The sequence below is a fragment of the Cydia fagiglandana genome, chromosome Z (genome assembly GCF_963556715.1).
Source record: "Cydia fagiglandana chromosome Z, ilCydFagi1.1, whole genome shotgun sequence".
NCBI lineage: Eukaryota > Metazoa > Arthropoda > Insecta > Lepidoptera > Tortricidae > Cydia > Cydia fagiglandana.
This window is the reverse complement of record NC_085959.1, coordinates 32,958,352-33,030,440: the sequence shown is the minus strand read 5'-3', so window position 1 is coordinate 33,030,440 and position 72,089 is coordinate 32,958,352. Positions and strand designations below refer to the sequence as shown.

At 36.6% G+C, this 72,089-nt stretch overlaps 5 protein-coding genes across 15 annotated transcripts in view; 4 read left to right on the top strand and 1 right to left on the bottom strand.

Annotated features, from left to right (window-relative positions):
• Positions 1-2,755, top strand: part of LOC134679130 (guanine nucleotide-releasing factor 2) — a 66,203-nt gene extending 63,448 nt beyond the window's left edge. For all 11 annotated transcript variants that reach the window (XM_063537981.1, XM_063537979.1, XM_063537973.1 and 8 more), the window contains one exon: positions 1-2,755. This exon is cut by the window's left edge and continues 2,534 nt beyond it. The gene's annotated coding sequence lies outside the window, so the exon portion shown is untranslated.
• Positions 2,756-5,544: 2,789 nt separating this feature from the next.
• On the top strand, positions 5,545-8,343 carry LOC134678225 (seminal metalloprotease 1-like). Its single transcript, XM_063536696.1, has 6 exons — positions 5,545-5,845; positions 6,465-6,620; positions 7,128-7,237; positions 7,360-7,567; positions 7,719-7,855; positions 8,227-8,343. The coding sequence occupies exons 1-6, from the start codon at positions 5,767-5,769 to the stop codon at positions 8,338-8,340; spliced, it is 804 nt and encodes a 267-aa protein (XP_063392766.1). The 5' UTR covers positions 5,545-5,766; the 3' UTR covers positions 8,341-8,343.
• Positions 8,344-9,954: 1,611 nt separating this feature from the next.
• LOC134678234 (uncharacterized) lies at positions 9,955-18,058 on the top strand. The gene is made up of 6 exons (XM_063536704.1): positions 9,955-10,130; positions 10,225-10,440; positions 10,968-11,077; positions 11,767-11,974; positions 13,279-13,415; positions 16,475-18,058. The coding sequence occupies exons 1-6, from the start codon at positions 9,998-10,000 to the stop codon at positions 18,038-18,040; spliced, it is 2,370 nt and encodes a 789-aa protein (XP_063392774.1). The 5' UTR covers positions 9,955-9,997; the 3' UTR covers positions 18,041-18,058.
• A 12,954-nt stretch (positions 18,059-31,012) lies between these two features.
• Positions 31,013-35,825, bottom strand: LOC134678282 (uncharacterized). Its single transcript, XM_063536772.1, has 5 exons — positions 34,564-35,825; positions 34,355-34,482; positions 33,694-33,886; positions 32,163-32,316; positions 31,013-31,906 (listed from the first exon to the last, which is right to left on the bottom strand). The coding sequence occupies exons 1-5, from the start codon at positions 35,050-35,052 to the stop codon at positions 31,836-31,838; spliced, it is 1,035 nt and encodes a 344-aa protein (XP_063392842.1). The 5' UTR covers positions 35,053-35,825; the 3' UTR covers positions 31,013-31,835.
• Positions 35,826-49,136: 13,311 nt separating this feature from the next.
• LOC134679432 (E3 ubiquitin-protein ligase LRSAM1-like) lies at positions 49,137-54,131 on the top strand. Its single transcript, XM_063538337.1, has 2 exons — positions 49,137-51,466; positions 52,355-54,131. The coding sequence occupies exon 1, from the start codon at positions 49,324-49,326 to the stop codon at positions 51,457-51,459; it is 2,136 nt and encodes a 711-aa protein (XP_063394407.1). The 5' UTR covers positions 49,137-49,323; the 3' UTR covers positions 51,460-51,466; positions 52,355-54,131.
• Positions 54,132-72,089: the final 17,958 nt, after the last annotated feature.

Genomic DNA, 72,089 nt, shown 5'->3' with positions numbered 1-72,089 from the left:
AATTATATTTTTCTTATAAGTTGCTACCTAAAGGCAGCAACCATATTTGAATATAACATACTTTTGAGATGTTTACTTGTCTATTCTATGGTCACGGATTGTGTCATTTTACTCTAAGAATTTTAGTGTCAGACGAGGCTTATATCGTAACCCAGCGCACGGATTTTATTCGCTGTTCTCGACAGCCGAGGGTCTAGATAATTTTTAGCAAGAAATCATAATCGGTGTTTGTTTTGCCTTAAGACGATCGAGTTCGAATTAAAAGAAATAGCAATAAATTTTGATGGTGTTGTAGAATCGTTGCACAATTGTGATACTACTCGTGTAGCGCTGCTTGCTACTCTGTCGTATTGACGCCCTCGTTATGTAGGCAATTATATTAGAGAATGTTAGCTGTAAGCGTTAAAAAACAAACCCCAATATTTATCTGTCGCTAAGTTAATGTAATATATCAGGTAGTGCATTATTTGGAGGAACATAATGTTCCGTGCAATAACTAGACCAATATTTAGGACATTCTACAATGCTTTACTTACTGATTTTACGCTGATGTATTCTTGAGGCGAAGTAGTAGTAGTTTGTGTTATAGGTGCAGCATAGGAAACCTGTGGGCGACTTCTTTGTTTAAAACGTAGCTAGAGCGAGGTTTGAAATTGTATTATTTATAACCAAACGTCGGACTATAGGGGGCAGTTTGAGGGCAAGGTAAGGTTTACAAAAAAATCTTAACTTACGAGTATTATAATGTACCTAGTATTTGTAACATAGTTAATTAAATTAGTTACCCGTTATCATTTATTCATCTTTAATGTGTAAATACTCTTTGAAGTGATGACTGATAGCCCACTGAAGTGGCCACTAAAAAAAAAAGTAGTCCAAGTACGTTTATAAATAACGCAGTTAGTTGCTATGATATTTGGAATTTCACATTATAAATACTAGGTACCAAATACTAAGTACAAATACTCGAAAGTGAATTGATTGATTTGCGAACCTTACCTATCATTCTGACATGCCACGAAAATGCCCGCTGGAGTCCGACGTATGTTTATAACATTTATAACTTATATTTTTAAATGTTTTTTTTTTCGACAAAAGGGAATTGTTATTAAGATTGAACATTATGCTTTTGCGTATGCATTATATATGTATTATACAAAAAGAATATCTTACTCGAAATATATACAATATATATAGAAGGTTTTATTTAAATAGTGCGTACAATACTTAAAATGTACATGCCAGACACAAGCTTAAAGGAGGAAATGGGACTGTTAATATGCCACATGTCTTTTTGATAGACTTCTTTGGAACTTTAGCTTAGCTGGCAACAAATAGGTACATATAAACCAATAATTACTCAATTACACACAATAAAACTTCCAATAATGTTAGGAATACTACCTAGTATTCGAAACATTTATGGGAAGTATTTTTATCATTTTGGGAAGTAAAGACCTGACAAAAAAAAACAATCATTAATGTATATACCTATACTTTTGTTTGGTTATTGAAATTTGAGATATTCGGAGTCCATGTGGCATTCAAGCTTTCCATCCCGAACCCGTTACCAATATTTCTATACCCACATGAAAACATCGGAAGTATAGAAGTCGCACAGTGAAAATACTCTTTCAGCCCGTATTGAACTGCTGAGGACCACTTTACATTCAATGCATTGAAAAATATGACGTTTGCTAGCTATGTTCCTAAGATCATGATTTTTGTTTGATATTATTTATTTAGTGTAAGAATGTTTATGTAATTGTAAAATTTAGTGACGGGAAATATATTTAAAGACTGCATTAATTAATTGTTCATTATATTTGACAATGTTAGGATATCCCATTACTTCATTGGAAATATATTAGGTATTTTGTAAGATTGGTCTGGCAGTGACCAAGTACCGAACGGCTCCAATAGATTGCAATATTAGCAATGAAAGTGTTAGCAACCTGTCGGGTTCGTTTTAAAGCCCGAGACGGCGAGCTCACAGGCGTGGGCCAATATTCCGCTTCTCAAGTTGTCTATTCACGTCGCCGTATTTGGGCTAATACAGCTCTGAATCTCTTTTGTTTTCTATTTTAAGGAATGAGATGTTACACGAATATTTCGGAAAAAACGGTGCGGTGAATAGGTAGCATTAGAGGTTAACGCAAAGAGAGGTCGTCGATGACGTAGGTAGAGGTTGGTCGTTACCTTAACTTACAGACCGGTAGGTACCTATAGTTCGACTTGCATCCACTGGTTTGTACGGTGATTTGTTTACAAGTCGATGTTTCAACATAGCGGTTACGATCGTAGATAGATTACATCGGAATGAACGGCATACATATAATTGTGTTGTATTAGCGAGTTCAGTATTATGTTTAAAAGAAATGCCATAATGTACGAAATGGATTATATTATTAGTGTCTATTCATAAAACGATTTTTTTACACCTTATCATATTCATGTTAAACCTTACTTTAAGTAAAGTTTTTTTTATATTATATTATACATTTTATAAATATACTTTTTATTGTAAATTACGTTTTTACTGAGTTAACCATAAAGACGTACTAAGTGTATGTGATTTGCATGTATGTACAGTCTAAATCTGCGTGTCAAGTTTTTATTATTTGTAAAATAAAATAACACCATATTTACAAGACAAACATGTTTTTCTTTAATATTAAGTTTTAGAGCGTAAAATTGTATACTTTTATTAATAGTAGAGGTGAAGTAGGTACTTTAAATAAATTATCAGAGGATCTGCCGTAGTTTCAACTTATTTAGCCAATATTAGACATTAGTATAACTATTGTGTTTGCCAGTTGCGTATTATGCATTTGTATTGCTTATGCTTAGTTTAGATTATTTGCACCGTAATTATAATGTTACGAACATTAGACAGATTAACTTAAAAACGTTTTACTACCTATAATTTGCTAATTGTATAATATTTAGTCAGTCCAATTATCGTTAATACAAAAATATGTTATCATATGCGAAGCTATTTATTACCTCTCAGTTCAGTTGGTTACCATCGCCGCTTACGAATTAAGTGGATAGTGGACGACTGCTTCCCCATACAAATGTAGTCCCCATTTTCCTCTCGGGGTATTAACATTACAGAAAATATTTTTAGGCAATCTACGTCTATGCCCCTTCATGTGTTTTTTTTTAAAAGATAGAGTTGCATTTGTTTTGTTACGTTCAATTTTCAAGCAAAACAAAATTAACCCTGTTTCTCTTACACTTTAGAATCAAAGTTCACTGATTTTTTTTGGATGTTTTCCTTGTATTGCTGGGCCTCAGGAAAATAGGAACTAGCTTAATATTGTACCTATTTAACAAACACATATTTTATTTCAGAAGATTTTTTTTTATTGAATAAATGCGTCTGTTAAGGCTCTGCAAAAATTCAACCGTCAGTTTTTCACATAGTTTGGGGACAGTGACAGCTAAAATCAGAAATCATATATTTTATTCATGGTAAACTTTAAATTCAAACAAAAGTATAAATAGGACAAATGACCGTAGTTCTGTAGAAAGCGACCAACTTTTTATTTTTGTCAAAGTGACTTACACCCTAACTCAATAGCTTTGGTCGCTTTCTGCATTGATAAAAAAAATGAGTTGGTCGTTTTCTGCATAACTACGGTCAAATGTAATTTAAGCTGATATTTTTTGGTATGGAGATGGCAGCTATAGCTACACCCAAACTACCTAGTTATGTGAAAATTAGAAACACTTCCTACAAAACCGAAGTTTGACAGCGACTCAGGGTCGAATCATGATATCCCTTTCTAACTTATGGCACTATCCCTTTCGGCTATTTAGGGTTGTCAAAATTCAAGTTATTATCCTATCTGTGTCAACCCTAGCAACGCCACAGAATAAATAATAGTAATAGGTACAGAAGACTCACTCTCTAACAAAACGCGTCTGTCACGATCAGCACAGATATGGCCGCTAGGTGGCGACAGCGCCACGCGCAGCTTATGGCAAACCCCAAAATTGGGGTCGAACGGATGCACTTTTAGCTGTAGCAAAGCGACGAAATCGCGGAGTGAGCCACGCCTGGCAACGCTGACCCGAACGGAGCCGAGTTTGCCCGAAGTCGGGAGAGTCTCCACACTGACATCGTAGACTATGAATGTTTACCATTGCCAAAACTTATCTCTACACATATCAGCTTGATGCATGGTGTTGGAACTCTCTTAGCCGGAGCAGCTTTGTAAACTTGTTGAGATAATGTAGGTGTGCTGCTGACTATGCGTGAGAAACGTGTGACCAATAAACGGTTTTAAATTTTTTCCAAAAGGGAAGAAATGGATTGCACGAGTAATGCTTTCGGTAAGTAGATATACATTCTTAATAACTGCTTTAACGTAAGTAATATAGTCTGTGAAGCCATTTCCGTAAATAGAACAAAAGGGGCAATTTTTTAAAAATGTAGGTGCGAAGAGTAATTTAAAAAAATGAATTTTGCAACTTTTCTCTTCTTCCTGGCGTTATCCCGGCATTTTACCACGGCTCATGGGAGCCTGGGGTCCGCTTGACAACTAATCCCATGATTTGACGTAGGCACTAGTTTTTACGAATATCCGTTGTTAGGGAAATGGAACACATGAAGCTTGTCTATACCTATTACATGTATGTACGTACCTTAATAGGTGACTATATTTATAACTAGGTATGCTGTGGAAAGGCTTTAGATTTAATAAGAATTATTTATGAAGTATCTAGACCTCTAAGAAAAAAAAATGTTTGCCTAACTAAATGGCGCTATACAGCACCATAACTTTGTGGTAATTTATTGTTAAACGTACCTACGGAATACTACGGAGTAGGGAATGCAAATCGGTTATTTTTTTGTATGGTAATAACCGCGGTTTCGGTTAATAACCGATTATTTCCATACAAAACATAACCGAAAATAACCGATTTGCATTCCCTACTACGGAGTCGTACAGCGCCATCTACATTAACTGTGTAATCCCAAAACGAATCCGGCTGTTTTTCCAAGAATGTGTGACTTCCGTTATTATTTTATTAATAACTCTAAACATTTATGAAGAATTCGGCGCGAAATGTAACCGATTGCTTATGTGATATCAAATGTTTCAAAATACACAACACCTAGTTACAAGTTATGAGCTAGTAAAATGGTAGAAAAGTAGACAATCTCACTAAATATATTTAGTAAATATACCTAGGTAATATCATTTACGCGGGTTAAAAAGGTGGATTCACTTGAAACTTGCTTAAAAATATTACGTTTGTATACCTACCCTAAATAACAAAATACCTAGTTTGGGTATCGAATAAAATGTGCCTACGTCTCTTACGAACCTATTTGTAAGTGATTAGCACTTAAACACTCAAGGATATCGCTTGTCCTCTTATCGGATTTATCTCATTTGGAGGACGAGTGTCTGGATGTCATTGGCATTTCAAACAAACGCGAAAGGACGGCTTATCGGCAATTTGTGAAACAAAGGCCTTTCAGCGGGGGTTAATCGGTTTTCCGAATCCCCGCGGCGCACGTTGTTGGGTGTATGTAGTACTAGATAACTCAAGTGTCGAAATAAAACCACTTGATTTCGAAACTAGACATACTTAACGATTGTTTATATCTAATTAGGCGATCGACAGTCTTATCCCATTACAAGTAGCACCTACGTCTTTAAAAACCCTTGGAGAAGAGATGCGCAGCGCAGTTTGGTTGATAGCGTTACGTTAGTCACTTGTTTTTAGTCAAATTTGTACCCACTGAAAATGAAACTGTTCATCTTTGCAGGATTACTAATAGTCGTAGCAAATGCTGCACCTATACAGGAGAATATCGATAAGGGCGGTGAGTGTCATTGCTATTTAAATATTAACTGTAAAAAAAATAATCAAAATTCTCGTGAGACTCGAACATAATATTACCATAACAACACATCGTCCGGCGGACTGTTAATCAGTGGGCCGCTTTAGGTTCTAACAGCCACATTTTTAAAAAATCGTAGCGCTTTGTTACGGTAGCCAATATATCTGAGGACTTTCTCTAGTAAGTAGTAACTTTATTATCGACTCGATACCTGATTTTTTGACCAGTAAATACTTAATAAACTCACCGATTAAATTTTTTTTAAACTCACAATTATAAAGTTCAAAAACATATCCGCAATCCCGGGCAGAATGGAACACCTCAATTCTTGCTTCAAATATATGGGCCATCCAACAGAAAACATGAAATGTACACCTTTTACGTGCCTTAGCTATTATTATATGTAGGATATTAACTTACTCTACTCTTATATCACGATTACACATTAGTATATATATTTTAGAAGAAACTAAAATTATATCAAAACCTCCAATTATTTACTGCGTCTCCTACTGAGCTCATTTGTATGTAAGTATTCAGTAGGCCGACACAAACACGGTAGGTACGGGATTATTACAACGAACACTATTTGAATTGACAGAGGAATTCGGCGAGCACTTCGAAGGTGACATGGTGCTGCTGCCTTGGCAGCAGCGGGCAGTGTCAACGGCTATCGACGCCCGCAACGGATTGAGGGGCGCCGCCAAACGGTGGCCGGATCGCACCGTCGTCTACCATATAGAGGAAGATGATTTTGGTGTGTAAACTCTATCTATATTCTGTCCTCTTCTTAGGGTCGGTTGCACCAAACTGTTACGAACGTTAAAGAGTTCGCTAAATTTTTATGTATGGAAAGTTTCATAGTAAAGGCGCGGGGCGCGCCGGCTGACGATGATCAGTCTGTCAAATGTGGTTGGTGCAACTGGCCCTTAGTCGTGCACTCTTGATAGATTGGTCGTGGTCATGTCACGGTCGATTTCTGCGCCACCGCAGCCATTGCGATCTGTCGCCATAATGTATTCTGTAGATAGGATTATTTTCAATTCGTTTGCAAAACTCAATTGATTAATGCAGTATCTATTCTGAGTGGGTACCTATTATGATGATATTGAGCTGATCTAATGACCGATGGTGGCCATTATATCTGATACCTATTAAATAATATCTATTATAATGCATTATCATCAGATCTATTGACGAGACTTTTCTTCTTAGAAATGTGAGGTGGTAACTTACGGTGTTTATTATTTTCATTAATACTCAGGTGAAGACCAAGTCAAACTGATCGAAGAAGGCATGGCTGACATAGCAAGCAAGTCTTGCATTAAGTTCCGACCCAGAAAAAAAGACGATGAGCACGCAGTTGTTATTCAGGTAGGTATAATTAGTATTACCTACAAACATTGCTACAAGCATTGTGCTTACCAAAATTTAATAGGTATTTAATTTTATAAGTTTTATTAGACACTTTACCCAGTTTAAATTGTTTTTCATAGGGATCAGCGAATGGATGTTTCTCTAATGTAGGCTTTAGCAGCCAGGACGACGAAGGCGATGTCAACCAAGTTCTTAATCTTTCCAAAGGATGCTTCAGGCACGGAACCGTGGTACATGAGATGCTTCACACGCTAGGTTTTTATCACATGCAGAGTACCTACGACAGGGACGAATTTGTCAAAATCGTTTGGGAAAACATCAGGGCAGGTAATAAATGTAATTCCGTCCGAGTAAGAATTGGTTGGTATTGCGTCCTAACTGTAGTTAATTACGGCTGTCCTATCCTTAATTCAACTCTGGCTACGGCCTTGTGGCCGGATATATACATGATATTAATGTGTATTCTTTATTACTCCAGGTACAGAGCATAATTTTGCAAAATACACGAATGATACGGTAACCGATTTTGGTGTGCCATACGACTTTGATAGTGTAATGCACTATCCGGAGACAGCTTTCTCCAAAAATGGAAACAAAACGATTATACCGCTACAGGTAGGTACTGAATTTAAATAAAATGTTCGTACTTTGTTGGTTACTTACTTAAGTCGAGGGTCAATCAGCTTCCAATGGGTCGTTTGTGGCATACACGGTGACAGTGCTTAATTTTTATAATTATTTTGTGAGAATAGCTGTACTTTTGTACCCAGTCTGTAAATGTATTTTTTAAGTGCAATGGACAAACTACTATGGTAGAAAATTACAACATACTTACTTTCATAGTACCTAGTACCAGAGTATACTCTCTGCTAGTACATACATTCCACATTTACTTTAAATTATTAAAATTACTTTAACTTGACCCGAATACAGTGTTAATATTACCTACCGGTCATCCTGTAACTATAATAATTGACTTATTTTAGGAGAACGTCAAAATTGGACAACGGGATGGATTGTCTGAAAGTGATATCCTCAAGTTGAATAAAATGTACTGCGACGAATCAGATACGCTAAAAATTACTCATCGTTCCAAATGAAAACCTTTTAAGAAACAAATACGAGTGTACCTATACACTTCGAGTGAAGTAGAAATGCGTCTTTTTTATTTAAGCATAATTAATATCAAAATAATTTACCCTTGTAATCATTTAATTGGGGATCATTTTATGTAAATAATGTAATAATATAAACTTTTTGAGGACTTACTGCAATGATTGTCTATTGGAATATTTTTCCCTCACATTCATCCTTTTCATCATAACTATAGTTCGTTTTTTTAGCATTACAAAGAACTTGAAAGAAGGTAAGCGATCTTACATGTTTTTTAATTGAAAAACGCTTTTTAAAAATCAGTAACTATTACTTATGAAAGAAGAAGAATAGAAATGATTGTATTACATTCATAATTGTTACATATTTGCCGTAACTTATTTTAAAAATGTGTTTTTCAATTAAAAGACACATCAAGATTGTTTACCTTATTTCTAATGCTAAAAAAAGGAACTATAATAGGTACGTCTCGTAAGTATACTATTTCAAGTTTTTATTTAAATATTTATCTTCCTGTGTTAGTTGATGGTTAGTTAATATGTAGATCGTCATCATCAATATTTAAGAGCTATGCTCTTGTCGGTGGAGTAGGCAATCGACACTCTTCTCTTTGCTGGGCCAGCCTTAGGTACCTATTAACAATTTTAAGTAATAAGTGTGGGTCAAATCTTGGAAGATAAAATATAATACCGCTTCCTGACGTTTGCTCGACTCAAAGTTGGTACGACACGAATTATCGAATGGATAACAACGGTGACCATAGAAATTGGTGATAAAAATCTCAATTTTATTATCATTTCGGGTTGCTAAGAATCGCCTCGATGAAGTGACTGCTGAAAGAAAAGTACACTCGGTGATAAAACCATAGATAGTTATTGAAGCATTTGAAAGTAAACTCGTAGCTCAGACTCTTACAATTTTTAAATACTGGATAAGTAAATGAAACTTTAGAATGTACTACTTACCTACTCGTAAGTATACTTATTCCAGCTTTCTGTCCGATGCATTTAACGCGTCTGACAAACAGACCTACAGCCACTGCGGTGATTCCAGAAATGCTCGGTTTTGCCAACTTTGGTGTTCCAAACAATATATTTTTGAGCAATTGTGGTAATTCAATGTCACTGTCGCTCTAGAACCGTGTCGAAAAACTTATTGCTTTTCTTTCGTAATAAAATAACATTCATCCCATTACAGAAATAGTGAATTGTAGTTATCGTTGCATGAAAAAATATCGTGGTCCGATGAAGTGGTAAAGTATCTGGGGCGTTTAAGTTTGGCAACTGGGTGTTGCAGTGCGGCACAGGAGGTACACGGCACGGCGCGCCCGTGCCGCGGCGGTTGCGCGGGCGCGCTGTCGCAAACCTCCTCGCAGTTACGCGCGAGCGCCACTTGTGAAATGGTCGTATCTTAAACTATTATAAACCCTTTCCTACCCCGATGGGTTTCGTTGTAAACAAAAAATCGCGCGATACGTACGGGACTCAAATTTATTGAATATACACTAATTTAAATAACACACTTAAGTATTAGTGCTGGCATCGTTCAGGTATAGTGTGCGTCTGAAGTCCTGAGCGTAAATTTTAGGCAGCGGGCATAAATGTTTTACCTTTATTTAAACAAAAAAAATATCGGACTTCAAATATGAAGTGCATAAATATTCAAGTGTTGGTGTTTGTGATTAGCATAGCGATGTCTTTAGCAATGTCTATTGATGAACTGGAAGATTTTACTAATTATCTAAAGGAAACATCTCTGTTGGATCAACCACTGAAAAGTAAGCTTTTATTCAGCAATTTTTAGATATAACTAAGGTGCTACCTAACTGTTCTTTTTATTTACTATTCAATGCGACGCGAATTTCTTTGTAGAGTATCCATCAGACGATAGTGACGACGACGCGCCAATTTCTGACCACGCCTGGGAAGAGAGTGGTCGATTCGAGGGTGACTTGATCCTCAACGACCGACAGAGGCAACTTATAGTGAAGGATATCGCGGAGGGGCTCTCCAGGAACGGTCTCAAAGATAGCACTAAACGATGGCCAGACAATGAAGTTATTGTTTATATTCAAAGAGAGCATTTTAGTAAGTATATTTTGTATTTGAGAGACTAGAAAACAACAAAAGCAACTTATGGAAAACTTCTTTGGTAGGTATGTGTAGTCTTTAGTAGGTATTCTTTGTTTTAAATCTATTTGTTTTAGAATAGGTAGTAAATGTCAATCGTCATTAATAATTATAATATGTACTTTTGAGTCTTTGGAGGGTCGCAGTGATGCCGACGAGCAAACGCTTTCATTTATTTATTAAGGTATCCGGTGTTGCCTTATTTAGCTTAAAAATATTTAGTTTAACTATGTATCACGTAGAAATCTAATCATGTGAAAATGTATTTCATTTTTATACAATGTACCTATATTCGCCATCAGATATATCGGAGCGGCCAAGGTGCTCACAAATATCTGAACATGCCTCTATTGTCAAGGCGCCAAAGTGCGTATTGTGGCGTATTGCGTATTCAGATATTTTTGAGCACCTCGGCCGCTTCGATATATCTGATGACGACTGTAGGTACTATGAACAATTTCTGATACGATTTGATCGGATTTCAGCCGGCGATCAAGTTCAAGCAATATTGCGGGGCATGGAAGAGCTTAGCCAAGCATCTTGCGTTAAATTCAGGCCGTATAAGAAAGGGGATCGAGATGCCGTTGTGGTACAAGTAGGTATCACTTAATGTTTGATTCTGCAAACTTGCACTACCAAAACTGGAAAATAAATACTTAAAGGGAAAGCCGGCCAATAATACCCTAGTTACAAAGAATCACATGAATCATGAAACACCCACAATAAATGAATACTTAGCTTCTTTAAGGCTTCGTCGTGCTGAGGTTTCATCATCATTTTAATAACTACCCAAGGATACGCCAGCTTACAACCATTAATACTTAATACATTACGTAGTATCGTAGATAGGCATCTATTCTAGTTTTAGTGGTAAAGTAAATTCCAATTTACTTCAGCTAATAGTTATTTTAATAGGAAGTTATCTAATTATGGATTGTGAGGCAATATTACTCTTACCATGTAACACGAGAACGTAACATTAACGATTCGATAATTGGATGCGATCATCAGTTCAAATAATCTTAAAAATGTAAGATTAGTTCTAAGATAATGGAATGTTAATTCTTTATTTAAAAATAAACAGTTTTTTTATTTATTTTTTTAGTGGCGTAGCTAGGCGTGGGCAAAGTGGGCACTCGCCCACGGTCTCGCACTTAAGCCAACCCTTTATAATATTTTGAGAATACATATTAAATGAAGAGGGCCTCGCCAATGCGAGTTCGCCTACGGCTAGATTAAGTCACGCTACGCCACTGGCGATCATCTTTTGCAAACGCATTCCAGGGTAGCCGGCGCGGTTGTTTCTCGCAAGTGGGCTACCAAGGGGGCTACCAGGTGCTGAACCTGTCGGGCCGGCACCCGGTCGGCCGCGGCTGCTTCCGGCACGGCACGGTCGTGCACGAGTTCCTGCACACGCTGGGCTTCTACCACATGCAGAGCAGCCCCGACAGGGACGACTATATCGACGTCGTCTGGGAGAACATCGTGCAACGTGAGTATCCAGAAGCTAAGACATTGTATTTGGCTGGGCAATCGTGAAATACAAAATAATAAAACCGAACTTTGCAATTTGCTTACGCAAAACTGTTGTTTTATATTTAATTTTCACAATTTTTAATAATGACAAAATGTCATAAACATTAAAAGCTTAAAGTTGGTTTGTAAAAAAAAACTAGAAAGTTAAAAATAATTTTCTTCATAAGTACCTAATTGTTTTCTAATTTTCTGGTTTTGCGCTCCCAAGCTCTTCCGGTTGATGTTTGATGTCTGACTAGTCGCGGACATCACCACATGTTATTTCAATTAACTACATACATACTTCCGGTTCGCTATACCCTCTAAAATAAAATGAGAGAGAAGGAAGGATGCTTAAAGCAGTGAAAAGTGTTGTTGGTTTGGTCTGATTCATAGAATAATAATTTGTAGTGTATACTGCGATTCACAGATATGTAGTAGAAAACATCGTGGGAAAAGTAACATGCTGCTGAGCTACGTGGTGTCATGGTGTCACCGACCCACCTAACGCAACACACTACCCTGAATACAAATTAACTAACTACACGTATCATGCTTACTTGCTAGTTTCTAGAATGAGGAAGTTTAAAAATGTATTGAAACCGCCATATTTTAAGAGCATTTTTTTTAGATAGATAGGTAATGTATGTTGGGGTAAGAACGGACTATTTTTCAATATGTTGGTAAGCCTTCACGGTTTATTTTTTTAAGGATTGTAAGGTCTCGTAAGGATTAAGTATTCCAAAAGTTAATGCTTGTTATCACTAAGTATTACTACTACTTTGCATACATAATTTTTATTGCCGTTTTTATGTACCTATGTAGTAATTACACTCCATATCAGTGTTGACACTTTTTTGACAGGGCGGAAAGTGCGGACGTTCTATGCTGTGTTCCAAAATTTATCATGTTCACTTTAGACGCATGATTTATGGGAATTTGAATCCGCCATGTGCTGTAAAAGATGTGTGAAAGCTGTAATTAGAACATATTATTCTCGAAAATCGAAGGAATTCTATAGAAAACATCAATTTACTTCTTTAAAAGCGTACGTCCGCACTTTTCCATAATTACGTAAAGCAATGTAGTAGGTAAATCTAGTTAGTATGTAAATATTACAAAATATGTGAAGATGTGGGAGCGTGTTTCGAAGTTTGATGATTGGGAAATTATATATACATACTTTAGTTTCGTCCTCCTGTTTGGTATAAAACTTGAATTACTCTAAAGACTAACTCGTATCCGCCGCTACGCTACTCGCAACTCTTTTTTATTTTACAGCGGCCAGACATAATTTCCGAAAGTACAATTTATTCTCGGTGTCGGACTTCGGCGTCGGATACGACTACGACAGCGTGCTGCACTACAGCCGCAAAGCGTTCTCCTCGAACGGCGGCGACACGTTGGTGCCTAAGAAGGTACTATAGTTATTTTCAACACACCAGCTGGTAAATGCTCTTCATCGTTCAAAAACTGATAAGAAAGTTCCATTTTATCCAAAGGTAAAGCAGAGTAATCAAATGCAAACTTTGAGTTGTTTTCTTATGTTTGCTGGTTGCTGGTAGGATTGACTTTTAAATGATGATTTTGAACATTTTGTTTCATGTTTTACAGTTAGTATTTTCTTTGTGTTGGTGCGGTGACAAATTTTGTGTTTCACTAGTTGGCGAAATTTGTTTAACCCACGTACCTTTTGAAACACTCGCAACGATCAAGATTCCATTATTCAAACCACGAGCGTAGAGAGTTTCCAAAAGAGTTTAAAGAAGTAAGAAGGTCCCATTTTTCGGTTTTTCACTTATCATGTAAACTTTGCGTCTTAGCGACATGACTACTTTGACAAACCGAAAGCTGAGTAAAGGGTCTAGCCGTGTTTGTATGGGGCATCGGCCCCAGAAGCCAAATTGATTGCCGTTTTGCCAATTTATTAGGCCAGATGTAAGATGCTATTTCACCAAAAAAATAACCCTAAAATGCTGCAGGTTTTTGAGAAAATTAAAAAAAAGAAATTTGGTTTTCATTTTTTTTTATCTAAACTACCGAACCGATTTTTTTGTAACTTATACACATTATGTAAGTAATCTAGATGAATTATTAAAAAAAAAATGGAGTTGCAAATATCCTTATAACTAGTAATATTTTCACTTTTAATTTTTCAAAAATTTTTTTTTTATATTTCCGAAATAGGGACACCCACCAATTTTGGGTATTTTATGTATAAATTAATGTTCTATAACATATATTTTTTTCAAAAATATTCATTTGGCTCAACAGGGTAAAAATACCGTATGTATGTATTTAATGTATGAACAGACACAACCGGGAGAACTCCCGGTCCCATATCGACCACCGCGCCGCTCTGTACGAATTTGAATTTCGAACGTAACAAATTGCTAAAATGGACTATAATATAGTCTATAATCCCGGCTGTCGTCGCGTCACGAAATTAAAAAACCGGCCAAGTGCGATTAGGACTCGCGTTTCTAGGGTTCCGTACATAAGTCCGACTCACGCTTGACTGCACATTTGTAATAGGTTTTCCTGTCATCTATAGGTAAAGAACTATTTTGAGTATTTTTTTCAAAATTTTAGACCCAGTAGTTTCGGAATTAAAGGGGGGGAATGGTAATTTTTTGGCTATTTTCTTAAATAACTTCGAACCTATATGTATTTTAAAATTATATAAAAATATGTCCATCTTTGGGTCACGAATTTACATATGTGTACCAAATTTCGACTTAATTGGTCCAGTAGTTTCCGAGAAAATAGGCTGTGACAGACGGACAGACAGACAGACGCACGAGTGATCCTATAAGAGCTTACGTTTTCCTCTAAGGACAGCGGGCTTTTTTCTATATAATCAATCGCATATTCTCGAAGCCGTTTGCAGATATTGCTAAGAACGTATAGTTAGACCGTAAAAAGTCTGCAGCGATGTTGATAGCCCACGCAGTGCAAGTGTCATTTTAAACGTCAAACTTCTATGAAATTATGACGTATACTTAACACTTACACTGCGTGGGCTATCAAATCCGCTGCAGACTTTGTTTGGTGCGACTTTAGTAATGTAACGATCTTGGAGATTTTGAAAATATTTTGTGTATAATCTCCTTTTTAGGGTTCCGTACCCAAAGGGTAAAACGGGACCCTATTACTAAGACTTCGCTGTCCGTCCGTCCGTCTGTCCGTCTGTCTGTCACCAGGCTGTATCTCACGAACCGTGATAGTCTGTCTGACTGTCTAGCAGTTGAAATTTTCACAGATGATGTATTTCTGTTGCCGCTATAACAACAAATACTAAAAACAGAATAAAATAAAGATTTAAATGGGGCTCCCATACAACAAACGTGATTTTTGACCAAAGTTAAGCAACGTCGGGAGTGGTCAGTACTTGGATGGGTGACCGTTTTTGTTTGCTTTTTTTTTGTTTTTTTTGCATTATGGGACGGAACCCTTCGTGCGCGAGTCCGACTCGCACTTGCCCGGTTTTTTTCCATTGCAAGATCAATATCAACGCAGCTCATATTAAAACGGAACTTTTTAGTGAGCCGCGTTTCCCGCCTTTTTATTTTTTAATTTCGTGACGCGACGACAAGCAAGCCGCATACAGCCAATAATAATATAGTCCATTTTAGCAATTTGTTACGTTCGAAATTCAAATTCGTACAGAGCGGCGCGGTGGTCGATATGGGACCGGGAGTTCTCCCGGTTGTGTCTGTTCATACATTACATACATACATACGGTATTTTTACCCTGTTGAGCCAAATGAATATTTTTGAAAAAAATATATGTTATAGAACATTAATTTATACATATAATACCCAAAATTGGTGGGTGTCCCTATTTCGGAAATATAAAAAAAAATTTTTTGAAAAATTAAAAGTGAAAATATTACTAGTTATAAGGATATTTGAAACTCCATTTTTTTTTAAATAATTTATCTAGATTACTTACATAATGTGTATAAGTTACAAAAAAATCAGTTCGGTAGTTTAGATAAAAAAAAATGAAAACCAAATTTCTTTTTTTTTTATTTTCTCAAAAACCTGCAGCATTTTAGGGTAATTTTTTTGGTGAAATAGCATCTTACATCTGGCCTAATAAATTGGCAAAACGGCAATCAATTTGGCTTCTGGGGCCGATGCCCCATACAAACACGGCTAGACCCTTTACTACAAGTTTAATCTAGTCAAGTTTTTCGATATCTTGAATAGTTTTCGGGATATCCTCTCTTGAAAGTTTATTTGGGGCTCTCAATTTTATGTTGATATCTTATTAGACTGTCTGTCCGCCGTGTTTTTTCATGTGTTCATCGAAAAGTAGTTTAGAATATACGATTTATTTATTCACCTCGCGGTGGGACCAGGACTAGTCGTCGAAATGAGTACTTACGTACATATAAGTAGGCATTAGAAATATTTCACTTCGTTAAATTGATTTGTACTACCTAAGTATATTTTTTTTGATTTATTACAGAGTGGCGTTGAAATTGGGCAGAGGATAGGTCTATCAGAGAAAGACAGTGCCAAGTTGAACAAGATGTATTGTGACGCGGACTCGAATAACTTCGAAGCTGCGGACGACGTGTCACATACTGTCATTAAAAATAAAAAGACACCTAAGAACAAGCCTTTTGAAGGGCATGGTATAGGATATCACCAAGGTAAAACTGTGGTATTTAAACTGCCTGCAGCTGAAACTTATCGATTACCAGAACAGCCATCAAATGTCCTGTTTGATTATTTCAGTAAAGAGCTGCAAGCCATGCCTCCGACGCTTATTAAAGGATTTGGAGTTGGACAGGAAATAACTTATTCGTACAAATTGCCTGCTGGGTACCATATAGCTGAACATAAAATCCCAACGTACCAATACCCTACACTGTTGAATAGAACGAATACTGCAGCAGAACCTTTATTTAGACTACATAATGTACAAAATAATAATGATGACAAGAAGCCTTCTACTAATGCTGATATTGGGAATAAAAATAAGGATACGATAGAGGATTTAGACGAGAAAGTGATTACAGTACAAACAACTAAAAATACAGATACAGGTAGTGAAAATGATTATACCAGTGTATATCAACCTAACACTGATTATTCAAAGTTTTATAATCCAAACAAGCAAAGAATCGGGATCAAAACTGATTATTATCTTAATTATTCGCCAAAATCTCAAGAAAATAATGAACAGGGTACAAAAGAAATATCAAGTTTAAAATTAACCAGGCAGTTTATAGAAAAACTCAGGGAACCGAAATCAATGCATTTCCGTAATCATAATAATAAAGAACAACAACAACAACAACAGTTGTATCAAAATGAATTTAACAATAAACATAAATTTATAGATAAATCAAAACCAGTCAAAAAAGAAGAAAATACTCCAGGAGATGATTCATCGTTTGGTTATGTGAACCCTAGCAGTAAATTAAAGGAGATAAAAAATATTTATTTTATTAACCCAGAGTACACTTCCAAAAAATATTTGGAAAACAAGCATGATTTTAGTAGCCTCTACTTTCCCAATGATAATAAAAACAAAGACGCTGCATCCAGAAACGCGCAGTATAAAACGTTCGGCGAAATTGTTCCTTTAACAATAAACTATACCTTCAAACAAAATAGTCCTTTTATCCACGGGGAAACACTAAATGTTCATTCTAACGTAGATGACGATGAAAGAATAAATGAGGGTGTGAAATATCCAACCAAAAAGCCGATGTCAAACTACGACACTGACGAACAATATAGTTATGAAGATTACGAACCTCATGACGCGATAAAAATTACTGACTACTCGCAACCAATATCTAACGAAGAAAACTCTTCAAAATCTTATGAAGTGACTGAGAAACTTTCGGAACAGGTAGAATTAGCCACAGAGAACTCGAATGTCTATTATAAATCACACAATGATGATACTATTAGCTTAGAAAAGCGTCTACCTGCCATTCTGGAAAAGTATGTGAGTTATGATAATTACGATATAACTGCTCCGATTTACGACGCCGACGAATATTATAGAAAAACCTAATACCTATACATAAATATAAGTAACCAGGTTTTATATTATGTGATTGTGTAATTTAAAGAACACAAAGAACATCATTTCGTGTAAATTTATACGTATAGAGAACAACCACGAGTGTGTTGTGTATTAGAGTAAGCTCGTAAGCTTGCACATCTCTTGCCTCAACGCGCGCGATTTTACATACAGTGTGTAAATCCAATACGGGCGAATATTTAAACGGTGGTTAGCATAGGACCTAGGAAGTATACCTATTGAGATACATTTTGCTAAGAAATAGAATAAAAATTTAAACGTACAAAATAATTCGGCACGCAAGCAACACTAAGTTATGAAATACGAGCTTTTTAAAGTAGGTACTGGCAAAGCTAATAGTTGGCACTGTTGGCAGTTATTATAAAAAGCTCATAATCATCATTCATCATTTCTCGTCATGTCATGTCATTCAATGTTTGCAGTAAGTACATTACATATTACATTGCTGATCGACAAAATTTTAATAATTAATTGCGGGGTTATAATTAAGTGTAAGTAGGTAACAAAAAAAAAATCTTAATTAATGATTACACGTATAAATTATTGGTTTAATTTATTGCTCGTATTTAATTACACAATGTATAGGTATATAGGTATGAAGTCGCAGCAAGACGTGTAAGACTTGCTGTAGCATTTAGTTAGGTAATGTAAATCAATGCACACTGTCGCATGATTTTGTATAATATTTAAATTATGGTTCACCTACTTTTAATATCAACAGTGCCTAGTGTACAATATGTACATACGTAGATACGTATTAGATAATAGTTAACATTATAATAGAACATTAATATATTTTAAGTAGTCAGTAATGTTATGTTGGGCTTCCGGGGTTCGGATCTTCAGATGTAGGTAATGTTATCTGTAAATTACTTTGCTTATAAATAGATAAAAAAACAGGAGTTAGGCATGTTATGCTCACTATATATTAATTTCATAGTTTATTAGCGCCATCGCCAAATAAAGCTATAGGTACTTATCAGATGCATCGTCTCCATTTGTAATTAAATACAAATATGTTAATAATTTAAATTGTTTTATTATTAAAATTTATAATTTTTCCACATTATTTTACCCAACTATGCTACGCTGAAATGCGTGTTCTAAGTGCTAGAGACTGTGCCAAAAAAGAGTAAAGTCGTGGAATGTATTGGGCCCCATACATTCCACGACTTTACTCTTTCCGAACAGACTCTATCCTCGTGCCGCCCAATGTACATTAGGATGTACACTCAGTTTCGATGGAATGTCAACCTTAAATAAAAAGAAAGTAGGTAGCATTTCATTTGTCTCGTAAAATTTTCGAACAAATGAAAATGAACCCAATTGAAAATACAACAACATTCTAATTTCCTTGGCTATAATTTTGTATGGTGGGCGGCACGAGGCTATATACCTGCTTATTATACTTTAGAACAGGGGTCACCAATGAGTTACCTACTTCAGGGGTCCGATTTTTGGAAATAATGTGACCATCGCGGTCCGTTTCTAATTAAATAAGTTTTAAAATAATATAAGTCGGCGATCCGGATCCGGACTGCGGTCCACCGTTTGGTGACCCCTGCTTTAGAGGAACTTCTCAAACTAGAGTAAATATGAGTCACTTGCACTTAAGGCCCCCCCCACATCTGGCGTCTTTCGAGCGTTGGCGTCTGTCGGCGTCGGTCCAGCGCTATGGAAAATGACGTCGCTGCGCAGTTGCGTCGACGCTGCGTCGACGTTGCGTCGACGTCGGCCATAGAATTGTAGACGCCGACGCTCGAAAGACGCCAGATGTGGGGGGGCCCTAATATGTCCTCTGGCAACCCGCTTTTTGACGAGGCCAAAATTTAAATTTGCCGCCTTTTTCTAGTGTAGGAAATGGCTTGTCAAACTTACTCTGGCATAGGTACTCACCTTAGTCACTACAAAAACCCACAAAAAGGGATGAACATAATATACAGGGCGAAATCTGGGTCGTGATTCAAACCTATTGTACTTAACTCGGTAAATTAACGCGATGTTAGGTATAAAGTTAATTTTTAATTAATTGCAGCTATTCATTAATTAATCAACAATTTAAGTATCCCAGTTAAAAACACAAATTATGGTTACCTTACAATTACTGTTAAAACCTATTTAATAAACAACTGATTAGATGAGAAAGAAATGTCAACCGTCACTGTTATGACAAAGTCAAAACTTTAAAATAAATAAAATTATTCAAAGATTGTACATTGAGTTCATTAATTCTGGTAATTTTAAAGATAATTAAGCAGAAAGATGCCCGCGGCATATCCGTTTTCAAATGTTGAGCGGTCTGACATGGTAATGTTTTATTACCAATCACGTCGTGCTACCACTGCTCGGGATTTATTTCACCAATGTTATCGATTGATATGTTGAGAAAAGTGGTGCCTGAATTACTGCGAGAAGTGCCGGAACATTACTTGCATAACCTACACTATCAACACGATGGTGCTCCGGCTCATTTTGAACACCGAGTACGCAATTACCTCGATGAACAGTTCCCCGGGACGTTGGATTGGCCGAGGCGGCGGCGGACCCGTGGCAAGGCCTCCTCGTTCCCGACCTGACGCCCTTGGATTTTTTTCTCTGGGGCGAAATAAAGATTGGTGTACCATCGAAGAGCTTTGTCAGCGAGATATTGGAGCATTTGAAAGTGTGAAAATGAATCACTTTGCTCTCGGCAGATTAAAAGATAACCTAAGAGGACGAGCCGAATTGTGTCGACAGCAAAACGGATCACACTTTGAGCAGCTCCTGAAGTATGTTTAAGTTGTGATCGTATTTGTTAAAAGCTTGTGGAGTCTCCGTCCCAGTGCTTGTAAATAATTTTAATAGTCTTTAAATTATTTTTAAACTTTTTAATTGCTTTTACACTGAATGTAAAACCGAAGATAAGTGTTATCAGTTAATTATCGTAAGTTACCACTACTTTCTTTTCGAGATTCTAGATGTTTGTCTTGTCAAGTTGTAGGGTGACCATGACCCTAAATAAGAAATTATTTTGTATTTTATTTTTGTATGTGCAAAAAAAATACAAATTAATGCACTCTAATCTACAGTGTTGTGTTCCTAATTAAGTGGCAAGTCTTATTTTTCTTTCTTGCTACACGACCCAGATTTCACCCTGTATACCTACCTATAGTTTTACCTAACTATAGCCAGTCAAACAACTTTGCCCAAAATAATTTTTAAGAAAAAAAAACCGACTTCTATGGGGCCCGGTGAAAGATTATGGTAGATGGTGCACTATGTAGAAAAGGAGGTAAAACCAGTACCTACTTTCTAGTAGCATTTCGTTTCCGTAAGGTTCGTAGTTATCTAGCCTAACCTAACCCACTTCTCTGATAGCAGTTCGGTTCTGTGAGGATCGCAGTTCGAACCTAATCAAACCCACTTTTCTAGTAGCATTTTTTTTTTTTATTATGCATGGGTTTACTCATGGCCACAGACTAGCCGAGGCGTAGACGTGGCCTACGATGGGGCGAGCTCGCCCAGAAGGTGCCTGTTCACTCTTGATTTGAAGGTTGCCGGGTTATAAGAGCACGGAAATATAGACGCCGGCAAGGAATTCCATTCCTTGGCAGTGCGCATAAGGAAAGTAGAAGCAAAGCGCTTAGTGCGAATTGGCGGAATATCTACCAAGTAAGGATGGAAACCGGCCGTGCGTCTAAAAGTCCGATGGTAGAATGGGGACGGTGGAATGAGCTCGTGTAGCTCTTGGGCACACTCCCCGAAGTGCAACCTGTAGAATACCGACAGGCTGGCGACTTTCCGCCGATGGGCCAAAGTCTGAAGCTTAGCCGTTAGCTTCTTGTCGCCAATCATCCTCCTGGCTTTGCGCTCCACTGAGTCCAAAGCGGCGAGTTGGTATTTAGCTGAGCCATCCCACAGGTGGCTGCAATACTCCATACACGACCGGACTTGAGCTTTGTAAAGTGTTAGAAGCTGTCCAGGTGTGAAGTATCGCCTCACCTTATTTAGGACGCCCAGCTTTCTGGCCGCAGTTTGTGCTTTAGACTCAATGAAGCTGCCGAAGCCGAGGACTGAACTCAGCTCCATGCCGAGGAGTTCCAGGCTGTCGGTAATAGGTACAGATGCACCCCGGAAAGAAGGAGTCAGGTCGAATGGACTCCGTTTAGCGGAAAATAGACACGCCTGCGTTTTGGAGGCATTGAACGTGACCAGATTGTCATCACCCCACTGGGAAACGAGACTAAGGGTCAAGTTCATTCGCTCAACCATGGCCTCTCTCTGTGAACGTATATCCTCCCTGCTGTCCCTTGCACTAGCCAAATATCTCTCAACAACCGTACTGTACTGATTTCGTTTCTGTAAGACTCGCAGTTCTAACCAAACCTAACCCACTTTTGTTCGGTTCTGTGAGGATCGCAGTTCAAACCTAACCTAACCCACTTAACGGCGCATGCGGTGCGGTGTACGGGAGTTCGAGCGGGAGGGGTTTGGCATCATCATACCCACATTTTATGGTAGGTAATCATAGTGGTTTATTTAGTTTAGGTATCATAGTTTGTTTCCGGGTCAAGGTCCGGGTTTCTGAGTCAGAGTCCGGGTCCGAGTCCCGGTCCAAGTCCGGGTCCGGGTCCGAGTCCGGGTCCGAACCGGATCCGGGTATGGATCCGGGTATGAGTCCCAGTCCAAGTCAAAATCGAAATTCGAAATCACCAAACATGTACTATGCGTCGTTGAAGAGTTCTGTTCTGATCATCATCAGCAGTTCCACTTCATCAAATGCGACAGTTTTTAATGTAAATGCTTGATTTTATGATGAAAATACAAAAAATTCTATACGTATGCCTTTAAGATTTGAGGAGTTCCCTCGATTCCTTATGGATCCCATCATCAGAACTCGAGATTGACAGAAATGTGGCTTAAAAACTAAACTTGCTTAACAAAGATAACGAAGAGGACAAATCGCCAAACGTGAACTATGCGTCGTTGAAGAGTTCCGTTCTGATCATCATCAGCAGTTCCACTTCATCAAATGCGACAGTTTTTAATGAAAATGCTTGATTTTCTGATGAAAATACAAAAATCTCTATACGCATGCCTTTAAAATTTGAGGAGTTCCCTCGATTTCTCATGGATCCCATCATCAGAACTCAAGCTTGATAAAATTGTGGCTTAAAAACTTAACTTGCTTAACAAACATAACGAAGAGGACAAATCGCCAAAGGTGAACTATGCGTCGTTGAAGAGTTCCGTTCTGATCATCATCAGCAGTTCCACTTCATCAAATGTCACGTTTTTGAATGTATATGCTTGATTTGTTAATAAAAACACAAAAATCACCATATGTATGCCTTTAAGATTTGAGGAGTTCCGTCGATTCCTCATGGATCCCATCATCAGAACTGGATTTTGACAAAAACGGGACCAATCTGTATGCATATACATACAATCAAAAAAAATAATTTTCAAAATCGGTCCAGTAATGACGGAGATATGGAGTAACAAACATAAAAAATAAAAAAATAAATAAAAAAAATAAAAATAAAAAACATACAACCGAATTGATAACCTCCTCCTTTGGGATTTGGAAGTCGGTTAAAAAGGGACAGTTTTAATTTTTTCTATGGGACGATTACCGTTACCTTAGAGCCTAAAGTCTGTTTGGAAAGAGAAGATAAATCAATATGTGACCCTTCTATTTTAGTTTACCGTGATAAATACATAAATTTATTCAGAAAAGTTATTAGACATGCAAAAAAATTAGCCGTACAAAGGGAAATTTATAAAACCGGAGGATCAATTAAAGGTATTTGGAACGTTATTAATAGACATAGAAATAAATCAACTGGCCTTAAAGAGTAAAACTAGTAATGAAAGTCAATAGCGATATTATACACAAACCACAAGACGTTGCCGAATTATTATCTAATCGTTTTGATTACAGTAAAATGACGAGTACAGTCAGCAGCAGATATACCTGAGCGGGCAAGGTGTCCAAGAAAACATATACACTTCAATCGTCACAAAAATAAGGACATCTAAGATGTCATTTTCACGTAGGCTTTCAGTTCGTCACAAATACATTAACTTCTGAGTTTTTCTTTAACACATACACCCTTATTTAATCACAATGACAATAACGGTTAAAAAGTCAGTGGTAACTAAGCAATCAAATTCAAGCTGCTGTCATTAATACCTACACGCACTGCCAATCACGTACGTCAGCAGCCAGGGTGCCACCAGTTGCTAAGCAGTTGTTATTTCAATGGTAACTAAGCATCAACATTTTATCTGTTTAACTTTAAAATAAATACTGTAGCACTACGAATTGACACCTCCTTTCTTAAAGAAGTATTTTATCGTTAAGTGTCAAACTTATACAATAAATAAATAGGTTCTACTTATCCGTCTTATCATAAAAGATAGCTCTCCTTTACTTCTACACTCCATAGTTATCACATTAGTTTAATAAGCGAAGAGGATGTAATTATTCGATTTACCAAAGTTGACACAACGTAATGGCAATCATCAAACTAATAAAAAGGTTTTATTTCAACTGTTAATCGTGAAGGAACAGTCTAAGTAAATTTTAATTTCAGTTGTCAAACAGTAAAGCACTCTAGCCTGTTACACAGTTTAAAAAAGTAACATGTGCTTGTTTATTTGTTTATCTGTTTACAATATCGGGAACTGTCGTCGACTTGCAGTTTTAGTGTGTTACTATTGTTTTTCGCTTGTTCGAGTTTAGGTTATTTTTTTGTATATTTTTTTTTGGAAAACAGTTTATTTATAAGTTTGTCTATCATAATTCGAAAGTACTACCGATAGCAAATCGCCCTGCCGCGGGAAAACAACCACTAAAATTTCACGGTGTAGATGCAATTAATCTTTTGATTGATGATGTCATCTCAAAGATCCATAGTAAAAATAGAGTAGTAGGCTTATTTCTAGACAAGGCCTATTGTATGGAAGGTAGAGATGAGGAAAACAATCTTCATGTATTAAAAAGTGTCCCTCAAAAACATTAAATAGGCCGCGCCGCGGCGCCACTGTGCATCGTGAACCAATTATTGACGGTCTTTTAGCCTTGTCGGTAGTGACCCCGCTTATGAAGCAGGAGGTCCCGGGTTCGAATCCCGATAAGAGTATTTATTAGCTTTTTATTATTTGTATTTGTAGGTATTTAATACCAATATATAAATTAATATTGATATACATATGTAAGTTGAAAAAGATAGAGAACAGAAATTGTGATGACCAGCATCACTGGAGGAGGCCTTCACCCTCACAGGAGGGGTTGTTGCAGAATAAATTACAAGAAAAAAATATAATTACTTACTACTTATTACATAACCAAGCATAATAGAACATTGATTTGAGGAATATTAAATATTATTGTAATACTAAACCTAATGTAAATTTAAGTTTATAATATTGTGTTTGTTTTACCGGCGAGAAATAAAAGGCTCTTTTTTGTTTTTCGTTTTTAATATTAATATAAAAGTAAAATATAAAAAACACTTACAAAACAAAAAAAAAAACACCCGAACACATTTTTATATATGTATATAATGTAGTGGCGGATTTGCAGTCTTTGCCGCCCTAGGCCCCAGGCCCTGTAGCCGCCCCTTTCTCAGCACCCATCATATTGACTACATTTTGAGTTATTTCTTGTTAACATCAGCGAATGTTTTGTCACAATTTGCCTGCATCTGACCCTTGTTCCAGTCTCTAGGTGTTGGTCGAGACTCTTCGCTATGAGACCGTCCGCTGAGACGACTATCGCAACAATGATCGTCGAGTCAACATCCCACATGGCGGTAATCTCGTATATAAAGTATTACTTACCTAAGTATCACTAGTGAGATTGAGTTGGAAATCAAAACCTGAGTGTGCGCGCTGCGCGGTAGTTTTCAGCGAATGCGAGTTCTTAGTTCGGGGCGAACTATTAGTAATTAAGACAATAACTTGGCATTTTTCCTATTCATTTTAGTTTTGGTTTTGGCTGCGGCGTAACGTTTATTTTTATATTTTGCCAGAAAGTGGGCTCGCATAACCACGTACATATCGATAACATTTTTTAATATATGTTTGAAATGGTCGACACATCCAACTTTTATCAATGCTCCTTTTAGTCATTCTTGCGTAATTTCACTGATCGTCTCCATATTGGTTAAAGCTTTGCTTATTACTCTTAACATACATTTCTCTATCATTTTGGTCAGATTGAATAGATCGTCACTAGCATAAATTAACCCGCCGTATAAATCCATTTTATCGATTACGTCGTTTCTCACTAACAGTTTTCCCTCATTAGGACTCATTTGTATGAGTTTTAAACAATTATTGCATTTTACGATTTTTCGCAATTTGCGGACGATGTACCCAGCAATGTAAGACTGAACCGCGTCACTGGTTTACAGCCTCGTTGTAATCATGGTCTTCATAACCATGAATCAATGGTTACCAGATCCTTCGCTCCTAGTAAGTTCTTCAGCAAATCCTTGCCGGAAACATTACAACCGGGCGTATTAGGGAAAAACGAGACGCCAATCGGTAAACTTGTGCAAACATTTTGGGATCAGGGTGATCGTTTCCTCCACACGAATATCTCATGACGGAAAAAAATCCGAGACGACTATCGCAACAATGATCGTCGAGTCAACATCCCACGTGGCGGTAATCTCGTATATAAAGTATTAGTAGGTATCACTAGTGAGATTGAGTTGGAAATCAAAACCTGAGTGTGCGCAGTAGTTTTCAGCGAATACGAGTTCTTAGTTCGGGGCGAACTACTAGTAATTAAGACAATAACTTGGCATTTTTCCTGTTCATTTTAGTTTTGGTTTTGGCTGCGTCGTAACGTTTATTTTCATATTTTGCCAGAAAGTGGGCTCGCATAACTACGTACATATCGATAACTTTTTTTGATACTTGTTTGGAATGGTCGGCACATCCAACTTTTATCAATGTTTCTTTTTGTAATTCTTGCGTAATTTCACTGATCGTCTCCATATTGGTTAAAGCTTTGCTTATTGCTCTTAACACACATTTCTCTATAATTTTGGTCAGATTGAATAGATCGTCACTAGCATAAATTAACCCGCCGTATAAATCCATTTTATCGATTACGTCGTTTCTCATTAACATTTTTCCCTCATTGGGACTCATTTGTATGAGTTTCAAACAATTATTGCATTTTACGATTTTTCGCAATTTGCGGACGATGTACCCAGCAATGTAAGACTGCACCGCGTCACTGGTGACAGCCTCGTTGTAGTCATGGTCTTCATAACCATCAATCAATGGTTCACCATTATCTAGTATATGGTCGAGGCTTTCCAGCCACGCTTGCTTAGCCTCGTTTGAACCAGTTACCATATCCTTTGCTCCTAGTAAGTTCTTCAGCAAATCTTTGCCGGAAACGTTACAACCTTTCGGAGGGCGTATTAGGGAAAAACAAGACGCCAATCGGTAAACTTGTGCAAACATTTTGGGATCAGGGTGATCGTTTCCTCCACACGAATATCTCATGACGGAGAAAAATCTCTGAAAACAAGTCAAAATTATTATTCAATAAAAAAATATAGGACCTCGGGTCTCAAACTATCTCCATAATTTTATCTAAATTGGTTCAGCGGTTTAAGCGTAAAGAGGTAACAGACACACTTTTGCATTTATAATAGTACTAATATTTGTATGGCTATGTTAGTTTTTTTAGCATTAGAAAGAAGGTAAGCGATAAAAAACGTCCACAGCCCAAAGTTACGCCTCATTTCAAAAGAATTAAACCCAAAAACACCAGGCAGAAATATATTGATGGGTACATTAAGTATATGGACTAGGTAGGAACTGTATCCTAAAAAAATATGTGCCACCTGTCATGCTTAACGGAGCTCTCTTAGACAGAGTACAGAGTTTCAAGTACCTAGGGCATATTGTTACTGCGGACCTCAAGGATGATGTGGATATGGAGCGGGAGCGGAGGGCGTTGTGCGTAAGGGCGAACATCTTGGCTCGTTGTAGTAGTGACGTGAAGATAACGCTTTTCAAAGCGTACTGCACGTCGCTGTACACGTGTGGCCTGTGGGCGGACTACACGCAAAGAGCGTACAACGCGCTCCGCGTCCAGTACAATAACGCATTCAGGGCGGTGTTGGGGCTGCCCCGCTACTGTAGCGCTTCGGGCATGTTCGCGGGGGCCCACACGGCCTGTTTCCACGCCACCATGCGCGTGCGCGCAGCTGCGCTGGTGCGGCGCGTGCGGGCCAGCGCCAACACTGTCCTGGCGATGATCGCAGATCGGCTTGACTGTCCTTATATTGTGCACTGTTGCATCAGGCATGTAAGGACAGGTGTAGGTTAGTTTTGTATGTATTGTTGTGTTTTTGTGTATATATTGTATATCATTATTCTTTAATGTGATTTGTAAATTTTTAAATTTTATTGTTAATTTTAGTAGATTATATTTAAATGTAATGTTATTAATGTTGTGTAATCAAAATGCAAATAATGTAAAAATATGAGTATAATTAGCTTGAATTAATGAATTTTAATTTATTTTTTATTTTTAAAAAGGCTTTCTGGACTTTCTCCAAAAGTAAGGCAGCATACATGATGCAGATTCCATACAAGCAGATTCATATTCATTGGATTACATAATTAGTAATTATTAATTACCTCCAACGGATCTTGAGATAGGGTTGCTGTCATCAAATACTTGTAATCACATGCAACATTCAGCATATCCAAAATTTCAAGTGTTGCCCGTAAAGTTACTTTTAATCCAGTTAACGTGCTCCTTGACACAGGTATTTTTTTTTCGAGCTTTTCCCAGTCTGCAAGGAATTCTAAAAATTCCTGGATTGCCTGAAAAAAGTATTTCTTCATTAAGTAAACAAGCTTCAAAGCTATACAATGAAATATTAAGAGGAAAGGGGACGGCCGCTTCTCTACACAAAAGTATAGTCAGTAGTAGACATTTACAGATATTAGTAAGGAGCAAAAAATATATTCCATACAAATTTTTAAATGTTCCTAATTTTTATATTAAACTAAAAATTACAGTATAGGCTGTATAGGTGCCAAGGGATATATTCAGGTTGCGAGGCGGCGGCGGTTCCGGCATATTAACATTAACACATAATATTCACTACCAGCAACGCATAATTATATTAATTCTAATTATAATCGGCATAAAATATTCTTCACTATAAGAGGTATCTACTAACAAAAATACATTAAAAGGTTGGCTACTTCTGGTTTAAGGCACCGTCCGGCCGGTCTTTCTTTATGACGGTCTTCCCTTAAATGTTATATTGAGTAGACGGACTTAGCTGATAGACGGTCTTCTCCGCATTGACCTTAATTTTAATCGCCAACTATTTCTTACCTTTCTTCGTCTGCAATTTTCATTCACGTACAGAGCATCTCTTGGTATACGCGAAGACATAGCTTGTATCAAATTGAATACAAGATCAATACATTTTTGTGTTGCAGTTGAATCCTTCAATTCCTCGCAATAGGGTTGATAGTGAGCCATGGCGACCGAAATTTCGTGACCAAACACCTGTTTTTATAAGATTAATAATATCAGTTTTGATGAGCCGAAAGTCCTACGAAATAAATCCGGACAATCAATGAAAATTATTGATTTATAAATTCCTTTGGCAATGCTATAATTCGCCTACAAAATTATTATATAATAGTAACGTTCTGGCATCCTCTGTAGGCTGTCAACAAGGCGACCCGCTCGGCCCGGCAATTTTTAGCCTCGCTATACATCCTTTAATTAAGGAACTAAATTCTAAATTGAACATATGTTATTTAGATGACGGGACCCTCGGCGGCGAAGCGACTTCCGTCCTCGAGGATTTAAAAAAAATTAACATAGACCTGAAAGAAATTGGCCTCTCACTAAATTTTTCAAAGTGCGAACTTTTTATTACAGATTCCTGTCCCCGGACAAGGACAACCCAAGTAGCACAGATTAGCTGTATAGCAGCCGCATAATGAAGTACGAATACGCTTGAAGCTGGAATAAAAAAGCTGCATAAGAGCTGTATAAGCCTCTTTTCAGCTTTTATAACTCTTAAATGGGCACAAATTATGCAGCCTTAAGTTCACATAGCTGTTTAAGAGCATTGTAGCAGCAATTTAATGGAATTATAAGGGGTAACAGGAGTTATAAGAGGTGTATATTGACTGGGTAAGAGACCACCAGTTACCCTTTATTCAGTTAATATGTCACATGTGCGCCCTAATACCGGGAAAGATTGACGTTGGGCTGAATAAAAGATAATAATTAACATACTTTTACACCTCTGCCTTAAAAAACATATTTATATTGAAGCAAAAACCTTTAGCGCAACAACACCATAAGTCATTTTGTTAAAGTGTTTAGTTACATGTTAGTACATGATCTTTTATATATTAATGTGAGAAAGATGTTTGGGAATGCAAGTTTATTGACATTATATATATACATTATCTAAGAAAATTTCGGTAAACATGTTAAGCGAAAAGCTGTATAATGTGCCACATGTTTTCCATTATACGTCTATTAGCTTCATAATAGTTCACTTGTGCTCCCTTAATAAGTCAACGTAATAAAAGTCCACAATTACCTCCTTATACAGCACATGGCGTAATTTTATCCACTAAACAGACCTTATAACGGTTAAAGCATTTGATAACCCTTAAAGCTGTATAGGTTCGTAGCAAATATACCATTATATCACTCTTTGCGTATTAATGGTAGTTTTCAGAGCCGTAATGCAGCTTTTAATCAGCCCTAAGCTATATAAATATCACTGAAATCTATTATACAGCTGTAGGACCACGAGTGTGCTGTTATAAGTGTCTTAAAACGCACAGAGCGTTAGATAGAACTAAAAGTGAGTTGTTATAGAGCTATCTGTGCTACTTGGGAATACAATCAACCTTTTTAGACAACTCGCCCCTGGCATCAAAATTGTAAACAAAGAATCGCTTCACCTCCTTGGCTGCCCCGTCCTAGACCAATCCTTTGAAAATTTCGTTGACTCAAAAATTCAAAATTTTACAGCGACATCACACCGCCTGGCCAAAATTAATCTACATTCAGCCTATTCCATCATTAAGCATTGTCTTTTCGTTCCAAAATTCACGTATATTCTTCGCGGAACCCATCTTTGGAAACACCCCAATTTGGTCTCAAAATTAGATACATTGGTCGTTGAAACACTCACATCCATCTTTAACATCTCTTTTGACGAAAGGTCTTGGACCCAGGCTAGCCTACCCATTAGGTTTGGCGGCCTGGGCATCCGCAAAATTTCTTGTGTATCCTTACCTGCGTTCTTGTCCTCGGTGCATGGTGCTCAAAGCCTTATAGGGAAAATACTAGGTCCTTCTATTGGATCTATGGAGGCCGCGCACTGCTCCGAGGCCAAGAACGTCTGGTCTATAACCTGTCCCAACACAGACCTGCCTGAAAACCCCTGCTCGCACTTAATAGAGGCTTCTGTTGACCAGAGGGCTGGCCACTATTTCGCCCAGCGTATTAGCATCGCTATACAGCGGGGAAATACGGCCAGCCTTCTGGGCACCTTGCCCGTTGACGGCGATCTGGGGCAAATTTTTTACCTATAGTTTTTGTAAGTTTTATTATGTTTGTTAATTTTATTTCCATGAAAATTATTGATTATATTTATAGGTACATACTTCAGTTGCAAGAGGAACATTCATTACTTGAAAACCTTTCGGTTTCAAATGCGCTGGTGTTAACTTGTAAGCGATTTTTAAGTTAGGCTGACGATAATTCTCTTCCTCTAATACCGCTTCCCAATGTCTTTTTTTCACAGTTCCGTAAGGGGTCTGAAAAAAGAATATTACATTAGTTTGACTTCGTATTATCATTTTATACAAGGCGAAATTGTTATCACTGACCAAACTCTGAGGGTTGAATATATATAGATTCACCCCTCAGAGTTTGGTCAGATATAATTAATTACACCTTGTATATTTTTAAAATTATCATTACTCATGCATTACTCTTAATTAACCTTGAACTCTTGTAGCTTTATACGTATCAACATGCACTCATAAATCCATTCTAACGTATATCGACGACCTTTTGTATTATTTTTTTTCGCGGCTTCAAAACATGATCTCACGGCATTTTGAAATTCTTCAGGTAGTTTTGAAATAGATGCTTGTACTACGGTATCCGATTTCTTTGCACACTGCGCCTTAGCCAAGGAAATTTTCTCTCTTAATTGGATATTCTGCAATTATATGAACGGTCGATATGAAATTCGTTACTCAAGTAGGTACAATGTATAAAGTTATAAGCCGACAAGATATTGTAGTAATTAAAATGTGGCAACATCGTAGTGTCGTCCCGTTTTCTTAGATTGATTTGAAAGGGACGACACTACGATGTTGCCACTTTTTAATTTCTACAATTTCTTGTTGGTCTATAAGCGGGTGTGCGAATAAAAAACAACAGCTAAGTAAAGTGGTATCCAGACGGGACTGATCAAATCGGTTGATTTTATCAGAAATGAAATTGGCGTCAATCTCTAATTTTAGATTTATGGTGATATTAGAGCCCTCTACATTGAAAAAATCCAGAAATGGTATCCAGACTGGCCTCACAAATTGGTATTCTTGCATCTGCACTTCATTTTATCGGTAATATCGGTCATTATCGGCGGTTGAATTCGGCGAGCCAAATTGGTATTTGCATCCGCACTTCGATCCTGATTCGATCGGGCAATTGAATCAGATTGGCGAAAAATTTACTAATCTGGATACGCCTTAAGGGACTTCGAAATAATTTCGAAAAATATGTATGAAAACTTCTTGCTCAAGTTTCTTTTTGTATTATTTTACGTCTTCAATTATACAAATACAGTATATTATAGCGTCGCCTAGTACCCATAGTACAACTTTTGCTTAGTTTGGGGCTAGGTTGACCTGCGTAAAGGCCAGTACACAATGGGCCAGCGTGGGCCAGTCTGGGGGACGCATTTATGCGTTAGAGGGAGCAAGTGATATTGCTATCTCATTCTACCGCATGGCAGCGTCCCTTGGCCTGGCCGGCGCTGGCCCATTGTGTACAGGGGCCTTTAGATGTCCCCTAATATTTATTTATTTAATATGTTTTTGATAAAAAGCCGTAACAGACTACCGCACCATACCGCGACTTTAGTGCGGTGCGGCGCACGTATCGATAGTCGTAAGGTGGTCGCCGTACGTGCGTTAAGAGCCCCCTCCAGACTATGCGAAGCCGCGAACGCGAGTGTGGAGTCCAGAACGCAGACCTGCGAAATCGACTCCACACTCGCGTTCGCGGCTTCGCCCGCGATTCACGCGCATAGTCTGGAGGGGGCTAAGGATGTAGCTATAATTTGGAGCGTGAAAGAGATATTTTAACCGCACCATCAAGGTCGTGGCGCGGTGCGGTAGTCTGTTACGGCTTTAATGCCGGCTACATACGTAACGATAAATCGTTGCGATAAAACTGTGCAGTCCGATTGTCCGATTGTCGATTATCGTAACGATTTGTCATACACACGGTTCGATTTATCTGCACAGTCGGACTGCACAGTTTTATCGCAACGATTTATCGTTACGTATGTAGCCGGCATAAGACTTACCGTCCTCTTCAGACGCTTGCATTTATGTACAAGATTTGAAGCGCGCCGTTTAGCTTCTGCCATTTTTTGTAATAGAGTTGAAGTGGAATTACGGTTCTGCAAACGATTTCGTAATATTCGACAAGATTTACATCTTGGGTACTGTTGATTTCTTTCGTAAGTATCATCACCAATAATCACACCTTTACAAAATCTGAAAATTGATGTAATTATTAGATAAATTCGTTTTTATCTTTGATTATTCTCCTGTACCATTGTTTATGTATAAATAGTGCTTTAATCTACAGGTACCTACATAATAAGGGTTCTTAAAATACACATAAAAGTCGAGTTTTAATAGGATAGGTTCGAGAATTAAGACCTATTTAATGTACCATTACATACAATATTTTTAATGACAAAAATGTTAAATAAAATCAAAGTTAGGCTTACGAGTTATCCTTTTATTTTAAATACAACTGTTACATTATGGTATATATATTCATAAGACGACTGCAAACAGTTGTATTATCGCCTACACCCATAGTACAAGCTTTGGGGCTAGGTTCCTCGTATTCGAAATGAAAAGTAGAGTGTTTAACTCGGGTGAATGGCATCATTTTAGCCTCGGACTATACTCTCACTGCGTTCATCCCTTGGTTAACAATCTACCAAAACTTACTTATTGTCGTCAATCTGAGTACCAACGCACAAAGGCCATCTTTCAACCGATTTTAAGTAATCGTAGGTGTTGTCATATGAATTAATTTTCTCCTTTAGTGGCAATTGTTCATTATTGGGAAAAATTACCTGCAATTAAATAGCAATTATGTTTCGTTACAAATTCAAATCATGCCAACCGAATTTATTGTTACATTAATAAACACTTACAGTGACAGTTAGATCATCGTTTAAACGTATATGATGTTTAATCTTCTGAGTTTTTGGATCCATTCGCATAAATTCCAGCCCATTAGGATTTTCTGCATGTAGCCAAAAAGGCGGCAACAACGAAAATGCCCGAAACTTACTTTTAAAATTCTCTATTGGATTTATTGTTACATTAGTATCCTGATATTGACTAAAAAATGGTTCCGCAAAGTCCTGTTGTATCATTTCATAATCCATTAAATTATTAGAATCATTTTGATCTTCTGATAATTCCTGTTGCTCGGCATTGATTTGTTGTTGCTGCTCGTCCTTAGGTTGATTGGGGTATGGTTCGAAAGATTCCTCTATGTGAATAGTATTGGCTTGGAGTTCATGTTCGGGAATGGGAATAAACTGATGCTCAATCGTGGGCACAGCTTCTTCCTTAAGCGTTTTTCTTTGTGTAGGAATATATTTGAGCTCTCCTTTAATAGTTAACTTTTCGTACATATTTATATTTTCTTCTTTAAAATGAAGATGGCAAATATAATCATTTGCTTTTAATGCAATTCCTAACGACTTTTTCCAACTTTCTAACCGTGCCGGAGTCTGAGAATTAATAGAAAAATGAAGAATTGTTGAAGTGAAATTGTGAATTTTATAAGAAAAATATAAAAATCACAATATAATATTTTATTAAATAACTAGCGACCGGCTTCGCACTATAGTTCGTTTTTTTAGCATTAGAAATTAGGTAAACAATCTTGATGTGTCTTTTAATTGAAAAACACATTTTAAAAATAAGTTACGGCAAATATGTAACAATTATGAATCTAATACGATCATTTATATTCTTCTGCTTTCATCAGTAATAGTTTTTGAATTTTAAAAAGCGTTTTTCAATTAAAAGACATGTCAAAATCGCTTACCTTCTTGCAAGTTCTTTCTAATGCTAAAAAAAACGAACTATAGTCAACAAATTATATACGTAAACCTTCCTCAAGAATCACTCTATTGATACATGAAAATCGAACTGAAACCGTCCAGTAGTTTGTTTATCGCAAAGATACATTCAAACCCACGAACAGACAGTCGCGGCGGGGGACTTTGTTTTATAAGGTGTAGTGAAAATTACATACTTACCGTTGGTTGGAAAAAAGATACGGATTTCGTAACATTTTTCTGTTTTTTCCTCTTACGCCCACTTTGGCAACTGTTTACGATGCAAACTTTTCCCATTTTTACTATAGAAAATATATCCTATAGCGGTGGATTTGCCCTAAAGCCCCACATTCACACTCCTACCTTGTAGGCCGCCTCGTAGTCCACGTCGTTGGGTAGGATTGTGTATGGGGGTTGCGGACTACGAGTCGTCCTACCGTTTAGCCGTTTGTAGGACGGCTCGTAGTCCGCAACCCCCATACACAATCCTACCCAACGAGGCGGACTACGAGGGGGCCTACAAGGTAGGAGTGTGAATGTGGGGCTTAAGGCCTGGTAAGCCCAGGCCCGAGGTGGCTAGATAACAGAGGTGGCAGTCTATATGATGCGTACTGAGACAGGGGCGGCTAGTTTTACTGCACAAGGAAATCCTAAATTAAATAAATCACTTTATGAAAATTTTTAATAAAATTTCAAAAAACTGACAGCGTACTTCACTCAGTCAATAAGGTCTAAATTCATGTTAGTTCCCGGTGCTACCTACTAGCGCCACCGGAGAGATTTCGAACTATTCTTTATACTGACAGCTGGACACTTTTACAACCGTCTTATCATAAAAGATAGCTCTCCTTTACTTCTACACTCCATAGTTATCACATTAGTTTAATAAGCGAAGAGGATGTAATTATTCGATTTACCAAAGTTGACACAACGTAATGGCAATCATCAAACTAATAAAAAGGTTTTATTTCAACTGTTAATCGTGAAGGAACAGTCTAAGTAAATTTTAATTTCAGTTGTCAAACAGTAAAGCACTCTAGCCTGTTACACAGTTTAAAAAAGTAACATGTGCTTGTTTATTTGTTTATCTGTTTACAATATCGGGAACTGTCGTCGACTTGCAGTTTTAGTGTGTTACTATTGTTTTTCGCTTGTTCGAGTTTAGGTTATTTTTTTGTATATTTTTTTTTGGAAAACAGTTTATTTATAAGTTTGTCTATCATAATTCGAAAGTACTACCGATAGCAAATCGCCCTGCCGCGGGAAAACAACCACTAAAATTTCACGGTGTAGATGCAATTAATCTTTTGATTGATGATGTCATCTCAAAGATCCATAGTAAAAATAGAGTAGTAGGCTTATTTCTAGACAAGGCCTATTGACTTCCTTGGAATGACGTTTCTAGAGCTGTATTGCCAGTAATTACCATAAGAATATTTTACTACAGCAACATTGCTAGAACTGGCTTTGTCTATACGATTTCTAGGAACAAATCCAATTATTCTATCAAATATATTTTGATTTGTATTTTATGCTGTAGTCAAAGTCATATGTAAATTATAATTTATTTTTTAAAATATGTAAATTATTATCTATTTCAGTTTGTCTTTGTCTATGTTCATTAAATCTATGAAGGGTAGACGTGCCTCTACCCTCCTTGATAAAATTTAAAAAAAATCTTAGTCAATAGGCCTCTTTGATAGGCCTTGATTTGAGTCTGGCCGGTAAGAACATAAACAAGACAAAAGTCTGTAATGTCAATGCTGTCATTTAAGTCATTTAACGCCAAAATTATTAATTTTCATATAAAACGATTTATTCACTTGAAATATATTTATTTACCTATTAATTTAAAAATAAAAACTATTCATATGTACGAGCAACATATCTAAATGCGTCTTCGCACAGACTTAGTTAAATTTAAACCGTTGTCTCTCTTCCTTCCTTGCTGTATTATGTATCCGGCAATGGCGACTTCATCAAAAATTCTTACGCTACGTCTTACGTAGGCGAACAACGCGCGAACGCGGCGCGGCGCGGCGCGGCGAAAGCGGCCGCCGCCGCGCCGCGCCGCGCCGCGCCGCCACATATTCGCGTGCAAATCGCGCCGCACCGCGTTCGCAACGAGATCGCTTACGTAGGACACTTCTATGGGCATCAAAGGATTGATTTAGCCGCGCCGCGCCGCGCCGCGTTCGCGCGTTGTTCGCCTACGTAAGACGTAGCGTTATCCGGATTATGAAAAGCCCTAATGTGTGTGTGGAAACCGTTGTAGTAAACCAGAAACAGCGATAATTTCAAGGTAAGAAATATATAAATCTTTAAATAAAAATGAGCGTACTAATTACCAAATTCAAATATAATAATTTAATCTTACTATCCCCGTAAGTCCCGCGGACGCTACATCGCGTCCGAAATTATAATCTAAATCCATCATAGATGTAAAACCTCTCATTGTTTACGAGTAAGATGGTAAATTTAGACCTTAGGAATTAGCGACGTCAGTAATTAGGAAGTTAGATTATATTGTTTAATTTGTGACTATTTTGTTTTAGAAAGTGAATCATGGCTTGAGCGTGAGATAATAATATAATCCTGGCCCGTCATATGATTTATTGGAAAAAGCTCAAAGGGCACGTATCTGCTCCATATACAGACTAGTTTTCCGGTGACCAAGAACGCTGCGTGGAGCTGTGGAGCAGAAATGTCCGATAACCGGAGATGTAATAACAACTTGTAACCATTTGCCATATCAATGTATGTATTCATATGTATTGCTCCTAACATATATAGAGTAATCCTAATAGGAATGAAAATATTTATATCTTAATAATACGTAACTTTTTGTAACCTTTTATATTTGACGAATTTTTAAATATAGTACCTAATCATTATCTTATAACGTATTTCTTTATTTATTTGTGATATGCTAATTTAAGAGCCCAACAACGTGCACACTAGCACCACCTAAAATAAATAATCGTGATTATTTAAATTTAACGACAGGTATTTAAAAAAGGGGCCACTACTGACTGTATTGTGTATTTAAGTACCCTTTGAATACATCAAACTAGTTTTTATGTTGCTGGATTCGTCAATCTATGAGCTCAAAACAAAAACGGCCGTTTTAGTTTTGAACGGGTAGGTTGACGAATCCAGTAACATAAAAATTAGTTTAATGTATTCAGCAGTGGCGCTAGTGTGCACGTTGATGGGCTCTTAAAAACCTGACCCCAACAAAAAATAAAATAATACAAAAAGAAATTCCCTCTCCGGGATTCGAACCCAGGACCATTAGCTTCCTGAACTGGATTACTGCCAATACCCGCTAGGCTAAACGGGTTGTCAATTCTAATTACAATGGTATCCTACCGAGCGCTAGTAGTATAAACGAACTTTTGAAGGGGACATTTTTTTGTATGGAGTTATCGTTCTTCTCCTAGTGAGTATTATATTCTTTGTTTCTAGACCTCAGTTCTGCCTTTGACACAGTGGATCATGAATTGCTTATGAAGAAACTGGAGTTTTATGGTGTGAGGGGCAAAACTTAAGGTCTCTTACGTAACTATCTCGAAAACCGTAACCAATATGTAGAAATAAAAGATACAAGTCATGGTTGCGTAGGATCCATTAAGTCTGCACCAGTGGAAGTAAAACGAGGAGTCCCGCAGGGGTCCATTTTAGGCCCTGTACTTTTTATTATATTTACAAATGATCTTGTTAAATTTATATCTAATGTAGTACCAAACTGTAATTTAATAATGTATGCTGATGATACTAATGCTGTTGTACACGCTAAAAGCTTAGTAGAGCTCAATGAATTAATCAATCTTGCATTATCTTCCTTTTATGAATGGTTTACATTTAATAATTTATGCCTAAATACCGATAAAACCCAAATAATTCTGTTCAAACAAAACTCTAAGAAAAATGACGAGCTTCAAATCGTTATGAATGGAACATCTATAGCAATAGTTGAAGCTGTAAAATTTCTGGGTATACGTCTTGATTCCAAATTAAACTGGACACAAGAGCTGGATGGTATTGAGAACGCAGTTAGTTCAGCATGCTATGCCCTGAGAACGCTCAGAGATGAAATTAATATAGAACATCTTAAAATAGTTTATCATGCCCTGATTGAGTCCAAGTTGAGGTACAGTATTATGCTATGGGGAAACAGCTTCCAATATAACATCAATAGAGCTCTAATCGCTCAAAAAAGAGCGATTAGAATCATGTTTCGCATCCCACAAAGGACGTCTTGCAGGCAATATTTTGAAAAACTTGGCATCCTTACGGTGCCTAGTCTTTATGTGCTCTTATTACTCACAGATCTCGTTAAACATAGCTCAAGATTTGAAACTGATGAGGAACAGGAGATGCGTAAAGCGTCGCGCACAAAAAATATAAAAGTTAATTTCCGTCCATCATCAAAAATAGAGGAACACTGTGTAAGACACCAGGCCGTTAAATTATTTAACAAACTTCCTGTAGAACTTAAAACAATATCAGAAAGTAATATCTTTAAACACAAATTAAAACTGTTTTTATTGAGAGGGTGTTTTTATACTGTAGATGAAGTGTTCGATATTGTTTAGTCTCAAGTGTTGATTTACTTGTTTTTGTTTAGTTTTAAGTTTATGTGTAAAATGTATTTTCAAACACAATCCTGTATTGTTTATGAATAAAATACTATGACTATGACTATGACTATTGGGCTCCATACAAAGAGTGGTACCCGCAATTTACGAACTTGGGCCCTCTGCTGTGTGGAAAGAAAAGAGTCGTGGAATATGAGCCTGGCCACACATGCACGGAATTTTCTTTCGGTTTCCGTACGGAATGACAGGTGGGAACGGGACGTCGCTCTACAAATGAATAGTGCGATCTCGCTTGCACATGTTATTCCGTATGAAAACTTCCGGGCGGGTGCGATTGGCCGCAACAAAACGGCTACAAATATAATGACCACCAAAAAATACTTTGGTACCCTAAATAAAAAAATCATGCTTACCAAAAAAAATTACTGAACACCAAAAAAATAAGGCCTAAAATTACAAATGTACCACCATTTTAATTACGACTGCACTTCAAATTGTATTCGAATACCAAATATATTGAATAATTACCAAAAATCATTAATGATCACCAAATCTTGAAGACCAAATAAATGCGATATTTTCACCTAAATAAACCACTATGATACCAAAAAATTTATACATATTACCAAATAAAGTAAAATGATGCCAAAATTACTAGCCCCTCCCGCTCAACCCCCGTACCCCGCACCGCATAACTTAGGTAGGCATACTGAAATGCTACTAGAAAAGTATGTTAGGTTAGGTTTGTACTGCTATCAGTTAAGTGGGCTAGGTTAACACTGCGACCCTTACGGAAACGAATTGCTACTAGCAAAGTGGGTTAGGTTAGGTTTGAACTGCGACCCTTACAGAAAAGAAATGCTACTAGAAAAGTGGGTTAGGTTAGGTTTGAACTGCGACCCTTACAGAAACGAAATGCTACTAGAAAAGTGGGTTAGGTTAGGTTTGAACTGTGACCCTTACAGAAACGAAATGCTACTAGAAAAGTGGGTTAGGTTAGGTTTGAACTCCGACCCACACAGAAATGAAATTCTACTAGAAAAGTGGGTTAGGTTAGGTTTGAACTGCGACCCTTTCAGATAAGAAATGCTACTAGAAAAGTGGGTTAGGTTAGGTTTGAACTGCGAACCTTACAGAAACGAAATGTTACTAGAAAAGTGGGTTAGGTTAGGTTTGAACTGCAACCCATACAGAAACGAAATGCTACTAGAAAATTTTACTTTGCTTTAATAGGATAGCAAGATTTAAAAATTTCGTTATAATTTTACATTAAAATAGAGTTCTAATTTTGGTGGTCATTTACTATTTTTGGGTTTACAATGATTATTTTGGTGTCATTTAATTTAATAGGATAGCCCGGTGTAAAAATTTGGTTATCAATTAGGATTGTTCATTTTTTTTCAAATGTTCTATTTCGAAAACCATTTCGAGATATAAGGTTTTTAAACAGTTTCCGACATTTGCTGCGATATAATAATTGAGGATTGAAGATATTTCAACAAATATCCTTATGACCTTAGTTTGACCTTCTTCTGGGCTGAATGTAAAGTCATTGCATAATAAAAGTTATCGAACCATAGTAAATAAATCCGTCACTCACGTATTGTCAAAGTTATCATTGTCATCGACACTGAGCATATAATCACTACGTTTTAAGAGTCGGCACTTTCGAACAAGCCTTAAACCGAATTATGAACGTACATTGTGCCAACACACCAAATACATGTCAATATTGCCAACACAAAAAAAAACAACACTAGGGCTTGCCACTACTGGCGTACCTACTCTTTATCGATATCGATAAATGTGCGATACAGTCGCCATCAGATATATCGGAGCGGCCGAGGTGCTCAAAAATATCTGAACACGCACCTAGCGCCATGACAATAGAGGCGTGTTCAGATATTTGTGAGCACTTTGGCCGCTTCGATATATCTGATGGCGACTGTACATGCTGCTGTACTGTACTATAGTAACAGTAAATTTTGAGTATCACTAGGATTAATAAAATAAAAGCAAAATATAAAAATAATTTTATTTAACATATTAAAGATATGATACAGATAGTTTATTATTACAATACGCTTATGTTATGAACGTAAAATTTGTATGGGGTTAAAGTTTTCTTTTGAGCTACGAATTTGAAACTTCGTTGAAAGATATATTATTTAAATACAAGAAAACTAATTTCAGCGTTTTTGAAAATTCAACCTCTAAAGTGATGAAAAAGGGGTTGAAAGTTTGTATGGATATCAAACATTTTTTCGAGTGTTGGACTTGAATCTTTGTATTTAGGGATATTATTAGAAGACAGGAAAAGTAATTTCAGCGTTTTGTAAAATTCATCCCCTAACAGGGTTAAAAAGGGGTTGAAAGTTTGAATCCATTACAAATGGTTTTGAAACTTCTTAGAAAGGCATAATAGCCGATTGCAAAAAAAAGTGATTGCAACGTTTTTGGAATTTCAACCCCTAAGGAGGTTAAAAAGGGGATGGAAGTTTGTCTGCGGGTGCAAATTTTATTTTAAGCAAGGAACTTGAAACTTTGTAAAAACGTTTTAAATTAAAATACAAGAAAACTCATTTCAGCATTTATGAAAATTCATCCCCTAAGGTGGTGAAAAAGGGGTTGAAAGTTTGTATGGAGATCAGATATTTAGTGAGTGCGGAATGCGGAACTTGAATCTTTGTATAAGGGCATAGGTACCTATTATGAGAATACAAGAAAAGTAATTTCAGCAACCAACATCAAAATCCACTTGACTTAAAACTTCATACAACTTGCTAAAAAATGTCAACATTGCTTGGATATGAAAATTATAGGTACTAAAGATGTAAAATGTTGAAGATAAGATTCCACGCGGACGAAGTCGCGGTGTTGCCCGCGACTTCGTCCGCGTGGAATTGATATTGCATACTCGTTATTACATATATTATTTTGCAGCGCTTCTTAGTTGAGCTATCTTTGCAGCGTTCGCAGAAATTTCTTCTGTTTTAATAATATCCGAATTTAATATTTGGCACTGTCTTCTAATTAAGATTTTGGTCACAAGCCAAAATAATTGTTTTTTCATGAAATCCTCATGTTCCTTACATGTCCACCAGGTTATGTTAATGTTTGCCGCAAAGAGTGTGCAAAACATTTGCCCGACATTTTCTTCATATAATAAATGACTATTTTTTTCAAAATAGTTTTTCGCTTCCTCAATTGTACGACACAGCTGGATAGATGGGTACGTTAATGATTTCTTTTCTTGCCACCACTCCCGCAAGCTTATAAATTTATACATTGGGTGATCTGTAACATCTTCCAGTTTCAGCAAATTAGAACACATTTGACAGCTTACGTTCTTCAACAGTCTATAAGCTATGTAACCGCTTAAATATACAATAGGTTGATTTTCTATGTCTGTTAAATCTGTTTCAATTTGCTCCTCTAATTCATTTTCAGGTATCATTAAAACAGGATATTCTTCTTCTTCATTGGTAGTCATTGATGTGAGTTTCTCATCACCATCAACATCATGTTGGCATAATGGATTGACAAGCAATAACTTGTTCAAATCTTCTTCGCAATTAGATCCTCGGTTATGTGGTGCATTCATTCCAGAAATATGAATTGATTTCAATGCACTTACAAAATGTGTGCAGGTAGGATTTCGATTTGTAGGGCTATTCTGTCGTATAAGTCCGAATAGGTTTTCAAGAGCGTCTTGATTCAGTGAGCGTAAATTCAAATAGTTAAATCCTTGATCCTTACAATAACACCAGATATCTTTAAGCGAATTTATGGTTACAATATAACCTTCCACGCATCTGACTCTTTTTAATCTTAACCTGCTATCTGATTTCATGAACTCCATTGACTTCAGCTTTTTCAAAAAACTATTCCAGATTTCTATGTGATTGGTTTTACGAGACACATTTTGTCTTCGTCCCTTTATTACATCTTTTGGGTTTGATGGGCCATTAGTAGAATCAAATAAATTATTAAGGTCCCGTACTACCTCGGATGTTTGTGCCACTTCTTTTCCGTACTCTGTGTCTTCATATTTTTCTGCAATCATCTTTAGAATAGCTGCGAAAGTATTACTTAGAGTTTGAGCGGCATATTTCACTTTCATTTTATGTTTTTGTTTTGGATCTAGCATTACAGAAGATACTTTATGAAAGTACAGCAGAAATTTTGTTAATTAAATTCCATCGCTTGCCTCTAGGTTTCCGGGCTTGATTTTTCAGAGAGTCTGATACAACATTTTTCAGAAAATCGGAATCTAATTTGTCCAAATCGACGGATGTTTTTGAGAGTGATGATAACAAACACTGTGTTCGCTGCAACTTTTTTACAAGTTTTTTTTTTCGTGGAGTCATTTCTATGTTGCTGTAGCCATATTTTGGCGGTGTTCCTCGTATACAATCTGTGGTTTTATTCGTTTTTACCCTTGAAGTCGAAGCATCATCTAAAACAAAATGATTTGTTAATAATAATTATGATTAGTAACAAATTGTTCATCACTTAATATTACCGCTGTCACGAAAATTTAAAATGACGGTTGACGTTTTACCGATCATACCAACCTAAAGAAAAGTAAGTATAATACGACTAAGTTGAAAGCAAGTATGGTATGTGCTACCAAAATGCAACAACAGTCATTTTAATTCGATAAGATTATTTCTATGCCTCAATGTTGGTAACAAGTACGTTCATAGTTTATCATAGTATGGGGTGTCGATGGGCTGGTCATCGATTGTCATAACAAAATTTTTCAGTTAAACCGCTGCGCTTGTTTGTTACAATTTGATTTATAATTAATACCTAAACAGTAGATTTCATTGCTTAATAATATATCAAAAACCTTGTTCCTATGTATGGGAATGATTCACAAAAATAATAACTCGAATCCACGAAGACCTACGACGTGAAAGATGGTGCCGTGAATTAAACTTGGAATACCTACCTACTTCACGTGTTACACACAGTATTGCTGTGAGAATCACGTCGATGTAAGTATAAAATTAATATTAATTTACTACAATTAAGTATTTAAAAGCTCACTTTATTGGTAGGGTCATGGTATCTATTTATTTTCTGTGGTAATGGTGTAGCCAGAGTATCTAAAGGAAAACCGTTAAACAGAGATGGTGCCTACTAGAAAGAAGGAATATACAAGAATACATAGCCATACTCAAAATTCAGCCTGAAACTGCTTTAAAAAGATATAATTTCTAATTTCCAGGTACATGTTGCAGTTCAAGCTGCTGATATCATGGTGGACAAGACTTAATAAAGAGTTTTGAATAATAAAACATGTTTTTGTTTACCTACTCTTTTATTAATTTGGGAAATATGTTATACATATATGTTTCCAAAAAAAATAGTAACTTTACATTAAATGTATGTTTATCATGTTCTGCACGAGCATCTGACAATGATGGCTTCTTGTTGACTATCCAGAAGAGAAGTGTATGGTTTGTTATTTACTGTGTTCCCAGGCATTATTTACGGTCGTAAAGTATTACGACGATTAATAATTAATATGACGTTCGTTTCAATACAAAATGCTCAACTTTGTTCTGGGCCCAAGTGCAGTTACATATCTCACAGCTGTATCTAAATAGGAATCACGATGACCTGAAATAATAGGATATAATTAGCAAAATTGGCATGTTCCTAATATAGTAGTATAAGTATGTAGTACAATATCCAAACAATGGTGACAAGCCGGTAGAAAGCACCCACTGGGTGCTAAGCTACCTTTAGCAATGGACGCTTGTAACGATTTTATGAATCCAATCTTCTTACAAATCGAATCAATTAAAATATATCTGATGTAGGTAACTTACATTTGTATTTTTGCTCCCTTGATTTCAGCCAAGTTATGGTTGGAGTTGGATGCTATATGGATACATACTCCAATAAAACTAAGTTATATTATATAACTTGGGCAGATTTCTGGAATCAGCTTTCTCAAATTTATAGCGTAGGTATTTTGAAATTAATGATTCAAAATAAACGAGTTTTCCATTCCAGACGATTGTTATTTATAGAAACACGTGACACTGACATTGTCGACAGGTGACATTACAATCAATTGACAATGTCAACTATTTTTTTAATGTTTGTTGTTGCTTGTGCATTATCCTAATCAGCCGACGACATGTAATTTACGAGAAGTCGTATCTCATATTTTCAATAAATTATAAATATTCAACCGAGCCACGAATTACTAAATCATTCAAATTGGTATCTTAAATTAACCTATATTTTCAGAAAATAAAATAAAAATGGGGGTCTAAAAAAAAATGAACAATCCTAATTGACATTAAATTGGGGTTTGAAATTTGGTAATTATTTTCAATTTTTGGGTTAATAATGATTAATTTGGTGTCATTTCCTTTAATAGGATAGTAAAATGTAATAAAATTGGTAATCATTTCACATTAAAATGGTGTTATAATTTTGGTGATCATTCATTATTTTAGGGTGGTAAAGTAGATTTTTTTGGTATTAAATTTTATTAAATCTGGTGATCAGGTAAATAGCAGCCCAACAAAACCAATAAGTACATGCCTGGCCGCCTTCGAGCAACACGTGTCGGAAGCCGGTGTTGCTTGAAGCTGGCCGCACGACGCCACGCGACATCCACCCCGTTCCCGTCTGTCATTCTGTACGGAAACCGAATGAAATTTCCGTAATTGTGCGGCCAGGCTAGACTAGTCTTTATCCGCATAGACTCTATATCTCTATATAGAGCAAGGCCTATTGACTTCCTTGGAATGACGTGACCCTTCATAATTGTACATGTGTGCTCCGTTTCTAGAGCTGTATTGCCAGTAATTACCATAAAAATATTTTACTACAGCAACATTGCTAGAACTGGCTTTGTCTATACGATTTCTAGGAACAAATCCAATTATTTTATCAAATATATTTTATGAAGTAGTCAAAGTCATATGTAAATTATTATTTATTTTTTGAAATATGTAAATTATTATCTATTTCAGTTTGTCTTTGTCTATGTTCATAAAATCTATGAAGGGTAGACGTGCCTCTACCCTCCTTGATAAAATTTAAAAAAAAAATCTTTGTCAATAGGCCTCTTTGATAGGCCTTGATTTGAGTCTGGCCGGTAAGAACATAGACAAGACAAAAGTCTGTAATGTCAATGCTGTCATTTAAGTCATTTAACGCCAAAAATATAAATTTTCATATAAAACGATTTATTCACTTGAAATATATTTATTTACCTATTAATTTAAAAATAAAAACTATTCATATGTACGAGCAACATATCTAAATGCGTCTTCGCACAGACTTAGTTTTTAAACCGTTGTCGCTCTTCCTTCCTTGCTGTATTATGTATCCGGCAATGGCGACTTCATCAACAATTCTTATCCGGATTATGAAAAGCCCTAATGTGTGTGTGGAAACCGTTGTAGTAAACCAGAAACAGCGATAATTTCAAGGTAAGAAATATATCAATCTTTAAATAAAAATGAGCGTACTAATTACCAAATTCAAATATAATAATTTAATCTTACTATCCCCGTAAGTCCCGCGGACGCTATATCGCGTCCGAAATTATAATCTAAATTCATCATAGATGTAAAACCTCTCATTGTTTACGAGTAAGCTGGTAAATTTAGACCTTAGGAATTAGCGACGTTAGTAATTAGGAAGTTAGATTATATTGTTTAATTTGTGACTATTTTGTTTTAGAAAGTGAATCATGGCTTGAGCGTGAGATAATAATATAATCCTGGCCCGTCATATGATTTCTTGGAAAAAGCTCAAAGGGCACGTATCTCCTGCATATACAGACTAGTTTTCCGGTGACCAAGAACGCTGCGTGGAGCTGTGGAGCAGAAATGTCCGATAACCGGATAGATGTAATAACAACTTGTAACCATTTGCCATATCAATGTATGTATTCATATGTATTGCTCCTAACATATATACACTAATCCTAATAGGAATGAAAATATTTATATCTTAATAATACGTAACTTTTTGTAACCTTTTATATTTGACGAATTTCTAAATATAGTACCTAATCATTATCTTATAACGTATTTCTTTATTTATTTGTGATATGCTAATTTAAGAGCCCAACAACGTGCACACTAGCACCACTGCTAAAATAAATAATCGTGATTATATTTAAGTTAAATTTAAATTTTACAGGTATTTAAAAAAGTGGCCGCTACTGACTGTATTGTGTATTTAAGTACCTTTTGAATACATCAAACTAGTTTTTATGTTGCTGGATTCGTCAATCTATGAGCTCAAAACAAAAACGGCCGCTTTAGTTTTGAACGGGTAGGTTGACGAATCCATTAACATAAAAATTAGTTTAATGTACTCAGCAGTGGCGCTAGTGTGCACGTTGATGGGCTCTTAAAAACCTGACCCCAACAAAAAATAAAATAATACAAAAAGAAATTCCCTCTCCGGGATTCGAACCCAGGACCATTAGCTTCCTGAACTGGATTACTGCCAATACCCGCTAGGGGCGCTAGGCTAAATGGGTTGTCAATTCTAATTACAATGGTATCCTACCGAGCGCTAGTAGTATAAACGAACTTTTGAAGGGGACATTTTTTTGTATGGAGTTATCGTTCTTCTCCTAGTGAGTATTATATTCTTTGATATAGAGTAATATATATTTTCGCCAAATTTCATTTTCCATACCTGGCCATGAAATAAAATATAGCCAGTCAAACAAGTTTCTCAATAGCAACAAAAGGCGTGAAATTCAAATTTTCTATGGGACGATTAGCCTACGCCCCTTAGCTCTATTTACATTTTATAAATTTGTCGCTTTTTTCTACTGACGGGAATGACTTGACAGACTATAAAAATGCGTAAAAAAATAATTATGATATGATGAAATGCAAACATAAATTTTTAGAGTTAGACCAAGATAAGTGTTGTTTTAAATGTCAAGGCAGTATGGCTTAATGCTTTAGCTTAGCCAGATAGATGGAGGAAAAAAAATACATTGACAAGTTTGACAATGACAACTATGTTGACAAGTTTCATTTCATCGAATCGAACTGCATCGAAAGAAACAATGTCGTTATTTCATTAACTCTCCTTTGTTCTATTTGTCCTATATATTGTTGTTCAGTTCAGTTATTCTTTGGTGAAGTGTTTATTTTAGATGTTAAAACTGAATATAACCCGTTGGAGAGTTCGATAAATAACGAGGAAATAACATAATTGGCTGTCTATTTTTATGGGCTGTTCTGTGTCATGTGTCCACCGAGCGACGATGTCGTTGTTTGGTAGGCACCCCAGCACCTCTAACGATGCCAGAGTCATATTGGAGAGAAAGCTGTACCTCGCCAGGGAGTCTCCCGAACCAGATTACGATGTCTCCGGCTGTGAACTACGACAAGTGCCGTCCGGTATCTATTCAATATGTAAAGTGTACAGAAAAACTCATCTCCACCTTCAGTCAAATAATTTACAGTCCTTGGAAGAGGGTGGTCAGCTTTCAGACTTGCACCTCATTCAATATCTCAATATCAGCAGCAACAAGTTTGTAAGCTTACCTGATACAATCAGATATCTCATCAACCTGACTGAGTTATATATACAAAACAATTGTATTACATACTTGCCTGAAACTATACATTTCTTGAAAAATTTGAATATACTGGATGTATCAAATAATAGACTTAAAAGCTTGACACCATCTTTAGGAAAGTTGAAGAATTTAAGGAAATTGTCAATAATAGAGAACAAGGATTTACATCATCTATGTCCAGAGTTGTGTTTTGCAACTAATATCAGTCTATTAGAGTTAGATGGAGAACATTTTACCTTTCCTCCAGCAGACATTGCTTCCAAGGGCACCACAGAGATAATGAAATTTCTGTGCCATGAAATGAAAATAGATTATACCCCACCCTTACCTTTGGAACATGAGTTTTCAGCTGCACCTGTAATAGACAGTGTTAAGGATACTTTTGATACTGGCAAGACTATGTCGTGGGAGGAGCAAGAAGCAGCAATCACCGAGCAAGAAAATAAATTCCATGAAGCTGCTAAACAGCAGAGGGAGCGGTTTCTGTCACAAGTATTGCAGGATCGTCTTGAATTAGACACTGAGATAGCTAAAGTGCATGAAGCAAAAGAGACTGAGCGACAAAGACTGATTAAAGCTATTCAAGAGGATGAGAAAGAAATTGAATGTTTGGTAAAGAACTTCATTCAGACTGATCAACTTAGGCCTGAGGTCATCCAGCAACAACTTGCCTATGATATTGCCGAGCATGATAGACTCTTAGAAATAACTCGGCAGAATTATGACAATATCAAAAAAGCTGACATCTTAACGGCCATGGAAAATCTCATAAAAGAAGACTACTTTATTCAATATGCACGAAAAGAATATGATGAATGCATTCATAATACAAAGAAAAGTATGCTCTCACATGAATTACAAAGTGTTGAGAAATTGGAAGATTTATTAAAAGCTAAAGATCAATCTCGCACAAATTTAGTCCAGCAACTTCTGGAGGATCAGGATGTGCAGAAAGCTGTGGTGGCCTCTCTAGTTGAGAGAGTTGATGCTAAGAGTTGGAGCTTAAATCAAGAAATATCTTTAATTTCTCGCCATTTAGCTCGGCTAAGTGTCATTGAACAAGAAAAAAAGAAGCTGCATGTGGCATGCAACTACAATGATCTACTGACTCAAAGAATGCAGCTTGTCACTCTGTTAGATGATGTTTTGCATCAGAAAAATAAAAGACGGATAGAATTGATAGAGACATTAAAAGAAATGGAAAATGAGACAGACAAGACTACTGATTTCTGGCTTAAAAATTATCAAAAATTGATTGATTTTGCTCCTAAGACATTATTAGATGTTAGTAAGAATTTAGATCCCGTGTTGGCTAATTATTTATTACAAGAAGGTGTAATACACTGTCTGCCATTCTTGGTGAAGTTTTTATTTTCTGATAATAATATAACTGACATAACATCAGAGAAATTAATTCAGTGTGGCATATCACAATCTTCAGATAGAGATGGCATTATTAGAGCCATAAATTATTATGTTGCTACTAAAACCAACAGCGCATTCTACAGCAGTGGTGTATCTGCAGTTGAGCCGAGTGCACCATCAAAATCAGTAATAGAAGATCAAAATTGCACCGGGGTAGTGAGCACAACAGAAACAGAGAACGCAACAGTAGAGTCAGAATGTGTGGTGTGCATGGATTCAAAATGTGAAGTGGTGTTTGTTCCATGCGGGCACATGTGCTGCTGCCACCGCTGTGCCGACCAGGAGATGGTTTGTTGCCCCATGTGCAGAGCCAATATAGAAAGGAAAATCAAAGTCATGGTTGCAACATCACATTAATATTAAAGTAAGCAACAATTATTTTATGCAATACTTTAAATATGCATGCTTATATTGTACATTATTACCTATTCGTACCGAATAGTATTGCTTTGTAATAAATAATAATGCTCCATGATATCTTTAGCTTAATATAAAACACCAGTACCTGTATTTACATATTTATCTAAAGTACATACAGTTCCATCTACTGTTCCATAGTCAACTTACAAACTTTAAAATCCTTTTAGTTTAGCCATCTCTGTATGTTTGTCTGTCCATCCACAGCTTAGCTTAGAGATTATTAGTACTGGAAAGCTGAGTGCAAATAAAATAAAACAAAGTGGTAAAATAAAACTAGGATATAATATAGGTATGTTTAGGGTTCCATTTCTAAAATAAAAAAAAAAAGGTTCCCTTATAGTTTCCGCATGTCTGTTTGTCTTTATGTCACTGCCAGTTTAATCGGAATGTACCTATTAAATGTATTTTAATAAAATTTGTGACTCACATTTGAGAAGTTAATAAAAAAACTTATAGGTGCCTCCTTACATATTATTAAAAATGATTTATTTTAGTAAAAAAACGTGTGATAAATCATTCGTTAGGTCTTCAAAAATAATATTTAATTTGCAAAAAGCGTTTTTGATTATGCGTATGATTTTGGATGTAATAGTTCCAAGTATCCAAACCCCCCATCCTCCGTTATCTAACTTTAGATCTGGGGGTACAAAAGAAGCTTAATAAATGTTTTCCACGCCTTAATTATTTTGAACATGGTTGGTAGAGCCATTATTAAGATTATTAAAAAAAAAATTACATACCTATCCCATCCCCATTGTATAAATAATTGTCTGTTATTGAATCTATTACTAATTTATCTAGCATAACTATTGTGTTTAATTTATTCTTTCAGGTGACATGTCAATTACAAAAGCGACCAATCAATGTGGCTTTGAAGATTACCTACTGGTATCTATAATAACTCCATGTAAGTACCTAGTATAGTGTTATAAATAACAGCATTGTTAACTGTCTTTGGATGTTTTGCACATACATATTAAGATATGCCATGGAAATTTTACGATACCTTTGAATAGGTAATTATAGGTACAGTAAAAGTGTAAAAATAAATATAATTAAATGATATTCTAAAATTGAACTACTCGTAAACATTAAATTATCTAGTAATACGTTTTGTATACCTTACATGTTACAGGCATTCAATTATAAAAGTAATTGTTTGTTATATTATTAAAATTACATAACATAGACTTATTTGTAGTAGTACCAGTATATTCTTGCATTTATGATTGACTAATATTTTATATTACACATCTTTTGCCTTATTTTGTTCTAGCACTAAAATGCTGATTCTACGTTTGTATAATACTTATTTTGAACTTCTGCATAGTTTCTTTCATTATTCTTCTAAAAACCATTATTCGTGGTCCAACCTAAGTGTATATATAACCCAAGCTATTGTATGTATGTACATTGCTCTCCCATCCAAGGGCTATGGCGGTAGGTACATGTTGTTAAGGTCTAAAAGTTAATTTTTTATTTGATAATATATTTGAAGGTAGTTTTTTATTTGATTACTTACTCAGTAACAACTATGCTTTATTTTGTCTTGCCACTAATACTATGGTTTTATAAGGCTTCTGCTTTTAGATAATGTGTCTTATTTATCAGTTAATTAGTCTTTCTACGAATAAACATTCCTTAAAAAAAAAAGAATTCCTAGTTCCAGGCGTTCGCCAGTGTCTGAGATAGGGGAGATCGAGGTGAGTTGTAACAGAGGTAGCAACAGTATGCGTTTGTTAGCTCGTAATTTGAAGTAACAAACGCGCGCTATTGCGACCTAGTTTCTAGTTAATAGATTCCAAAAAATCGACGATGTTCCAACTCTCCTCTGTCACAACTCACCTCGGTCTCCCCTACATAACTTCTTGTTGTGGAAAACAACAAACTATTGATATAATTTATGAATTGACTCGTGGGAGTCGAAGGGGAGGCCAGGTATGGCTGTCTCAGACGTTGGATGTCACACCAGCCAAACAGCTAAACTAATGATTTAGTTCATCGACCGGTGTCGAAGATCGCAAGAGGCCACCTTCTAATAAATGAGTCGTTGAACTTTTTCTTCGTTTAGTGGTTCATTATGGCCGATGTGTCAACCAGCCCCTGAGACGACCATACGAGGCCTCCCCTATAACTTCACTAATTTTATAACCTTTTATTTAACTTGCAACGTTTGTAACATGTTTGTTCGGGTCTTGGGGTCAAATCTTGCAAGCTAAACTTGATCCACAACCCATTATTCAATTGAACTGAAACTTCACATCCTTAATCATTGTCGATTGCCATCAACTTACGTACGTTGGGCGACAGTGCAATATTATGGTACCATCGAGCTGATCTGATGATGGACACAAGATGTGGCCGTAGGTATTCCGTGATGAAACAACGCGACCTATTTGTGTTTGGGTTTGTTAGAATTGTTTCGATAAGTATTAGTTGTTTGTTGAAAAAAAGTACAGTAAAGCTTGTATCAAATAACATAAAGCTTATAAAAATAAAGCTTGTATCAAAAATGAGCTTTTTGACAAAAAAATTTTCGAGTAAGTACATTGTACATCATGAGATATCTAAGCTACGGTGCCGGCGGGGTACCTACGACTCAAAATCTTTTTGTAAATGTATTGTTAGTTAAGGGGCCCACTGATTAGATTAACAGTCCGCCGGACGGTATCGGCCTGTCAGTTAAAACAAAATTTTGACAGTTCCGAACAACTGACAGGCCGATACCGTCCGGCGGACTGTTAATCTAATCAGTGGGCCCCTTTATACAAAAACTATCCATACCGAGCTTGTTATGGAAGAACATCTATTTAACTTATTATAGTAAAGGTATTTTTTTTTCTCTTAAGTCTTTAGGTGCCACAACTGTTCTGGTAATAAATGCATGTCTATGATGATGTAATTAAGGTGCTCGTATACAACCGTGATGGAAGACTATAAAATAATGATGGAAAGCTAAAGAATAAATAAATTGTAACATCATAGTGTTAGGAAGGTATAAATTTGTTGAACAGTGATTTATAACGTTTTATACTTACTACTGGGAAGAATGACGTAAATAACGTAGATGGCATTTAATTGTTATATCTCTCTAAATAGGTACCTTGTATTGCATTACATGTATTTAAGTGGATTGGTATCATTTGTTAAGCATTTTATTATCTCAATTATCTGTCTTATTTTCAATTGATACGTGCAATCTTGACCTATTAGATATAAAATACACTCGTTTGCTATAATTTGTGTGCAAGGCTAAATACACATTTCAACTTATAGAACAAAGACGTTAGATTTTAAAACATGCAGTCTTAAAAAATAGTCCACTTAGGTCTTAAGTGTTTAACGTTAAGGTTAATTTACATAATAACTACAATAAGGTTTTAACGTCAAGATACGTTCTAAACGACTGTGCCTTCTAGGTGTTGTTGGTTAAATTATTCGATATTGTTTTATATACCTACACTGAGTTTTATATCTAGCATATAATTGTATTATATGGCTGTGAATTTGTATTCTTATTGTTTGTTAATACATTTTTGTCACCTACTACAAAAAACTAATGCCACAGATTGATAATACAAACCCAAATAGTGCGCCGCTCTCGTAGAAAATGAATAGGTCCAGTCACCAGCAATAATATGTTACACAACGAAGGCTACAAAAATATCTGACACGGTCTTATTTGCATAGCCATAAGAGCGTGTCACATATTTTTACGGCCTTCGAAGAGTAACATATTATTGCAGGTGACTGTACCTACGTTTGTTGCTATTATTGGCTGCCGCAGATGGATTATGTTTTTAGAGCGTATGTATGATTTTTTTGGCCCGCCTGATGGTAAGCAGTCAACGTAGACTATGGACGCCTGCAACTCCAGACATGCGCGTTGCTGACCCTTTAAAAGCCTGTAAGCACATCCTTTTTTAGAAAAACTCCATACTGTAGACCCACGGAAAAACCTCGGTAGGGGAAGCTCATTCCACAGCCGGAGCGTCCGCGGGAGGAAATATAGCTGGCCACAAACAGCATGCAAAGAATACAATTTTATAAGCAAGAATTTGCCTACATAAATATACACTGTAACAAAAACGATAGGCGCAAAAGTTACTGATAGTTGTGTTTGCTCAGAGCAAAAAACGGTCAACCACGGCGTTGCATGAACAAGAGATTTCCTTTAGCAGGATTGGTCCTTAGGACCCAAGGATGGATTTAAGAAGTGGAGCCACTCAGATTTTTGATGCAGGTGGGGGGAGGGGGGGTGGTTTAAGCGTTTGAGGTTGATATTTTTTTAAGTTTAGGTTCTAAGTCAAGTTTAGTATCATTTTCAACTAAATCAAAGATGTAGACATAGATTTCATCGAAATCGGTTCAGCGTTTATTGATTTCCCATACAATCCTACACCTTACCTTTCATTTTTAAGGTTTTTTTTGGAATAAAAACTATCCTATGTTCTTCCCCGGCACTCAAACTATCTCTATACCAAATTTTATCCAAATCGGTTCAGCGGTCATTGAATCCCCATACAAATTTCCTCCTCTGTTTTCACACCCTTAAGGGATGATTATTGAGATTAAAAGTAATATGCTATGTTATTCCCTGGGACTCAAACTATATCTGTACCAAATTTTAACTAAATTGGTTCAGCAGTTTAAGCGTGAAGAGGAATGAAAAAAAAGTATTTTTTTCATATTATATGTGTTTTTACTTCGGAATGGTGTCATTATGATATCAGAAATGAATTCGGCACCCCCGATTTATACGGAAACGATACCAAACTTGACCTAGTAGCTTAAATGATACAGATATCAAGATCAAGTTGAGAGCCCCCCCCCCCTTAAACTATACATCAAAAATCTCGGTGGCTCCACTTCTTGAATCCATCCCTGGGTCCTAAGGACCAATCCTGCCAAAGGAAATCTCTTGTTCATGCAACGCCGTATATTAGCTCCAGTGCCCGCCATCCGCTATGATGTCTGGTTATAATATAACAGCCCATAAAAGGCGCTGCGATATACAATAAGCGACTGTGTATCTACCCTATCTATTTGTATATAAATTGGCAAGTATAATTTTGAAGGAAATTTAGATTAAGTAAAACATAAATAATTATTTAAAGAACAAAAACCAAAAATTCTAAAATTGATGTAAGTAGAGTAAGCTCATTTACCGTAGTCTGTAGGTATGTGATAAGAAAGTTTATCTACTACACTGATATAATGTATGTATATATTATGAATTTGTGCAAAAAAGCAGAAAATAATATGTCACTTGAATCTTCAATATTTAATTATTGATTTGCCTATGATGTACTATATTGTTAATTTTTAAAACATTGTACTGCTTAAATATTTATCTTACCAAAGTGTTCTAATTACGTATCTAATTATACTGTCAAACACGTGCAATATTGTCGTTTTATTTGTATATTGGCTAACTTAAAACTCACGTAATATCGTATACACCCGACTTTACTAGTACCTCCTAAAATAAGTAGTTGAAATTCGAATAATTCATGTACCTACTAGTACCGAAATAAGTAAGACCAATGCGATCTAATCCGTCTGCAAAAAATCCTCACAGGAGCGTATTTTAAGTGCTCAGTACAAAACTTTGTTCACGAAGCACTTATGGTATCACTTCGGTCTTGCAAAATAGAGTCTGTGCGGAAAGAGAAGAGTCGTGGCAGAAACGGGAACTAACATTTTAAATTTTATATGGCAATCAATCCTTTGACACCTGTCTTGTAAAAAGTAAACAAACTTCTGTCAATGTATATTTTTATTAACAAAAACCGCAAGTTTTATGTATAAAATATTTTCAAAACACGATAAAACCGTACATAAAACCACAAGGAAAATTATATTTAACATTGTTCGGTTTTGTCAGCGGGAAGAAAACGGCTAAACGCCGACTATCGACTTACAAAAAGTCGCGGAACGTGTTTCCGCTATTCGCGGGTATTGATGTTGTATTTAATATTAAATAATTACCTATTTAATAAGCCCCCTAAATAACTTGTCTCTGGTACATAATCGGTAAGTATATTCATTCAAAATATATTAATTTTCATAAATATGCATCATTCATGATCTTTAAAATAACTGACAAATAGTCTTGATACTTGCCATTTTATGCATATTTATATGTAATTTCTTTTTCAGGATTGTGTAAAAGTATCTACGGTATCTAGAATAAAAGACCGCTAAGTAGGTGATATGCAAGAATTCGTAATCTACGTGCCGGATTCAAGCACATCCAGTTCAGATGAAGATAGTTCTATGAGTATCCCTGGTTGTTTTGAAGGTGTGCCCTTATTTTACCGCCAAATTTTTTGCAGAATTTTGTTATACAGAAAATTATTAATAGAATAATCGAATCACACATTTTTGTTACAATTAATTCTGTTTCTTCGATTATTCATTTCAAAGAAACATATTTTGTAACTTCTGCAGAAAATCTGCAGAAAAATTTACGGCAAAATAAAGGTAAACCCGTTTTGAAGCTAGCTCAAACATAAAGTGACATTGAATATTTTAATTCAGACTTCGATTACAAAGAATAAAACTTTTTCTAATAAAATATTTCTTTATTTGTAAGTTCCTTTACTAGGTTCTGAATAAAACTTTTTCTAATAAAATATTTCTTTATTTGTAGGTTCTGTTAGTACATAATACAAATGTACACATACATTACAAGTCAAGTTTACAATGGGTGAAATATATCCCAGATAAAATTACAGTTCTATTGCCCAATTTCTACCCGATCTACCCGGTTTTAATAACTGTTGGACTGCACAGATTAGGCAGTACATAAATGAGACTCGTATCTTGTTTAGTACTAAAATTACAGTTGTATTGGGCAGATTCTTAACTAGTTTTAGCAGTTTTGTCAATCGCAGTCACTTTTCAGTATCTGAGATATAAAAACAAGTGTGTTTTAAAAAGAAAACTGGTGCCTGCGCTAAATCAGAGCATTGATTTGACGAGCCGACACCACCACCACCAGGCTCCGTTTAGTAAGCCGTGGTAAACACCACCGGAACAAAAGGGATTCAAGTATCATGACCTTTAGTGTCGTACTATAATCACGTGACCAGTGTTGTCAGCATAGCAAAAACCAGAAAATAGCACTGGCGCGCCCTCAAATCCCACGACTCTTCTCTTTCCGCACAGACTCTATCTTGCTTTATCGGTGAAGTTAAAAATCCTGTACCTATGGGCCAATTTTTGAAATTCGACCACTCGATTTCGCGTATTTCGTTAAATATTAGGTTGTTGCATAATTTTTTTCCCACTTCAATATTTTCTTGATATTTTCAGTAGTCTCATGAATATTCTAGAATAAATCTAGTGTATAGTTCTCGAATCTTTCACGTAGGGTATATAAGCGCGGGCTTGTTACAGGGATTTAGTTAAAATCGAAAAAAATGGACCAACAACATCTTCGAGTGATTTACAATACGAACACCGATTGGGAACCAGTACGAGGGAAACAGCAAATAAGATTAACACTGCTTTTGGTCCAAACACTACTACCGATCGCACAGTATGAAATTGGTTCCAGCGCTTTAATGAAGGAGACACAAGTCTAAAAGACATTTCTCATATTGGTCGCCCCGTCACGTTTGACGAATAAGCATTGCGGCGCGAGCTTGAGTTGCATCCGGATTCCACCACCAGGGATTTAGAGAAAACTCTTAAATATCACTACAGTACCATACTTAGATCGCCATCTGCAGTCGATGGGTTACCGTAAATGGGCTAACGCCCCATGCTTTGACCGATGCTCAACATGCATTACGTTACGAGTCAACATTTGTGAAAGTCTGCTGTTGCGCCCCCAAAGAAAGAGCTTCCTGGAGTCGATCATCGCTGGAGACGAGTCCTGGGTCTTGTACGAAAACGTTACACGAAAAGCATTTTAGATGCCTTCCGATAAACGGCCACCAACACAGCCGAAAAGCAGTCCGCATGGCCAGAAACTTCTCCTGTCAGTTTTCAGGGATTCGCAAGGAATGTTGTTGTGGGAGTTACTGGACGACCATCAGACTATCAATGCCGAAGCCTACGTGAATCAACTACAGAAGTTGGCGAACGCTGTTCAAGAAAAAAGGCCAAAACGACTCGAAGCATCCTTACTTCATGGTAATGTAATGCAAGACCACATACGGCGAAAACGACCTGTAAATTTCTAGAGGAGCTCGGTTGGACAACAATACCTCATCCACCTTATATCCCTGATCTAGCACCTTCCGACTATCATCTTTTTCGGGCTTTGAAACAGCATCTTCGTAAAAAGAAATTCGAAAATTCCGGCGACCTAGAAAATTACCTTGTCAACTTCTTGGTCCCTCAGCCACTTTTATTCTGGGCTAAGGGTATTGAAACTTTGCCTAGCAGATGGTTACATGTTCTAGATAATGATGGTGATTATATTGTCGATTAATTGTTTCCATAAATAATTATTACAAAAAAAATAGTTTTATTCCAAAGTGGGAAAAGAATTATGCAACAACCTAATAATATCTCCACTACTAGGCGTTTAAATTCTGCTAATAGAATTGCAATCGAGTGCTCGTATTTCAAAAATTAGCATTTCGCCGTTTTCCACCGATTTTCGAGTGACGAAATCGAGCGATCGAAATTAAAAAATCGCCCCCTAATGTTGTTTGATAAATGCGCTCGTATACGTAATTTCCGCAGACAGAGTTAGCTAGCACCATTGAACTTAGCTAAAATTCAAGTGAGGTGTGTAGGTATAATTAGTTTCCCAAACTATCTTTTTCGGATTGAAAATAAATTGAGGTTTTTATTACGTTGGCTTCAATGCATTCTTCATAAAAAATAAATGGGACAGACATATTTCAAAAATGATATTTGCCACCAAAAATTTGGTTTCATCAGAATCTTATCAGTTATCACACTTTCACCTGCATCCTGCATCGCTCTGAGCGTGACTATGACGACATCCTGGCGATTTATGTCGCTAGTTTTTAGTCTAACACGCATTACACGTACATGTAGCAAGGCTGGCGCACTCTATCTGTAGGGAGTAGAATTATAGAGCTTTCTCTACGCTTTCTCAGTTTCAACGTTTACACAACAGCGCCATCGCCACACAACGAGTGTGGAGGGTAATCTTAATTTATCGGTGGAGTAGATGGCGTTAGTGGTCCTCAAAATGAAGATTGGGACCGTACACGACTGTTACGCCACCTAGCATCCGCAAATCTAGGGTAAGTAAAACGCCAAAGCACTACATCTTGTTTTATAAGATGTAGTGTTTTGGCGTTTTACTGAACGGACTTGAGTTTGTCAAGAGTACAAATACTTATATTTTATAATTATTGTTGTGAAGAAAGTTAAATAAATATATTATTCTCATTACATCTAAAACTATTTCAGTTATGCCTCACCTACCTTATAGGTAGATAGGCGCTGTTCAATAAGTAATACCTATACATATTAATTATCATTATTCATATATTTTCATTATATGTACATTCGTGCCTTGTGCCTGTGACAGTCACCAGACAAGTAGAGGTACCTACCTTACCTTTCAAGGGATTAAAAGTAACGGGTTTTCATAAGACGGCTAAAATACAAACAAATGAATTGGCAGCGCATGTTGTAAATAACAACAACTATAAGACTCTGGTTATTGCAACAAGCTAAAAAGGGCAACCGATGATCAGTGAAATATGTTCCAATGGCACGTTTCCTATACAATGCCGTCAATCAATACCTATGTAAATCAGAAAGTATTCTGTGTGGCCGGCGAGGATATTTTTTCCCTGCTTTGTCGCTGATCCCTACCCATCTGTGGTTACAAAAGAGAGGGTGATTGGGTCGAACGGCTCCATAAAATAAAGTGTATTAACGTGTTTCTCAGAAAGCATAGTCGCCCTCGTAACTGCGTAGTATGTAGGTATAGTAATATTAATAATTCGACGGCTTTACACTCTTGTGACATAAAACCCATCTCACCAATTTGATTACTTGTAATAATACTAATAATAATATCGGCATTAGGTATTTTCGAGATCCTGCGGGCGAACCGCCGCGTAGTCATGACGACGAACCGAAGAGGAAATTGCTACTCCCCCGCGTTTCATAAATCAACTCCCAGGTAAAATTTAATATCATTGCACGGATCGGCCCCATCCCACTAGGTGACACCATCTTTTAAAATTGGCAGCCGGCCCAAGTTTTACAGCAGATTTCGCTATTTTACAGATCACACCTCAATTACGGTCAGGTATTCCTGTTAAGTGACATTTTTCCACTAGTATATTTACGAAAGACTTTTTGGAAGTAAGAACATACATACCTGTCATACCTACCTATTATCAATTTACTGTATAGGTACCTACCTAACTAATTTCGAACGATAGTGCAAAATTGCTTGATAATGCCCCCGAGCCTTCAGATATTGTTCCGAGATCGAAACTTATCACATTATGCTCATACCTACCTACATAACTAACAACAAACCCTACAGATATCATGGCAAGGCTAGCAGGCCTTTGATTCATAGGCATTAATTAGATTAGATTAGTGTTTTAATTTACCTACTTAAAAACTTATTCGTTTCATTCAGAAAAAAGGATTCAAATCTTTAACAAAACGAAACTTAAGTTCATAATAAGATTAAAGTAAATGCAATGGATGCAACGAATTGAAGTGAGATCTTGAAAATGCGAGTAGGTAGTAGTAAGTGCCCGAGTTGCACGACTTCCTTGCTCGGAAACTACCGGGACGTACTTCAACTGGCGTAGACTTGTCTCTAGCACCCTCGGCGCATGCACACACCGCCACGCCGCTTCAACATCTAAGATTTACATGAAGTACAATAGTGAAAAGCGTTTGGAAAACTATAAAACCATTTACATCTTAGTGTTCATTTACAAAGTGCGAGTTGGTCAACGCATGTGTTAGTAACATGGAACCTGCATACCTGCCGAAAATAGAATAGCTGGTAAATAATAACTGCAATTGAGTAGGTATTTTTGTTGTGCTGGCGCTTAACTACATTAATTTCATGTAGCTCGGCGCGGCGCGGTGGAATCTGTGAAAGAGTTTTCATTATAGACGGGCAACTTGAATGAGCAGACAGCGGAACGAAAATGCAACTAATGCAAGCCAGCCTCAACGGAACTCTTCCGAATTGGGCAGCTCTTTGAATTTTGCTACAATGATTCTGAGCTTGGTATCTAGTTTTATTAAGAGCGTTTTATACCCTTATATTATTAAAAGTACTTATAGTAGGTACAATTTTACACACGTCGACCTATCGCTTGATTTTTAAATTCGCTAATCGATGGAAAACGGCGAAATGCTATTTTTTGAAATACGCGCCATAGAAATTGGGAATCTAGTGGTATTTTCCACTCATTTTCAATTCTATTAGTATAATTTAAATGCCTAGCAGTGGAGATATTATTGCTATTATTAGTGGAGATTTTATTGAACGAAATACACTAAGCGGTCGATATTCAAAAATCGGCCCCCTGGGCCTACAATGAGCGCAGTAAGGTTTGTGTTGTGTACGATGATATAATATATAAATAGTGATATACAAAATATATATATATATATATATATATATATATATATATTGTATGTAAATAAATGATTTACCCCTTAACAAATAAAAAAAAAATATTTTTAACTCGAGAACAACACATTTGTGACAAACACACAATTAAGTAAATGCCCTTTTGAGCTCTATATAGATTTGAACACTAAATAATTTCAAGATCCTACCTTCAACGGTTTACCTATAGGTTGTTCGTTGTCTGTCAGTATCTAAATAACGTATTTGCTTTCTGGTTTCAATATCCTTATCACTTTCCCTATTGAAGATAGTATATCTTAGTTGAGATAGAGTAAAACCAAGTAAAGTCTGCAGCTTAGTTGAGATAGAGTAAAACCAAGTAAAGTCTGCAGCGATTTTGATAACCCACGCAGTGCAAGTGTTATTTACACGTCATAATTTCATAGAAGTTTGAGGTTTAATATAACAGTTGGACTGTGTCTATCAAAATCGCTGCAGACTTTTCCTGGTCTAAGTCTAGGTACGATTGTACCTAGACTTACACCAAGACAAGTCTGCAGCGCAATCGATTGCTTGCGCTCGCGGTGTTCCAGTTATGAAAATTTTGCCTTAATCCTTACTACCTGCTACCTGCAAGGCGTTCAAACGAATATCAAACTTCCTCAGTTCCTCAGCAACTAACTTCTTCTGTATAGTCTGTTTTCTCTTTCAGTAAGCATATTAAGAGCCAACAGGAGTGGTCATTTCTCCATACAAACGTACTCGACTGTTTCCTCCGTGGGTTTTGATGCTAAAGCAATGATTTTTTCAACACAGATTCATACTGTCAATGTCTGTGTCGGACCGTTTTGCTTTTTTTGATATTTTTGTTTTTTAAGGCGCTAGAGCCCTTCAAGAATGGCCAAAATGGCCTCATTGACTATGCCGCAATGAGAGGCGTAGTATTCAAAACTGATATCAATTAGCCAAAAGAGCAAAACGGTCCGACACAGATAATTTCATAATCATTTAGATTTCCAAATTTGGTTACGATTGGTTAAGTTTTGGAGGAGGAAACAGTCGAGTACGAAACCTCGATTTTTGAGATTTTTACGCAGGATTTTTCGCCTTGTCCTTATCGCACTAGTTTTAGGAGCCGATTCCGTTAGCGAGACGAGTATATTTACCTAAAATGTTTTAAACTCAGCTCCTGTTTTGTCTTAACCCTTCAAGTGGCGGTCAACCCGTTAATGGTCGGATCGAAAAGCAGTAAACTGGCCGCCCACCACTCACGGGTCGATGCGAAAACCAGTAAACTGTCTGCCACCAATGAGTGGTTAACGAGGTGTTGCCGTATTTATAGGTGAAATTGAACGCATTTAAGTATAGTTACGCTCTTCTAGCGCCCAAAATTAGGTAGCGAGTTAGACAAGGATAGCGTACCGCAAGAAACACAAATACACTTGGTATAAAATTTGATGGTGAGGACCATTCATTCGGGAGCGACTGCCTAGTCCGAGTTCAGTCTTGATTTTTGAGAGGTTGTTTTGTAAAATAAATTGTAATTTAGGTCCCGTTTTATAACGTAATTTAAAAAATAGAAGTCTTAATTTGAGAGGAGCTGCTACTTTGCCACAGTACACGCTTATATCACCTACGGTACCGAACTTTGGGCTACAGCAGCAGACTGGCACAGGGTATTTGTACTCCAAAAGCGAGCTGTTCGGGCGATAGCAGGTGTCCCTGACGATGTCTCTGCTCGCGAGTACTTTCGACAATTTAGCATACTAACCATAGATATAAACTATGGATGAGCGCATGCATACGAATTGCCTGTTGCGAGCTTCATGTCAGCAAAAAAGCGCCATCTGTTACACACTGCGTACAACTACGTGAGCTCGACTCTCGCGATAACTTTGTACGGGCGTACAAGGCTTGTTAAGTTTATTCGCGGTTTATATCAGAGGAGCGTCGAATAAGTTTATGGTTAATCAAAACGATATTTATTGTATTAAAATGGGCGAACTTATCCTTCTAAGTTTCCGTTCTTCTACGTTATTTCGTGATGTCATTATGGTCTCAGGCGGCAATGCAATATTTTAAACATTCGCGCCGTGCGGTGTGCCGCCCTGTGTAAAGGCTCCTCTTCACGTTGGGCCAACGCCAACGCCAACGAGAGACGCATTTATGCGTTAGAAGGAGCAAGTGATATTGCTATCTCATTCTACCGCATGGCTGCGTCCCTCGTTGGCGTTGGCGTTGGCCCAACGTGAAGAGGAGCCTTAAGCCGGCTCTGTCAAGGTCGACAAGTTGGCCGAGCTACTAGCTACAGCAGTACAGTTCGATAAGTACCTCCCGAGCTTTCGCGGGTAAAATGCGGCGAACAACTATTTCTGTCAGTTTCTTGTTTGCAAAACAGGTAGAGTAAAAAAGAAGGAATCTATACAGCAATACAAACTAACTAACTATTTTGGCTCAGTGATCCAAAGAGAATCTTGGCCTCCGAAACGAGAGCGTGCCACCTGTCCACAAACATGATGCAAAAATATAAGTAGGTAATGGAAAGTAATAAATACAGCGATGTGAATTAATCGGTGTTTGAAAATGCGCGCTTTGTTCCTAGCGCTCACCTGTTAAATTTTTTTGAGTTTTACCTACAGTTAATTAAAAACTTATACCTGACAAGAATTAATATACTAGGTACCTAAGTCAACGAATAAAACAATAACAAATACTTGATCTTGTTATTTTGAATGTTTTTAATAATTATGTAAAAGAAACGGGAACAAACTCTGTAAGTCAGACAATAGGTACTTTAATTTCGGTAATTATATCCGGTAGGTAATCAACTAATCATATTTAAGTAAATTTACCTATACAAATCACGCATTATGCATTTCTACTTCATAATAACTTCCAAAGAGAAATGACGTCCTTACAAGGTTAATGCATTAGCGCTATGACGTACGAGCGAACATCAGTTGCGCGTGAGAATGAAATAAAATTATCGTTTAAAATTGGTTTTAAGCAATAAATAAACCTAATTGGAAATTACTTACCGATGATATGAGGTCCCATTTTTTTTCTTATACTTCCTATAATGGTTTTTGCACCCTTTTACAACGCAATAAGGCATTTTTGTGTTATGCTGCGTGACAACTTTTTACTGCGCAATTCGCCACACGACTGAGCGCCGGGGTGTGATAAATGCAAATATCACACCCATGTAGCGGCCCCCTTTTTAGTGCTCGTTAGCCGCGTCCTTACGAAGTAATATATATGTCCATGATACTAACACTTCCATCTTTATTAATCCAAAATGTGGCAATATTTACGCACAATAATAGCAAAGAGTTTGCAACTAAATCAGCTAACACAAAATATAGTCTGCGTAGCAATAAAAACGCGGGCCAGCTTGCCCCCGTGCCCCACAAGCTCGCGAAATCCAAACGATCAGTCTACGTCCTCGGCCCTCTAATATACAGTAAGCTACCGGAAAGTATCAGGGATGCACCTTCCTCACATGTATTTAAAAGCAAACTTAAAAAATGGCTCCTGCCGGCGCAATTTTATGATGTAAATGAATTAGTAAATAATAAATAAATGTATAAAATATATGTACAATTTGTAATACGAGTATCTACATTAATGCTGATGTTATTTATACACTAATACTTATAATGATATATTAGTTATAACTATAATAATAATGCTTTAGATAATTAAATAGCAAGCACCTCCGATCATCAATTTGTTTTATGGTGGTATTCATTTTTAACAAGGAAACTGGAAAACTGTCATTCTTCCGGAGTTTCATTAGGTCTGGCCATATGTAAAAACATTATAATAATTTAATTGCTTTATTCAAATAGCGTATTTAACGCTATGTGATTATAACGATATAACGATATGTGATTTAATATACTTTCAAACAGAAGAGCTTAAATCGACGATTTTGTAAATTCTTTTAATCGGCGCTGACCACCCATCGGGGCCCCGCCACGTGACTGCTTTTGCGCAAATCCGCGGCGCCACTTGACTACTTTTCGCGTTTTCGCTGGCGCCACTTGAAGGGTTAAGTGTAACGAACAACGTTGAAAGTATCGTGGTAGCGCCAAAGGAGTTACCTAAAATTAAATGTTGTTCGGTAAATTTAGTAAATTTATGAGGTAAATCTCAAACGAAGTGGGCTACGAAACAAAGGGAGAACTGGAGAAGGCACCGCCGGATTTATTTTGTTGAATCGGCAGAGGACGTTGATAAATGAACCACTCAATCAATCAAGCCGAATTAACAGGTAGCTTGGAGAGCAGTGCTTGCTCGGTGCTTGTAACTTACTCATCCGTGTCGGATATATATTAATTTGAATTTACGGACATTTTGTTTTCATTTTTGTGTGTGAATTGAGAAGTGAACGAGGCGCTTTTAATAATAATAGTACCTACAGTATCCAGCGATAAATATTGTGTATTGGTCATTGGAGTGAAACAATTGGTTTTATACTTTTCTTAAAGCTACCAATGCAAAAATAAATATACTAAAAAAATTAGATTATTAGGCACTGTTGAATTGATTGCTTGAAAACTAATAAGTTAGCTACTTTCCTCCGCATTGGATGATTCTAGGCAACCTTAACAGATCACTATACTACAAATAAGTCATAATATTTTTCAAACTCGTAGGGTAAGATATCTAACACCTCCATAATATTTTATAAACTAAAAATGCCAAATATAGCAATTTTTTTATGAAATGTCAAGAAGTGTCATCCTACTTTTCGAGTTTGAAATATATTACAATACAACAGTACAAAATATTATAAGTACAATAAAATAATAGTAATATGTATATTTCGTGCATGGATATTAACTAAATAGTAACTAAGTACAAGTTTTGGTTATGCTGCATTTACCTTGTCGTTTCGTATAGTATGCATTTCGACAAATATTAGTTACCTACAGATTCTGTTTGCACGTGTCAAGAATTTCAATTTACTTGCTTAAAAAAGAGACTTCAGCCCGTCAGGAATAAGGCGTCGTGACGCCTGTTTTATTCCAGTGTATAAATTTGTAAATGCAATTTATCTCCAAAGTTGCGTAATTTTACAGGTTGAACTTTTCGTGACAAGTCTGACGTAACGAAATTTACGTCGATCGGGCAGAAACTTCTTAATTAGCACTGGTTCGCAGGGCAAGGGTTCCTGTGGCCGTGCTGCCTTCGGCGAATTCAACGCTACCTTAATTATTCATACTTGTAGGAATAATGGTAGGTACTTAGATACTTACTATTTCAATCATTATTACTTGTTACTAATTGATGAACAGCTAAAAGAGCTAATGTAAGTACCTATATAATATTCATGATCATGAGATAATTTACGTTTCAGCGAAACTGACTACTTATCTCCAAATTATAGATAAATTAGTACCTACTATTGATTACAATTGTATCAAAAGGTCAGAACTTGTTTCTTAAATAAACAGCAGGTACATACCTGGCACGTACTTTGCTCGGAAATCATAAAAACTCAAAAGGCGCCTTTTCCCAGAGATAAAACCTATAATAGCTAAAAACTTTTATAGCTAGATTTTTCGCCCCCGAAAACCCTCATACAGCAAATTTCACTGTAATCGTTGGAGCCGTTTCCAAAATCCCCGAAATATTGAATAAAGGACAACAACTACATATCCGAATAGGAATACTTCGCTTGCTCATTGCAGACCGTTCATTTGTTCAATTGGTGGTACAATGTGATTGTAACATACCATGTGGAAGAGTTAGCTGCGGGCCTGATTCACAGCATTCCTCTTTTACATTTCCCAGGGGCGCGGCTGGCGCTGGCGCTTTGATTCGTGTGGACTCACATACGCCGTTTAGCGGGGAATACTAACCGCTTCTGATATTGGCATAATATAGTTAATGTTCGACGATGAAGGACTGAAGGTAAGTTATGCATCAGTCAGCAATTGAAAAGTTAATAACTGCCCTAGAAACCGGTAGGTGCCTACAATACGTCCAATAATCCATAAGTATAATTTTGTCCAGTTAACAATTTCGAATAATACTTGTCTATTCTTTAACCTTCGGTGAGATTTAAATCCTGCTAAATTGTGTTTCTTAAACGAAAATAAACTTAATTTAACGGAATACGTAATAGTAATCACGCAGTAGTGAACTCTCCTATGTTTTCAAAACCAGCGTTTTGAAAACATCGGAGATTGTCCAAATTCCACTGGCAGTCAGACCATACCCAAAGCTAGCAACGCGAGCAGCGAGCCTAATCAAATGAGCGCCATGGCCACGGCTAAAGGCCCCGTATTCTAGCTCCTCACAGATGCGGCTTACTGACAATAAGTAGTTAAGTAGCCTTCGGTGGATACCGTCAGAGATGTGAGTTATTTACATACCTACCTACATATATTGCAAGTTAAATAAAAGATTGTAATAAACACAACCCTTCCCGTACTTTCTTCTTCGCACGAATACTTACAGAAATCGGGAATTCAGAATCTAGATATCCATTCGGATTTCCGTTGCAGAATATTCTACAACATTCCGACACATCCGGTCCCGGAGGTTGAAAAGTATTACGTAGAACGTAAATGTTCTAATCCTTTTAGCATTCGGGTTCCTATAGTTGAAACATAGTTAATTCAGAGCCATTCTGGGAATGGACCGAATGGAATAAATAATTGGAACTGCTCATGGAATTACCAAACATATTAAGGTTATTACTTTTTATTTCTCATGCTCTGAAAGACATTGTTGTCCTGCACTAGAGCATTTTACTTTCCAAGTTTTTTAATCATTTATACTAAAGTTATTAAAGTAAATTGAGTAATTTTCTAAAAAATAGGTTATAGAAAGAGATAAGCAATTGAAATTTGGTTTTAAATAGATTTGTTTCATGTACAATTTCCATTCTGACATTTAACTCCTCATCATCACCTCATTCATCATTCATCTCATAAATAAATCAAAAAATGCTACAAAAATATACTTAGTCATGGTTTTAAAAATACATATACCTACATATTAGTACTCGTATTTTACTTTCCTCATAGTTATTCGAAATGATAAGGAGAGTTCTTAACTCGGGTGAAAGGCATCATTTCAGCCTCAGAATATTGGCGTTCTCACTGCGTTTACGTCGGTAATAGTTAAGTAGTCGGCAAAAATGAGTGCCTTACATCCCTTGGCTAACAATACGGACACATTGGAAATGCTGTGTTTCTATTATTACTACAACAAACTACGCCATTGCGGTTTTGCGAATACCGATTTAGTGCCAACAAACATTAATTTGCGTATTTAGGCGATATTTTTCGTTGAAAATTCAATATTTTGGACACTAACTGCCAGCAAGATTTATCAGCAACACTTGATTTTTCTAGCTTACGATGTCAAATATAGATAACTACCTTAAAAATATTAGTAAGACGAAAACTCCACAGTCTATTATTAATGAGGCTGATGGATTTTTTTTTAATTACTTACACACTTTTTCATTGAATCTCAGAATTGGATATTCCTGATTCCAAAATATAATAGGAAATTATACCGTTCTAACTTAGTTTAAAGTATAAACACACATCATAGCAGCGCCATTTAGTGAATTTAAGCTGCCTGCACCGAAAACCGCAATTAAATTCCTAGGTCAATCCGTTTCGGAAATAAAGGGAACACAATGCACACACATACGCATGTAACGCATGCCTATATGATAACCCATGACTGATGCTTAAAACTGCACCCGTGATTTCATGCGATCTTTTTTATTAAATTTGCAAGTGTAGCGAGGTTACGTCGCCAATCCATTCGTTTTAATGATTTATTCCAAGCGATTTGGAAAACGGCCGCAAACACATTTTATTTAAAACTTTAATATTAAAAAAGTTTGTCGAGTGCCCTCTCTCGAGGCGAGCGAACTTCTTCGTGGCGGACAATAATACAGCCTAGACGCATGCAGAAACTATGATTTTTAGTATTGTTGTGTGAGAATCAATATTTTATTGTAAATAGGTACATACGACCTATGCTATAGTTCGTTTAGCATTAGAAAGAATTCCACAGAAGCAAGCGTGCAGTTTTTATCAGGCTCTTTAATTGTTAATAATTATTGAATTATCTAATGTAGCATGATCAATACATATAATTGACTTCAAATTATTACCGCTAAAAGTGCCGGATTTGGAACCACAAACTTACTTCTGCGAAGTTCTTTCTAATGCTAAAAAAACGGACTATATAACGTTTCCAAGTTTACGTTACTCCACTCCACTCCAGTAATAAGTTCTTATTTATTTGTATAAACCGTCTGCTTTCGACTTCCATGTTAATAGTAGGTATTTTGATATTATTTATCGACCGAATAAAGTAATTTTTGTATTAAATTATAATATACTTATTGTTTTAACTGCCACCTTTATTCGCATGCAATATAGTAAGTAGGCTATTATTTGCACCCGCGGGAATGAGCGTAAATAGTTTTTTTGCCTCAACATCCCTTAGTTTATAGATTTTCTTTATTGTTACACGCCTTTAATATTCTCGCAGCATGCGTCTGCGGACACTGCAAATTATTAATGTCAGGCGCGTGACTCGACGTCCGCGGCCGCGCACAATGCACAACGCCAAGCGTCCACTTTGGAGCTTATACAGTGTGGAAAGATAAAACTACCTTAAATCCTTAAGCTGGCTAATTTTATTTAAAGGAGACATTCCTTTATTTTTAAAAAGAAACAAAACTGCATTTAAATATTTTTCTTTTTTTTTTCAATTTGGCTTGTCTAAAAAATCTTAAGTACTAAATATTCGATTTTATGGATATTTTATACGACAGTCGAGTGTAAGACCTAATGTTTCTTGGAGAAATGTTATCATTAACATTAACTGTATCGACTAGTAGAATAAAATTGCAAGTGTTTATTTTTTGGAATTTTTAGTCGGTTCGAGTCCCGGGCAGAGGGAGAGGGCGAGGCAAGCGAGTTTTAGAAAATCTTTGAATGCAGTTTTGTTCCTTTTTAAAAAT

Excerpts from the sequence above, each read along its gene's own strand:
- LOC134678225 (XM_063536696.1), top strand. The coding sequence starts at position 5,767 with ATGAAACTGTTCATCTTTGCAGGATTACTAATAGTCGTAGCAAATGCT. Across the intron at positions 6,621-7,127 it reads TATAGAGGAAGATGATTTTG|GTGAAGACCAAGTCAAACTG; the intron begins GTGTGTAAACTC and ends ATTAATACTCAG. Across the intron at positions 7,238-7,359 it reads AGCACGCAGTTGTTATTCAG|GGATCAGCGAATGGATGTTT; the intron begins GTAGGTATAATT and ends TGTTTTTCATAG.
- LOC134678234 (XM_063536704.1), top strand. The coding sequence starts at position 9,998 with ATGAAGTGCATAAATATTCAAGTGTTGGTGTTTGTGATTAGCATAGCG. Across the intron at positions 11,078-11,766 it reads GAGATGCCGTTGTGGTACAA|GGTAGCCGGCGCGGTTGTTT; the intron begins GTAGGTATCACT and ends AACGCATTCCAG. Across the intron at positions 11,975-13,278 it reads CTGGGAGAACATCGTGCAAC|CGGCCAGACATAATTTCCGA; the intron begins GTGAGTATCCAG and ends TTTATTTTACAG.
- LOC134678282 (XM_063536772.1), bottom strand. The coding sequence starts at position 35,052 with ATGTACGAAAAGTTAACTATTAAAGGAGAGCTCAAATATATTCCTACA. Across the intron at positions 34,483-34,563 it reads ACGATGATCTAACTGTCACT|GTAATTTTTCCCAATAATGA; the intron begins GTAAGTGTTTAT and ends ATTTAATTGCAG. Across the intron at positions 33,887-34,354 it reads ACTCAGATTGACGACAATAA|ATTTTGTAAAGGTGTGATTA; the intron begins GTAAGTTTTGGT and ends ATCAATTTTCAG.
- LOC134679432 (XM_063538337.1), top strand. The coding sequence starts at position 49,324 with ATGGGCTGTTCTGTGTCATGTGTCCACCGAGCGACGATGTCGTTGTTT.